Here is a 70,474-nt window from a genome sequence, read left to right on the forward strand (position 1 = left end):
GTTATTTTTCAGCTGTGAACCATCTCTGTATTTAATTTAAAAAATTAAAAAAACCTGATTCCCTCTTTTCTTCCTTTACTTCCTTGCTCTTGATCTCCTTTCTTCCCTCCCTTCTTCACAAAGTCTCTCTTATCTCTGTGTCCCCCCCTCTTCTTTCTCAACACCATCCATCCCTTCTCTCCTTCCTTCCTTCCCTCTTTTCCACTGGCTTCCCACCAGCTCATCATCACTCACCTTCTTTCTCCTCCTCCCTCCCTCCCTCTCCAACCTCTCGTTCTCTCTTTCTCCTCCTTCCCCATGCTCCCCCTCTACTCTTTTATCCAGACACAGACTTTCCCCCATCGGCGAGTCTGCAGTGTGCTGCCAGTCTGTGAGCTGGAGAGACACTCAGACGACACATACAAGAGAGGTCTTCAAAAACAAACTTTGGTTGCTACTTCTTGTTTTTTTAATTATTATTCTTTTTATGACATTGGATGCCTACTTTTGCATTTCTTATTTCCTCTGAGGGTTGACTTGCGCACATAGAAAGCGGCGATGCTTCCATTCTACATTTTGACTTTTGCTGGTGAGTAGGTTTTAATGAGTATGGCAGTTCTGGAGCATGAGGGCATGTTTCTGTCACTGCTGGTTGCCATGATTCATACTTACCATTCCCTTGCTCTACTTGTTCCCTTCTCTCTTTTTCTCTCAAAGTCACCATCCAAGCCCAAAACCAGCTGTTGCCAGGTTCCTGCAACTTTGAGTCCAACACCTGCGGATACACGTCAGATGCAGACTTTACAAGCTGGACCCTGCACAAAGATGGTACTAGGAGACTTTAATAGATACCACACTGCATCTAATTTTTTTAACTTTTTTTTGTTTGTTTTTTGTCCAAAGGCTTTTACTAAGTATAGACTTTTCATAGCAGTGCCAGGTCTCAGCCGGGATGTTATAGTTGTTTTGGTGCTGCTTTAGTTCATATTACTGAAACACAGTGGTGAGAAGAAGCCCATCTGGTCTGCATTGATTCCAGCATCTCAGAACATCTGGAGTCAGTGAAATAACACATTTAGGCATTCTCGTTGGGTTGGTACGGCAGTTGATGCAAATGATCAAATGAGCACTGAACACACCCTTATCAAAGTTATGTCACTGTCTATTAATGAAAAGTGATCAAAGCCAACAGATATCATTGAATCATTTATACATGATTTAATACCGTGATTACTTGGTTCTAGAAATTACATAACATTACTAACTTCTCTCATCTGCTCTATGTGCTCAGATGTAATGCATATGTTGATTCTTTTGTGGAGATCAAAGTTGCAGATACCTCTCAAGACAGATGTGTCCTGTTGCCTCATAGGATCCTGTCACATAAATTTTGACATAACTTGGGGGTGTGCTTTTAGAGGCCCAGATCTTTAACCAGATCTCAGCCACAAAAAAACAAATTCAATTGTCTTTCTCCAAAAAAATCCACCACGATCTGGGATGAATGATACACTAGTTCAAGTACTCATTCGATCAAAGGTGCAAACACTGGTCCAAAGCTGCTCTGAGTGCTAACTAGATTTAGTTCTCAGCATAAATGGCCCACATCCACACTCCTAAACCGTAGGCAGCCATATGGACCACAGCCAGAGTACATTTGGTCCTCCTAATACCAGAACATACCAGAGCACCTCAGCACTGAGGTACAATCAGTACAACTTAACTGGTCACAAGATAAACTTTAACATGTCTTATGTAATACCAAATTATTATTATCAAGCCTAACCCTTATCAAGGTCAAATACATGTTTAATGATCTCCAGCATTGACTATAAAGCTTTGAAAGCCTTCAATCTCATTGTCACAGTTTTCATTTAAAGGAGCCTAGTATGAACACACATTCTCTGTTTTCTTCTTTAATGATCTAATGTCACATGATTGGGAATTTTGGATGTAACTGCAGCAATGATTTTTTTATTATAAAGTAATGTATCAATTGTTTTCCTATGAATCAATCAATCATTAGGTTTGTAAAATGTCAAACATCAACCAAACATTATCAAAGGAGACTGGAGTGTCTCAAATTGCTTATTTTGTCTGAACAATAGCAATTAAAGAATCAAATAATTTGACTGCAAGAACTGTTTGATTAACTCATACATCAGTTAGCAGTTTTGACCCCTTAACTCCTCAAATTGACTAAATTACATTTTTGATTCATTTACATTTTTGAGGTCTAATGAAATATTATATATTATACAATGATAGCAAGGATTGGCGGGGGGGGGGGGGGGTGTTGTCTAATTTGTGCAGCACAAGTTTTGTTTTTCATACTTTCCTGCCCTACTAATTATCTCATAAACCCCTCATGCCAACCTTCAAGTTGGCAATCATTAAATTAGCTGACTAGTGCTGATTGTTTCAGCATTATTAAGTGCTCGCTTGGAGGTACTGAACACACCACATTTCTGTTTAAAAACACATTTTCCATCCTGGGATTAAAACACAGGGGGACCACTACACTTCAAAATTAATATCACAGTTAACAACAACACAGCTGTTCTTAACATTACTAATCATAAACATCTCTAATTTATACCCATTAGATTGGTGGAATGTGTCCTATTACTCCAGCAGCCACAAAGCTTTTGTATCTACAGGCAACGCGTCCTAACAGACACTGGAAACGAACTTGTGGAAAAAACAAGTTTTTCCAGCAGGTTTCTTGCTCGCATTTGTCTGAAATTGCTCTGCTGTTGCAGCTTTTCTTGCAGTCTTTCTTCCCTCTGGAATACGTCAACTGCTTTTTCTTTTTCCTGTTTCCATCCTAGTTGCTATTGCCGCTGGCTTGTTAGGGTTAGGATGTAGTTAGTGCATTAATGGTGTGCTCAGCTCTTACTCATTTATTCTCCTCTCTCCTCCCCCTCAATGTGGTCTATGCAGTGCTGAAGCTCTAACAGAAATTAAGTCATGTCAAATACAGTGCCAGTCAAAAGTTCACTTGAATGAGAAAGTGTGTTCAAACCTTGCCTCCTTCTGTATATTTGTCTATTTGTTTTTGTCTGGATTCAAATATAGCACTGGCACTGATTAAACCAAGATAGCATGTCAGTTTGAGTGTGTCATGGCAAACAATTGCAATTTACTGGCAATAAAGGAAGAAAAACATCTTGAACTGACTGAATTGAAGGTTAAATGAGCTCAGTCCTCGTAAGTGTGTGTGTGTGTGTGTGCACATGTGTGTGTGAATACATGTGTGTCTGTCAGGATATAGGAGCCCGGGGCAGCAGGGCATTCCACAGGGACAAATAATAAATGACAGACCAGTAAGAAGAGCTCAGAGGCCCCTGAAGCAGAAAAGAAGCTTAGAGTTGCTGTTATGGTGGAAGTCGAGGTGGATTTTATATTGCATCAACTCAGAGAATCTTGACTTAAGATGTGAATCTTGATGTAAAATGTCAGTTTCCCTGATTTTGCTAATGCTAACACAGGACGGATACACCAATTTCCTCAACTATGTTTCTGTTTGATTGGTTGGATTTGGTTCACTGTAGACATCTGCCCCAGCTGTACTTTACTTTTAGTGCTAATTAGCCAAATGTTGGCATGCTAACATGCTAAACATCACAATGTTGACATTGTCACTAAGCATGTTGCCATGCTGACATCAGCCTCCACCAGTTCTCACTTATTGCTGTGGGATTGTCACTCATAAGCTGGCACGTAGCTTGCTTGTAAGCAAGCAATGTATAAACGACTTTATGACTCTGTGAATGCACTTGATTTAAATATGTGCCAAGCTGCATTTTGTTTTGCTTTGTACAATTGGGGGAGGGGACATACAGTTAAAAAAAGAGATCACCCAGAAACTATTCTAATAACTAAAAATTTACCACAGAAAGGTTTGTGGGTTTGTGGTTTTGTTGTTTTGTCGTTTTGTGACATTGTGGGGTGATTGACTCACATATCATAGAAAATGAAAAGAGGCAAACTTTGCTTCACTTTATATGAAATTGCACTGCATTCACTGGGTCTCCACTATAGTCTTGATAGACATGACCATGCAATAATAATGTAATTACTTCAGGAAAGTGAAAATTAGCTTTGCAAACACTGCTAGAAAGGAGGATCATATTAGGCCTGCATGCAGTTAGCTGTATTATCAGCTCCAATATTCTGGTGGTGATCAGTCTTAACTTGTGCTAGCTTCTGTTGTTATGTTTTCGGTGTTTTGTTTTGTTTTATTTTGTTGGACCCACAGCTGGATACAGATGATTTCACCTCTTTCAAGATCTGGTATATTTTTTTCACTTTTCTTTTAAGAAAGTGGCTGATATCCTTCTCATGGTTTGGGTTGAAGTGGTGTAGTTAAGGCAAGGTTAGGGAAAGGTCATGGTTTAGGTAAAAACAGTAAAGAGCTGTAAAAATGTTCTCTTTAATGGCACCAAAATGACATGACTGTAAAGAATGTGTGGTTAGTGGTCTACAAGAAGTCCAGTAATAAATCCATTTCTTACCAGTGGAACAAACTACTATCGGCACTGAAAACCAGCCAGTGGAACGGCTGGCATGGAATCCCATTCTATGTCAGTAGTTGGTAAATTGTTCTGTAGCTGGTGCCTTCTTCTAAAGCTCATAAATTAGTTGCTGACCTCCTGATCTCTCAAAGCTTGCATTAATGATGACTGCCTGAAAGCTAGAAAAAAGTATTCAGCATCCAAAATTGTAGTAGTGGTATTGGTTAGGAAATTAGTTTAGACACATAAATCCAGTCCATGTGGTGTTCACAATATCTTGTCCCCTGCATAACAAAACATTGTAGCTGAAATAACAGTTTCCATTTTTTAAATCCCACACACCTCTCTGTTTCAGGACGTTTTGTCGCAGTGGACGCAGTCACGAACAATGATGACGAGACAGATGCAGACACTGTCATGCAGAGAAAAACCACTGGAGTCCTTCTGAGTCCTGTTCTGGAGCAAGGCGAGTGGAGCTGCCTTAGGATCGTCCACCAGATCACCGGGTCAGGGAGCCTGGAGGTCCTACAGCGCACGGCAGGAAAGAGCTTTGACAAACCTCTGTGGAGCAGCCAAGTGCCCTCCGACAGCTGGGTCATCTCAAGCATGGACCTGCAAAACAATACTGAAGCTTACAGAGTAAAACACATTATTTGACCTATTTATTTTATCTGACAATATGAACATGTTGAATGAAACAAACACTTGACAATTTAGGTATTCTTCCAGCCTTAAGTTTGTCCTGTGGGTGGTTCTAGAGGTGTGTAAATTAGAAAGTGTTTGTTTCTGGGGAGCTTTCTCATTATTTTGTGGCTTATAGTGTGCAATTGGAAAAGTTAGCTTGATGGTAGAAACATGAATGGTCAAAGGGTCAACAAAAATATTAGGATTCATCATTTGGTGACAATGAACAACAAGCTTCATGTAAATCCAGCCTTCAGTTTTTGACAAAATTATTGAAAACCTCACTAAAATTGTTAGAAACCACGCAGAAAAACACCTGACAAGAACACTGCAACACACATTTCATTGCATTGGGTACAAATTACATTACATTATTAATCAGAAAAACGGTCTCACAGAGGGCTTAATGAGGGAAAGGAGGTCCAATGTAATACATTATCCAGTTTGGGCTATAAGCAAACTGTTGGATATGTAGCCTACAGTACTTTAAGATACATCAAAGATATACGCAAGGACAGATATAGGTTGACATAACACAGAGAGGCCCAAATTGAGGCCAGTATGAAGTGTGTGGAGACCTACCCTACCCTAAATACACACCCACACACATTATCTAAACATAAAGTAGAAATAGTACAGCACATGTTTATATTATATGTGGTGGTAAAGCTGATTCTGACAAGGTCATGACCTACATGATGGTAAGCCAGGCCTGTTCTTTAAGTGTGGGCCCCTTAGTGCATAAACATATTTCACTCTAGACCTGGGTGTGTGAGTGCTATAAGCTTCACACTGATGGAAAAATGTTCTGCCATTTATTCTCAATTAACACAAACCCACCAGCAAATTCTCACAGCCTTGACCTCTTAGAAAAAAACAATGGCTTAACTTTTCACTTTTTAAATAACCGTCACTAAAATGAACATTGTTTAATGCTCTTGCTTTGGTTAAATCTTTAATTGAAGAAATAGTTCAACATTTTGTGTAACATATGTATTGCTTTCTTTGTAAGAAGTTTTGAGAAGATACTAGTGCCAATCTCACTTTAGCCTGCATATGGAAGTAGTTAGCTTAGCTTACTTTAACTTAGCATAAAGACTGGAGGTAGAGGCAAATAGCTAGCCTGGCTCTTTCCAGATAATACACTTAACACAAATGGTATATCCCTCTAAAACATTGTTACATTTCTATTGTTTAATGAGCTTTAGAGGTCTTGGTAGATGTATTTCCCTTTGAAGACAGCTGGGCTAGCTGTTACTGTTTCCAACATTTAAAATAATGTAAGCAAGCTAATCTAGCGAAATCTGTTATCAAAGAAAGCATCAAAGTATCAGTTTTTTATACATGGACCCAGACATTAAATAGAAATGGTGCTATGTTTAGTGATGAACACTGCTGCAATTTTTTAGCCACTTGTACATCATAGTATTGGTTTTACCCCATGTTTAGTCTATGGTTTCAGTTTTTCAGCCACCGGGGGGGGGGGGGGGGGGGGTTAACCTACCTAATGAAATACTATCTTTACCCCCCCCCCCCATAATTATGTCATTTCAGTTGAAACATATTGCTGGACATAACACAGTGAGAAACAATGTTTAACTTAATGTAAACCTTTCTTTAACACACGTAATGATAAAAACGTTTCATTTATTCATCCAAATAAGTACAAAACACCTCTGGGATCATGCTTCAAGCCATACACACACACACACACACACACACACACACACACACACACACACACACACACACACACACAAATATGTAAAAGCTCTGACTTCATATTTAAAAAAGGGTGTTTTTTCTTCTGCTTCGTTTGCAGCACTAAAGCGTTCAAATTACATTAGTTGTCTTTGAGTTTTATGGGTGCACTCTTTCTGACCCTCCATTTGTTCCTTCACCTTCTATGATGTAATTCCTGTGTCAGTCCATATCACTTTGAGGGTATTACTGAACATATGTTTTTGATTAGGTTGTCATTGAAGGTAAACCAGGGCAGAGTCCTGGGAGTAGCGTGGCCGTATTTGAGATCCACATCAGTCCTGGATACTGCTTGGGTAAGTGATGTCACACATTCATTACTCACACATCTTCCTAAAAGTGATAAGAAAAAAATAATTCACATATGGATGTCTGGATGCAGACTAGCTGCATGAAAGCCTTGTACATTCACATCTGGCAAGTCTGTTGCTGAGGTCTCGTTTTTCTGTATCTAGAGTGTGATTTTGAGGAGTCTCACCTGTGTGGATACAGTAACCAGTGGAATGCGAATGTAAACTGGTACGTGGGAGGAGGTGGATCCCAGCTCCTTCAGAACAACATGCCAACTGACCACACATATAACAACAAGACAGGTGCGTGACATTTACTCACAAATTAGCCTTACAAAGGGGTTTTAGATATGCTGACAGCGACGCTCTAGAGATGGGTACGGGTTCAGTCCACCACTTTGGTCCAGAATTAAATATCTAAATGAGTACTGGAAGTTTTGTAGAGACTTTATGACCCTCATACGATGAAACCTATTGACTTTGAGGTTCTTCTTACTTTTTCCTGTCCTTTTTGCACAGAAGTTTCACTGATGATGGTTTTGAGTAAAATGTCTCAACAACTGTTGGATGGATTGCCATAAAAATTGGTACACACATTCATGTTCCCCTCAGGATCAATTGTAATTAATGACCAAATATTCACAAAACTAATCTCCATCAGTTTGACCCGTATTTTATGTTAAGGGTTTAATAAGTAGTCAATCGCGAACATGGTAAACTTTACACCTATTGCAGCAGTTTCATCATTAGCATGTTAGCATTCTCATCAATTTTCCAAAACCTTATTATGGACACATTTCAAGTTTGACCTCATGAAAGCACCAGACGGAAAGTCAGGGGATTGATAAAATCATCAGGCTTCATCCTTTGGTGACCATGAATTTCTGCATAAAGTTTCATAGTAATCAATTTCAATCTGTCTGAAATCAAGAGTTTTTTCCCCATGATTGGCATTTTTACATATTTGTTTTCCACAACCTGATATACATTTAAACTCCCCTTGCAGGTCACTTCATGTATGTGGACTCAATCTACGCCAAGACTTTCAAAGAAGTGGCCAAACTGGTGTCTCCCATGACGACGGTGCCAATGTCTGGCTGCCTGAGTTTTCAGTATCAACGCAGCGACGAGAGAGGGAACCTGTTCTCTGTTTTCACCCGGGACCGACTGGGTCAGTATCAGGAGCTGTGGAAGGCAGAGCCAGAGATCCAGAGTGACTGGACGCCTGGAGAGTGGATACCTGTACAGGTGGACCTGAAGGCACCATACTCTGTACAGGTCAGTATGAACATATTATGTCAGATTAGATGTATGTGATGACGTCAAACATCAAAACTGATATCAAATCAAATAGGTGATAATAGAACATACTGTATGGTACAAAATCATGCAAAAATAATGGAAATACATGCTGACTTGTGTCTTTGTGTGAGAGCAGTAGCACCAACAGTAATGTTAAAAAATGTTACTTATTATTATTATTGATGCATTAACATACTGCAGGTGTTATAACTACATTACACTGCTGGTGAGTTTAAACTAGTTTTTTGAGTGTAAATCATATTTTCTATATGTGTATCAACTAAGATATATATAAATATGTAAATCACCGTTTTTTTGGCATTATGGGGAGTTTCTCAAATCTACTAGACAGCCTGTGAGAGGATTCAATTTTGCTTGTTTTTTTCTGTTTTTAAAAGTTAAAGAAAGAAATAATTTAGAGTTATTTGAGTGACATAGGTGTGTTACATGTGAACATCTTGTCTTTAGGGTCCACCATAACCAGGTATTAATGAGAAATTTCTCTATTATATACAGTATATCAGATTAATATCTATACAGTTATCAATAAAGAGAGCATGTTATGGCTCTTTTGCATACAGCTAGGATTATTAACACTATAGTGCATCTTTAGAGTTTAACTGCTAAAAGAGATATCAGTTCTGAATACCTCTTATAAAGTGAGGTCTATATTCTTCCATGGAGACAGAATTTAGCTTCTTGTGCTCATGCTCTTTGCTCCTTGTTCTGTCTGAAAAATGTTGTAGCAGTTCATTTTTCATGGCTTAGAACCTACCTAGGTATACTTATGCAAAATGCATAAAATGACTATAAAACACAACTCAAAGTTCCTTCACTATTGCACAGATGCATTTACCTTCAGTGTGAGGGTCTGCATCTTTGTGAGCGTGATGTCATACAGCTATGTTTACGAGTGTCTGTCTGCCCCTCCAGGTGGTCTTTGAAGTGGCCTTTAACAGTCCACGAGGCGGACGTGTTGCAGTCGATGACATTTCCTTTTCTTCAGAGTTCTGCAGCACAGACACTGGTAAGCTGCAGCCAGCATCGTTAATTGTCAATTCTACACAGGTCTGTTTTAATGTCGCAATTAAAATGGTCATATTTTTGATATAATGCAGTCTGGGTGGACATCTTAAACCTCTAAAATATGAACATTTTAGGATTTTAAAAGTGCTATAAACCTTAATTTCCATTAGCAGCCACAGAAGAAGCTGCAATGAAACCTTTGCCAGATGAAACCTTGGAGGTTTACATGTAGTACAGCTAAAAATGTCAAGTTTGTCCCGGGGTTGGTGCTAGAGAATAAACCATGGGGTCAACTAAAAGGTTTCATCCCAAAGCTTGATTTGCTTCATATTATATGACATTTACATTCTCATATTTCCTCTGCAGAGTTTGATATGAGAATTTTGCCCTTATGGAGGCACCAGAGGAAAAGTCAGGGAGTCACGAAATTAAGGAGAAATCTTCTTTCTTCTGATGAATATCCATAACAAATGTCATGTGATGCTTGCTCATAGTTGCAGATTTGAGATATCTTGCTTTCATGTCGTCAAATACAAAACTCACTCTAACAAGAGCCACAAATCTTGTTGTCCATTCATATGTCCCACAGAGCCAACTTTTGACCCTTCCATCGCAAGCTGTGACTTCGAGTCAGGTTTCTGCCAATACACACAGGACCAAGTGATCGCGTCATCGTGGAGGAGAGTGTCTGTGAAGCCCAACATATTTAGGAATGGAGACCACACAACAGGAGCAGGTAGAAAAAGCAACTGATGATTTCAGAACATTTATAACATTAAAACCCACATTTATCTAAATAACTGATAAAAACATAGACTCAAATGACTTATAGTGCCAAAATCATTGAGGTTTATATGACGGTACTGCAGCTTTGTTGAGGGTTTTCTTAGAAGTTGGTTGAGAACAAAACAGAGCTAAAAGGAGCGTGAATATTGGGTGTACATTCCTCAGATGGACATAAACATGACTCATATGGAATGATAATGTTGCTGTGTGTGCTGTGTAAACTGATGATAGCTGATCTTACATTATGAAAAGAGGACACTGACAGCGCACAGACAGACAAGACAGAGCAGCACAGCACCATACAGCAGTAAGTTATTCAGACCAGCAGGATGAAAGCAACAAACAAACACAAATCTATTGCTGTAATTTATGCCCATGCATGCTGCTCAGAGTAATCTCATTCAGCGGCTCCTCTGGCAGCAGCACAGTGTTTCTCTGTCTCCCACGGGAACAAATCTCACTACAAACTGAAGCCAAAACTTGACAACCCTGGATATAGTGGTGGCTTGTTTTTTCTGCCCCCTAGTGGCCAAAGATTATTCATGCAGTTATAAGCTTAACCCTACAAACTGAGTGTACCCACAGACCCCAAAGGTTTAGTCTTTTTCATATCCCACAGGTACTTTAGTCTATCATTCAAGTTTTTTTCATGACTTTGTCAATCAATTTATCCCTAATGACTCCATATAATTTCTGTTTTAATTGGAGATTTTAAAAAATACTAATGTATTATTATTGGTAGATATTTTCCTTTTCCTTTAATTACATTAATTACATAACTAATAATGTTTTAAGAAGAAATGACTTAACATTTTGCAATGATGGTGGTTTCTTACAGTTGTTTATTCTTTGGGTCCCCAGATAGCCAAGTCAGTAGTCCTTGTATGTTAAATATGTTGGTTGGATGAGGGTTATAAAAATAATGTAACTTTTAGATGGTGAAGAACTGTTGAAAACAGCAGCAGGTGTTGGCGGTGCTGGGAACATTCATGGCCAGCAGATTCACAGGAAGAGAGAGTTTCGCAAGAAAATAAAGGCTATCTTCTTCTTCCAGGATCTTTCCTGTTGGCTCACTCCCGGCTGGGCCCAAGCTCTGGCTACGTTAGCCGTGTGATTGGTCCAATTCTGCCTGGCAACATGAAGTTCTGCCTGAGATTTTACTTCTCACTAAGGGGTGAGCCGTACTTAGAAACTCTCCAGCACGATAGATACGAGGCGTTTATTGACTCTGTGTGTGAAATCCATTGCTGTGATTTATTTCACTGACTCACCAACCCAAAAATAACTCTTGACAACTGCAGGTTTCAACCAGACGGAGCAGGCCCTCATCGTCTATCTGCAGCACAGCAGCGGCCAAGAGAAGATCTGGACTCTGGGGGAGAAGTCAAGGGGAATCTGGATTGCAACGGACGTGACCTTCCAGACATCACAGCCTGCACAGGTCAGAAGACAGGAAGCAGGGATATTGCTTTAGGGAGAATGGATGTTCACAACATGTGCGAATAAATGACCAAGAGGATAAGTCAAAAGGGAGAAAAGAAAGAAGAAAGGAGGGGGGAAAGTAAGCAAAGGAAGGAGAGAAGGACCATTCATTGAGTGAGGAAAGGAAAGAAAGGAAGACGAAAAGGAGCAAGGATGGAAGGAAGGGATAAACAAATGAAGGAAGAAATTAGGGAAGGAAGGAAGGGTCCTAGGAATACATTTAAAAAACACATTTAAAAGGAATGAATGCACAGACAGAAAAGATGGAGAGAAAACATTAAACAAGGAATTAACTAACAAGAAAATGAAGAACAAATTAAGGAACAAACAGACAGAAGAATAAATGAAGACTATAGGAAAGATTGTAAAAATTGGATGAAGAAAGAAAAGGAGATACAAAAAACTAATCAAAGAAAGCAGAAGTAAATTTAATAAAGGATATATCATAGCAAAAAGGAAAGGAAGTAAAAAGAAACACTATTTGAAGCGATAAGGAAGAATCAAACAAGCAAATAATGAAATTAAAGACATAAAGGGATAGATGAACAAAAGAAGGGAGCAAACAGGGGAATTAAAAGAATGCAGGATGGATATAATAAGAAAAGAAACTAAAAGTAGCTTTGGTGTTGGAGCCTTTACATTTCCTGATCTGTGATTGATTTGACGATTAAGCAGCTGCTGTGAAGAAGACGCAGTTTCATCATCATCACGTGTCCTGCGTGATGAGAATTCATTCGACCAGATGTCCTATAGCGCTCAAAGGCATTCCCCACAATAGCTTTTTCTTCTTCTTTCTTCCTCCCGCTTTAAAACACTTAACATTTGATTGATGGTTTCTTTTCTTCCTCACGAGGGATTTAAGTTTGGATTTTGAGTCTCCCATAAATATGTGAGCGTGAAGCGAACTGCACAACAATCGCATCAAAGTGTCTTTTGCTTCAAAGTGGGGTTTCATTTGTTGTTTGGTTCTCTTCAGGACTCATCTGTTAATGATTAATGCTTGTAGAAATGTACAAATTCCTCTGGGATATAGCGCCGCCATTCGCTCACTGTTTACCTTTTGTGCTCAGGTGGTTTTTGTCAGCACCTGCAGGAGCTTCTGGGACTGTGGCTCCGTGGCTCTGGATGACATCAACATGAGCCTCGGAGACTGTGACCTGCCAGCAGGTAACAGGGCAGAAGCTGTTTTCCATAACATCTAAACCATCTCTTGAAAATATTATGTGTAACAACTTTATTAAAGACTGGATTGGATTTGGAAATGGAGAAAATTTGCAACAAAGAAATCAAGCACTAGCCCAAAGTTCTTAGTGACTCTAAGCAAAAACCACAAGAGTAGAACAGGCAAATTCCTTATTTGCTTGTTTGGGGCCCCTAAAGGCTGCCAGGCCCCTCCTAGGTCAGCTAAGGTCACACAGCAATGAGATGTTTTGGCTTCAAGGATGCTACAGTGCACTATTTGTTGGCAAATTGAACTCATGTTAAATAAATCCAGCCAGATGTTTCCAATCAGTCGAGGAATTCAAACAATCAATATTCCAGTTATCAGCCTGTCAACTGTTAAACTGTTTCACACAAACTAAGTAAGCGACAATTTGAAAAAAACAGGGATTAAAACATCTGAGGATGATTCTTGCAGTGAGTGAGAAAATGGACATTTCATTTTTGACTATAAAGGTTACATTATGGTTACATTTAGATTCAGTCTAGAGCAAGAATGTCCAAACTCTTCGATAAAGGGCCATGTGACTGCAGGTTTTCATTCCAACCACGCAGGAGCACATCAGGCTTGACTCATTTCATCAGCTGATTGGTGTACTCTTGATTGGTTGGGTTAGGGTTATGGTTAAACTTGCAGGCACATGGAGCTTTATGGAATCGTTTGAACATGCCTGATCTAGAGGGACGAAGCCAAAAAGCGAATCAACTGGTTCCTTGTCTCTCCTTGTTTTCTGTCACCATCTTTGGCAATCATTTTCTAATCAAGGCAAAGGTTCCTGTCATTTGATAGTTGTGTTTAAACTATATTATTCATTGTTCTGTTGCAGGACTGTTGACGTTGTCTCTCCCGGGTAAATGTGACTTTGAAGCAGGCCTGTGTGGTTACACTCAGGACAAGCAGAAGGACACTGCCGACTGGGAGTGGAGAAGAGGACCCACTCCGACCTCATACACCGGACCCAGAGGGGACCACACCACGGGACTTGGTGAGGGTCCTCTCCACTTGCACTCTCCTCGTACTGCCAGAACATGAAACTATAGAGATCAACACCCATTTTCAAAAAGTCATCAGACAAATATTGGTTATTCTTAATTTTATGCATTATCTCCTGGGTTGCAAAGATACCAAATTCTCTATTTTGAACTGCATGTGTAGAAATGAAGCACAATGCATGACAGATTGGCTACAGATATTCAGGTCAATATGAGTCTGGAATAGAAGCTTAATACTTTGATAGTCGCTAACCTGTTTAAAATGTATATTTAGTAACTATTTGCCTTCAAGAACACTGTGATCATCTGCTGCTGGTTTATTGAAGGTTCACAGCATCAGCCAAAGGAAAATTGTGGATGCGACCTTTATCAATTATGCCCCAAAACTACTGATAGATATCAGGGAAGCAGCTCGCTAAATACGTTTTAAAAAAGCTTGAACTTTTCTGACAGTAATCTCCACAGATGCACTACTGCACTTCTTTTAAAATGTTGTATTTTACTTGATTTTTTATATTGTGTTTATTCTATTTCTTAGCTACTGTAACTACACACTATTTTTTTTACTATTTTCAGTTATTACTATTTTTATTTTCCATCTTATATTACATTAACATTTGTTTTTCTTAAATTTTAAAAAAAAATATTGTTTTATGCTGCTTTTAGGTCCTTTTAACTTGTCATCTCTTTTGTTTGAAAGCACTTTAAGCTGCATTTCTTGTATGAACAAAGCTATCATTATTAGTAGTCATAGTATTAGTATTAGTATTAGTATTAGTATTATTAGAGTAATAAATTTAGCTTGACATTTTGGTAAACAGGCTTATTTGAATTTTTTGGCAAAAGTTGATAAGAGTTAATAATCTCTTTGAATAAAAGCTCTGTGAATTTGAAACATGTTTGGTGATAAAACTGTTTTTAATTAGGGACTCACTGTGTCCAAGAGGGGTTTAAAACTATTGTATTGTACAAGAAAATACACAAATTCTGCTCAGAATAGCTGAAATTCTGCATTTTAAAATGTTTAAGCTATACACAGACATACCTGTCGGCTTTTGATTGACAGGCTACTACCTGCACATGGAGGCGTCTCCCATGCTGCCCGGTCAGAACATTCGCCTGCTGTCCCGCCCGCTGAGGGGTTCCAGGGGGCCTCAATGTCTGAGCTTCTTCTACCACATGTACGGCTCGGGCACGGGCCAGCTCAGCGTTCACCTCGACAAGGACGGAGAGGATGTGTTGCTGTGGCAACTGAGCGGGGAGCAAAGCATTGCCTGGCTGAGGGCCACAGTACAGTACCAGAGTGACAGCCAGCATCAGGCAAGAGAACAGCAGAATGTGTCCAAAGCACTTTTCATTAGAGACAGTTTGGCTACTGGATGACACAGTTCACACAGCAACTTTTCTTTTATGAATGTCTACATTTTTTTATGGATTTCTTTTTACTGTTTACTTCTTACTATTTATTTATAGATTAAGTCATAAAATTATGAAAACTATGCACCACATGTTCCCAGAGCTTCAAATTGTCCAAAACACAATATTTAATTTATGACTTTATAAAAAAATAAATAAAAGCAGGAAATTCAGAATGCTTTAAACACTCTTTCCTGATAAATCATAGGATTGATTGTGGATGCTGTAAAAATCATTTTCTGACGTATTGAATAATTCACTAATTGTTTCCATGCTAATGCCTCTGATCCATTATTGTCAAAGCTGAAATGATCACGCTAACCCTGATTAACAGAAGAAACACAATGATTTCTGGGACCTTATGAACAACCTTCCACCACTTCTGTTTAGCTAACTTCTCAGTTTCCCATGAACATCTTTTTCTAACCTCTTAAATATCATGAAGACCCCTGACCTGATCTAAACTATTATTTTTCATCTTACTTTTCCAGATTGTGTTTGAAGCCATCAGGGGTACATCAGTTAGGAGTGACATTGCCATTGATGACATCATTTTGGAGGGTGGACCTTGCCCAGGTAAACAACTTGTTTATGATACTTGTTGAACATGCTGCTAAAGATGAAACGAAGAATTAATTCGGATGTTTGTTTTTTGTTGTTTCCGTGGCAGAAACAGAGGTCAGAGCCACCGTAGGAACGTCCAACGAGATCGAGTAGAAGAGAAGAGGAAACAGCTGTGTAGGATGCATGAACCTTGTTTATTTGCACATTTCAGATGACTCAAAAGTCTCGCCAACTCCTGACTTTTTCTACATTTTGACCACGTAGGGATGTAAAAGGAAATCTTATTCATGTAGTTCTGTTTTCATGGAGCAACACATATCAGTGCTGTCATAGTCAGCATTTCTCTCTGCACTGTAGCAACAGAGGATGTTACACTGTGTTTTTTTTCTTTACATTTATATGCATTAGATTAATGCTCATTGCTCAAATAAAGCGAGAAGATTATTCAACATGATTCCTGCTTTTTTTTTGTTTTTTTCAATGTTAAATACGGAATCTGGATACAGGAATACTTGATTTGACTGTCATCTAATGGAAATGCAACTTAACCAAAACACTTAACTGCATCACCACAAAGATCATGTGTGCATGTGCATTATACTGTGTACTCTGCAAAGTCCTCTGACATTATGTAGTCAAAAGTAAATGGATTTTTCTTCATTGGAATGAAGTCTCAAAAATGAGACTTGTGGACGTGGAGTTCAAATACTTTTGCCCATATAGTGAACTGTTCTATATATAATAGTATGAAAATGTTCCCCATGTGTCCCACAAGGTAAATTGGGGGGGGGGGATCACATTGTTGTTTACCTCTGCTAAGACAGAAATAAAATGATGAAATGATTTTGGACAGAACTCAACAGTAAACAGCAATTATTGTTTCTGGAGGTGACAACTGCTGGATGAGGTTGTCCCTGACCAAAGTACACATACAGTTCTTCTGAAACTAAGAAAACTGTCAGACACAGAATGGGTATTTGGGGCCCCATTTTAACGATCACAACAAATCACAACAACTGATTAGTCTACATCTAAGTAAGGCCTTACTACAGCCCCTACATCTAAGTAAGGTTATAGCCTTACCTTGATGAGATCAATGTGTGGATGACTCAACATCACAACAACTGATTAGTCTACATCTAAGTAAGACCATAGCCTTACCTTGATGAGATCAATGTGTGGATGACTCATAAAATCACAACAACTGATTAGTCTACATCTAAGTAAGGCTATAGCCTTACCTTGATTAGATCAATGTGTGGATGACTCATAACATCACAACAACTGATTAGTCTACATCTAAGTAAGGCCTTACTACAGCCCCTACATCTAAGTAAGGCTATAGCCTTACCTTTATGAGATCAATGTGTGGATGACTCATGAAATCACAACAACTGATTAGTTTACATCTACGTAAGGCTATAGCCTTGCTACAGCCCCTACATCTAAGTAAGGCTATAGCCTTACCTTGATGAGATGAATGTGTGGATGACTCATAAAATCACAACAACTGATTAGTCTACATCTAAGTAAGGCCTTACTACAGCCCCTACATCTAAGTAAGGCTATAGCCTTACCTTTATGAGATCAATGTGTGGATGACTTATAAAATCAATGCAACTGATTAGTCTCTAATCACAGTGACCATTTTTCCGCCGTTAAAATAGCAAAGGCACTCGCGTCACGCGCTCCACGCCATGCGCTATATCGTTAAAATAGGGCCCAAAGTCTGACTTAAAGATGTAAGGAAGGCCAATTGTTTCTCAGGGTGTCAAGCAAAGCATGGGTGATTTTAGAGGCTACTATGAAAATTTTAAAATTTTCTTTTAATTTTTTTCATTTAACTAAGCTATGAATAGAATGCGACATTTTAATGCTGAAAATTGTACTTGTCAGAGCTATTTGGTCAACAAACTATTATTGATGTCTCTAAATTACCCCAGACGTATGTTAGGTTTTTCTTCTGGCTAATATACATTCTACTTCTACTTGAGACACAGTGCACACATTTAAACAATTATTAAATTATAATTGTTCACTTAAACAATTATAAGTGAACAAAAATTGCTCTTATTTTCTTCTGCTAAGATGTATGGCATTTGTATTTTTCTCCTTCACATAAACTCAATCTTAGTAAAAATGAAGCTAAATGTTCCTCGTATTGTGTAATCTAATATTGCTTTTATTGTCTTTCTGTGTGGTGAGACTTTATGTTACTTTCTTGGTAGTAACTAGCATTGCTGCGGTGAAAATGACAGAAATGTAAATAATAAGTCAGTTTAATACCAGATGCTTTGAGCAGGTTCACAAAATAAAATACAGCTGACGCAAATGTAAAACCAATATATTCAGATTTATTTAAACCAAATACATATACTGTACATTTCAATGAAAAAGCGACTGAGTTTTTGAATCAATAAAGTTTCGTTTGGTCCCACAGGTTGGAACGTTACATTATACACGTCCCATCTTTCAGGTAATTCATGGACTCCATCTGCTGCGTCATAGCAAGAACTTCATGAAATCCGGTGCTGAGTCCTGACATGTGCTGAAAGTACGCCTCCTTCTCCACCTGCACTGAGAGATTATTCACCCCAGCGTCTTTCAAAATAGCCGTCACCTAAAGAACGAAGTGAATTAAAGCTTGACATATTTTCTGTATAATGAAGTTAAGCCCTTGGATAAGGAGTCTGAATCTTGAATCTTGACTCTAGTGTTTGTACTGACCTGCTGTATGATCCTCTGTTCCACCACATCTGACATGATCTGGAGGTGGATGGTCCCTGCGATCATGTTGGCTGAATGTCTCCAGAAATGAGGGTCTCTGTACGACAAAACTCCTTCAATCTTCTCAATCTGGAATAACGAAAAACAAACATCCAGAAAACATTTTTTAAAGTATCTGCTTGATGGGGTGATACAGTTTTTATTGTTGCCAACACCAATGACAACGCTCAAGAACTTCTCCTCCTCCTCCTCCTCCTCCTCCTCCTCCTCCTCCTCCTCCTCCTCCTCCTCCTCATCATCATCATCATCATCATCATCATCATCATCATCATCTCCTTACCTTTTCTAGAGCGATGTTCAGGTCTTTCTCATTCTCTGGGGGACTTCGGAGAAGAAGAACCTCGCAGGCGTCCTTCAGCAGAGGGATGACGCTGAGGAAAATTAGTGTGGCGATGAACAGCGAACAGATGGGGTCGGCGATCAACCAGCCGAACTGACGGATGAGGATGGTGGAGATGATCACGCCGACGCTGCCCATCGTATCGGCGAGGACGTGAAGGTAAACGCCTGGGAGAAAAGGAAGGACATGAGGATGGTATCTGGTGCCGTCTTCCTTTCCGGCAACCTTCTTTTTTATCTCACTCACCTCTCATGTTGGCGTTCATGCCTCCGCCGCCCGATCCATGGGAGTGCCCGTGTCCTCCGTGTCCGTGGCTGCTGTGACCGTGGCTGCCGTGACCATGCCCACCGTGACCGTGCCCTCCATGAGAATGTCCGTGACCTCCATGGCTGTGCTCGCTGTGGGAATGGCCGTGGTGCGAGTGGCCGTGGTCGTGCGATGAGCAGCTTTTGCCGCCGTGGGAGTGAGCGTGACTGAAAGCGCAGATACCCACCAGGTTGACCAGTAATCCTCCGACAGACACCGGCTACAGGGGGCAACAAAGAGGACACAGAGGTCAGACTGACTGATGTCCAGGGACTGATGAAAGACTATTAATCCTTCATGGTAACGAAGTTCTTTCCAAATATATACACACGCTTATGCAATGTCTACAATACCAGCATTTAAGAAACACCAACAACAAAACCAGTATGTTAAAGCACCACTTTTAAACAGAAATATCATGTAATCCCTTAAAAAGATGGGATTTGGCTGACCATTTGTTCCTGATCTACCAGTTTAAGCTTTTCCTTTCAATATTTGTAAGACAACCCAGTGTCTTCAATGTTTTGACACATGGTGTCCAACAGCGTGACCTGTATTTTCCTGCTTTCCTCTCTGCTTTATCTTGGCTCTGTATGTAATGTGAGTATTGTCTTGTAAGCCCATGTGGGCTGGGGAACATGGAGTGAGTGGGCTTCATGACGGGCTGCTCCCACGATGAAAGTACAGCTCATCCATAAAGTCGGGGGAAGGATTTATGAGAGATATTAAAAAGAATGATTGAAATCTATGTAGCAAAGACAAAGATAACCTGACTTATAGTTTCAAAGCTGGATCACCTACAGTTTCCATGATGTCTTTTCAGGAGAGCCTCTCTGCCTGCTGAGTGCCCACGTCTCTCCACACCCCCGGTTTGTAATGCAGGCTGCCTGTTAAACATTTGCAGTCTCTAAACTGAGACAACCCTGATGACTCCTCCAGAGGCACAGAACATATTATATAAAAGTGGTGGAGTGCCACTTTGAGTTTTTCTATTTTGTTATTTTACAAACGTGTGTGTGTGTTTGTATGATGAGGGCACATATTTATAAAAGTTGGGGGGTGAGGGGAAAATTGCTTTTAAGATGTGGGAATATGTGTATTGATAATTTATTGTATGTTCCATCTATCTGACCAGGGACTACGGGCGGAAAATAGCAACTTGCTAAAACCCTGCAATACATCCTCCTTGTTATATACAAGCTTAGTGTTTTATTCCACACTGTCCCTATTTAAATTAAATAAAAATTACAAATGACACATTTTGTTAAAAAAATCAGATGGAAGCCATTCAGCACAAGGAATTATGTAGACTATTTTCTTTCAATTTTGAGCTTTTATATTAAAACTAATATGTAATACTACTACTAATACAATTAAATAATATTTGAAGTGTTCAGAAGATTTATGTTTATGCTTTTTACTCTTAGGTTTTTATGCTGTATGTGTCACCATAGAAGGACCACCTGGTCAGCTCTTATGGGTTTTATTGGCTTCTTCTGCACATTTCTCTTTTGTTCGTTATTGTTTTCTTTCTTTCTCAAAAATTGTATGTAATGTATTATATATTTTTCTTGAATTATGTTTTTTTTTTTCTTGTATGTGCGATACATTTAAATAAATAAATGATTTAGGGTTGAAGGCAAGAACATAACCAGGACATAGCAAATAAATGTTGCAAAACATGCATTGGGTCACAAGCCTTCATGTTAATCTGGAGCAGCAGTTTACTCACAGTCAGCATGTCTGTGTTTATATTAGGAGGATCCAACAAACGGGTGACTGACTCCATAAAGACAAAGAAAGCAATGACCATCAGGAACAGACCATTGATGAACCCAGAAAGTATTTCAACACGACCGTATCTGCAAAAAAACCAAAGAACCCATTTTTTAAAAAAAACATCCAGCTAAATATGAAATACTTGAAATTGTTATATCTGCTACGAAAGACTTTTCACATGTTCTCCATCAGCTTTACCCATAAGAGAAGATCCTGGTGGCTTTCCAGCGGGTCATGAGGGCAGCGAACAGGCCGAGGACTAAAGCGGAGCAGTCGAACAGCATGTGGAAGCCGTCTGAGATCAGTCCCAGGCTGTTGGTCCAGACGCCGTAGAAGAGCTCCACAAAGGTGAAAGCCTGAAAGACACAGAGCAACAAAGCTTAAAGAAACTCAACAGAAACTCATCAGAAGGTGAAGTCAAGACTCAATTCTGCACACCAGTCAACAAGCCAACAAAAAAATAAGAAATTAGAAACACTTCTTGGAATTACAGAACAGCTTTGTGTAATTTTCCTGATGAAGGCAGAACAAATGTGATCACCCAGTGGTTTTATTTTACTAAAACATTTTCATATGTTTTCCTTATAACAATAAAATTCAATCAATTAAAAAGTCCATTTAGTGGTTTTTGTGTGTAACTCTAGTCCTTTTCTTCTCTTCTTCAATGCCAGAAACGATAAGGAGTTCATGTCCTCAGTGTAGCTACAGACATGGTTTTTTTGTGTTGGAAATATCCCTTCCTTGGAATAGCGTACTCTTACTGTGCGATCTCTCATAACATGTACTGAATTTTAATCCATAACTTCCTACATGAGGAAAAACAGATGAAAAGATGCATTTTGTAGTATTTTAAGAATAAACAACTGTCCCCCCAAGATGACAGCCAACACTGTTTCAGCAGACAGCCAAGTTGTGAGTTTTCTCTTCCAGACTCTGGTACAGTACATACCAGGTTGAGACACAGGAAGTAGAAGATCTGTCTGGAGTCGTACTCCTCTAGGATCTGTTTCAGGGAGTCTTTGATGAACCGTGGGAGGGACTGTGATGTGTGCTGCAGGGCATCGCCCATGAAGTTGTATAGAGGGGTCCCTTCAGGTGAGTAACCCACCAGGGTGCCCTTCTGACCTTTTCTTGATGGAGACGAAAGAATACTGGATGCTGCACACAGAGAGAGAGAGAAAGAGAGATGTGGGAGGAGAGAAAGTGAAGACAAATTCAAGTTAGTGTACAATATGATGACTTAATGATGCAAAATTGAGGTGTTTACATGTTTTATATTGATGAATCTAAGCATTTAGCATGAGCTTGGTTGTTGTTGGATAAAATATTACACCATAAAAATGCTACAATTTTTTTATTCTGTAGGTTTGCAAATACATAAAGCTAGTTTATTTTCCCTTAATTTATACATTTATTCTTTGTTCAATACTAAGGGTCAACAACTAAATCACTGTGTAATCAACTGTATCTTAGTTTATTTGATGACCTCATCCTAACCGTCCTGTTCTTGTTCAGCACCTCATATTCACTGCTGAGTTTAAAATGTGTGAAAAGACAAAAAAATAACATAACTTAAATATATGGACAGAATTGGAGGAACATATTTAAGCTGCCCAGTGAGAATGATGAAGTCTAAAACTATACACACCACAAGATCTGTCAACTCTACTGTCTCTTGGGTTTCTTCTGTATTTTCACCACCTCTCCCACCGTGCACCTGTTTCGGAATTTCCCCCCATAAATCTCACATTTGTTTTTTGTTTTTTTTTTGGTGGGGGTGGGGGGGGGGTCAGTTCTACACAGGCCTCTAATGGAGACTTAACACATATAAATGGCCTCTGAAATAGCATTTACGCAGTCAAACCTGACCATTTACTCAGACTGTCAGACTGTTCTGTTGTAGTCTGCATGAATGATTTGAGTGAATTGCAGGAATAGTATCATAGAATGGATAACCAAAACTGCTGCATCTGTACCTAGATCTCAAGTACATTTAAAACGGTAACCAGGTAACATTTAACAATTCCTTCATTTTATTTAAAATCTCACAACCATTTATTGTCTGGTCAAACCTGCATAATGAAAACATGGGTGGTTGAGACTGTCTCAATTCCTTTCACTGTGATTTGTTCACAATAAACGTGAGCTGTGAGTGACAGACAGTCACTGAGTTACTCAAGCCCACCCCTCTGCCTCTTCCTCCCCCTCATGTCTTGAAGTCTTGAAACAAAAAGTAGTATCAAACATTGTATTTAATAATAAGGTGCCACAAAAATATTCATGCTGTACATAACAGGCTAGGACTTTATTATAGCAATTTCATCTTTATCCAACTACATTCTGAGCTCACTGGTTTATCCTTCACCAACAACCGTTCTCAGTTCACTAGTTCCACTGTGTTTCAGTTCAGTGAGCGGGACTCTGCAGTCGGAGCTCTAGTCAAGCAATGATGGAATCGGTGACTGATTCTTTTTAATGAGCTGACTCTAATGACTCAGTACAATGTAGAGAACTGCTTTGTCCATCACTGTTCTGTTGTAACTTCTAGGAACACTCGTTCTGTTTCCCATTCGAACATCGTATCCTCGAATGAGACACTGAGACAGCCGTTACCATTAACATGGAGCGACCAACGAATCACAGCCCACTGCTGCTACACAGAAGTTAAGATGTTAAAAGTTTGAGTGGAATAACTGCACCACCACAGAACATCTATGTGAACATTTCTAAATACCTAGGAGACTATTTTCCCCATTCCTGACAAAAAGCCTTATAGGGAACAACCACGCAAGGTGGACTTTAGTGTTGTTCATGGTAGGAAAAAATGATGTTATCCACTAAGTAGGTCGATTAAACACATGAACACCCAAGAAGCCACAAAGAACACATCAACTGTCTGTTTGTTTACAGCAGAGTGGGCAGTAGAGACTCCTGATTAGATCTCTGGAGCTGAAAGGGGAAAATCTTTTTATAATGTAAAAATAATAGTCAGGTGGGGTCCCTGTAAATTTCCCTTATTTTCAAAGCAGTGTTGACTTTCAAGTTCCAAAGAAGTGTGATTATCTGAGGTAGGTTTTAAACAATGAGGACTACATGATTATAATTTACACCCCTGCTGACTGCCACCTCTGTTACTTACACATGATGAAGAAGACGGCGCTGACTATCACTCCTCCTGAGAGCACATGCTCCGTGCTGACCTGCTGGGGCGGTTTGCTCATGGAGCGCAGCTGGTCGGTCAGCGGGTGAGTCCAGAAGTTGGCCAGCAGCAGGGCGCTGAGGAAGAGGGCGATGGCACCGTAGCGGGCGCACCTCGGAGTCTCCATCTTCGCACTGCAGACGGCCTCCACGTAAAACTCCAGGATCATCACGGAGAAGATGATCATCCCGAAAGGCAGGATGAGGGACGACCACGATTCTACTTTACTCTGAGGTTCACACAGAGAGAAACAACATTCAGTGAAAGGATCAAGGAATACAATAAACATACATACAGATGCACAAGATATCGTTATGAGCCTTTTGTTTATGTGGTTTGGACACACTTTCTCATTGAATTAAATGGTAAGGTGTGTCCAAACATTTGACTGGTACTGTATATAAAATACATGTAATTAAAGGAGTGAAGAAACTTACAGGGCCAGATTACAATGTAAGAAATCCAGTAATACAAACCACCACCTCAAGAATGACTATAGAGGTGAAATGAAGACTCCTGACTACCTCAACAAATATTCTACTTAAATAACTTCATAAGAAAATCAAATCAAATGGGTTTATCGCATTATCTGAAGCTCTCTGATCATATCAAATGGAAAAAGTTTATTAACTGGAAAGCATAATTATGATGTTCGATCTCTCGTGTGTTGTTTTGATATGTCTTGACAGAATTCATCCTCTGGTGACGATGAATATCCACAGCAAATGTTAAAGAAATCTACTTATTAGTATTTTCACTATGTTATAAACTAAAGCAATTTGAATCAGAAGGTCAAGATGAAACTAAAATCATTAGTAATGATTCTCTGGAGGTAAACATTGACAATAAACTTTGTTGCAAACTGGACAGTAGCCACCTCTTGAAACAGCACCTCTGTTGTGTTTTTAGTCTTTTTTAAATTGTTGTTGGCTAATTTTAATGCTGTAAACTGTCAAAGCAGCTTACTGTGTGTCTCTATATTTCTCCAGAGGTAATGCGACCCAGTTTCTCCACAAGGACAAACCACGCTGTATGTGTGTGTGATTTATGTGCGCTTACTTCTGTAGTGGCTGAGAGCACTATGACCCAGGGCAGGAGCACTATAGAAGAAACCAGGTTGTCGAGGGCGTAGAGGCGTTTTGCTCCTCCGATTTCCACTGACAGTTTCCTGGAGGCCGTGTGGAAGCCCACCTTTAGACACAGGGAGACCACCAGCAACACAACACCTCCCTGACAAGAAGAACAAGGATACAAGGACATAGTAGACATAGTTAGAAAGTAAAACTAGTACAGTACTGTGCTTCTATAGGCAGCATTGATTGTTATATTTAATGTGTAACACAGCCTTTGCTTACTTTATGATCTGCAACCCCTAAAAATGCGATGGCAGTGTAGAGGAAATGAGTGAGAGCGCTGTCATGATGCCCCTCAGCTGGTCAGGAGACGAGTCAAGGTGAACACAACACAACAACAACACAAACACATCAGATCAGGTCAATGAACTGTTACGACAGCTGTGTAACTGATGTCCTTCATAAAGAGGAAAGGATACGGTGCTCCGCCATCTTTGCCATGAGGTCATCGTTATCGAAGAGGAGGAGGCAGATCACAGCGATGATGAACAGAGCAGCACCTCTGGTCTGTGGAAAAATGTCACAGACAAACAGAAATGCATTTAATAAAACTTCTATCACAGTGTTATTAATTTGAGGCAATATACACAGTCTAACACAGATGTTTCATTTCGAACAGGGTCAAAATTACTTGTTAGACACAAAGTGCAGCAATAAGAGCAGTTTCACCTTATTTACATCCTTTAAAAGTTTGTCTTTTCAGATTTTATGACAACTTTGGTCATATTTTCAGTGTTTTGACCATCGTTTGTATCGGCTATGGTAACACTGAACTCACCAAAGTAATTACTGAGATTTGGAGAAGTCATACAGTGCAAAAACACAAGTGGTCAGACAATAAGAGAGGTAGTAAACAAGCCAAACATTTAGCACTTCAAATGTGAGCGTATAGAGAAGGTCAGGAATATGTGTGTGTTTTGCATTGGAAAGCTTTGCCTTTGTTTCCTCTGTTCAATAAATCTGTCTAATCTGGGTTCTTTTTTCCTTGTGTCAGATTGTTTTCTTCTTGTCATCCTCTGTTTTTCTTTTAAGTCACAGTGTTTACAGATCTCATCAGTTAACATGGTGAGTAAAATGTTGCCAAAGCTATGAAAGTTATATAAACTGAAACTGCTCTGCTGAAGTGAATGAGTGAGTGCTTTCTTTATAAGAGTGCTTTCTTTATCTGGGTTATTTGGTGACACTGTGTGTAAAAAAATAACAAAAGTGAAATGAATTTTTTTGGTGCCTCCTACCTTGGATGGCCCTCCTCCTGAGCTGGTAAACAGCACACCGAGGAGAGCGATGACCACCACATCACTGTGCTCAAAAAGCAACAACGTCCTGTGAAAGACATGAGTCACTTTTTAACCAGAGTACACACAGTAAAAACCAAGCAAACTGATGTATTGTATTGCTTCTAACTACAGCGAAAACCACACTGACACTTATTTACCTTAGAGGTCCACAGAGAGTTAGACCAAAGAATCCCAGTAGGTATATAACACAGCTGAAAACGGCGTGCTTTAGTAACTTTATCCACTACAAAGAAAACAGATTTGAATAGAAAAGGTTCATCATTATGACAGGTTGAAATCATGGCTTTAGAGTTGCATTATTATAATATATTTCAAGATGAACGATCATCCCAAGATCAACCATCAAATGTCTTAAAACATTACAAACAACAGATCTGCATTCACACATAGATCTTATTAAACAGGAGCTGAATCAGACACAAATTAAAGACAGAGAAATCCAACAAACCTGTCTTTTTGTGATGACTTTACCAGAGGAGAAAGGCTTTTGAAAGAAAAGCAGAATGACAGCACTCCTGAGGAAGAAAAAAGATCACTGTCACCATGTTGTCATCATCCAAAAACAACCAATATACAACAAGTAATAATAAAAAGGTAATAAGCTTAAGAGCACTTACCCTAATTTTAGTATGAAAATGAACTGGACAATGTGAACAACTTTTAGGATATCGTATGATTCAAAGATCCCGAGTGCCTTGAGGACCTTTGAGACAACCAGTAAAACGATGTATCTGGTTAACCTGTTGATCAAAAGGACAAAAGGAACATACATTAGTACTACAGATGGGTGATACAGAAATAAAACATTATCCTTCACTGATATATAGACACATGGTTTAATATATATTTAAATGTTATATGCTAAGTTTGAGTGTTAGAGGTTTGGTCAGAAAGAGAAGTAGTTTAAAGACAGTAAGGACTTAGGACTTTTGTGTAATTATGATGGATATCTTCAAGATGTTTTTGACTTTTTGTACACATTTAACAGAAAAGAGAAATTGATAGAAGGATCAATACTGAAGATAACAGATAGCTGGAGCCCTTTAGTTTAGTTTTAGGTTGGTTTTATGGACTTAACCCATTCAATAAACTAACACTCACTAAACATCAGACATACCTGGAATTGGGCACCTCCACCATTCCCAGTTTACTTCCAGAAAGGACGTTGCTGCTGTATTTCTCCTCCATTTTCACTCCACTTACAGTATTTATGTCCCCAGTATCTTCAACATAACTGTTATCTAAACAGTTAAACTAAGCTTAGTCCATTTACCGGTGGAAACCAGGAAAAGGTTTGTTCTGGCTGTCATTCATTCTCCCGTTATACTTTCACAAGTTTATAAAATAAGCTGTAAATAAGCTCAAAGCTTCAGTCAGCTGCCAGCTCTCTTAGCCTGCTAGCATGCTAACGTTAGTCAGATTTTATACAAAGTTTCTAGCAGCGGCACGTCCTCTGTGGACAGTGTACGTCACATTAATACACGGGGTAGTTTAGTTAGAGGAAGATAAATAAAACTGTTTAGGTTGAGTGTCCCATAATAACAACTTAATTCCGTAGTTAAAGGATAAAGCATCCAAGCTGGTCAAAAAGCAGCAGCACTTCCGGACACGGTAAAACATTACACGTCATGCGTATTTCGTGCCCGGTGCGCCTGCGCAGTTCAGTGTCTTGTTCCCAGCATGGAGACCATTGAGGTGGAAAGAAACTGTCAAAGTAAAAGAAATACATTTAAATGTAGTTTTTAGTGTGCTTCATTTTATTATTTCGAGTTTTTGGCAAGTTCTAGAAAGCTGGACACATCCAGGATAATGTTTGTGTCGGGTTTTTGACTTGTTTATGTCTCCTTTTTTATTATTATATTGTCTGCAATTTTGGCTTAATCTCAAATTATGACGCAGTATTTCAGTATCTTAAAAATACAAATTTTGTGTAAATATTTCACTTTTTTGAACTTTTATTGTTCAAACATTCAAATATTTTGATCAACCTTTTCATAGTTAACTTAGTAAGTCAGAGTTTGAGTATTTTTATTTTCATCCTTCCAGACTTTTCTTGGTATAAATAGACTTCCACAGTATCTAACACTGGATATACAATATAATTTGAACACCCAGGCATTTAAACAAAAAGTGTAAGACCAAATATTTTATTAGCATTCAACAGCTACACGCTTTGATAGTGGCTAAGACTTAGGCTATGGGATATGTTGTTGGTTTTATTTACAGTAAAAATTAAATCAATTCACTGGAGAATTAAACTAGAAACATCAAACTAAAGAAAGTAGAAACTAAAAATCTTCACTAAAAATGTCAGTTTTTTTCTGAAAGTACTCATGCATAACATATTAAGATTAATTAGTTATTTGATACGCTTTGTGGTGAAACCTGGATACATCTTTAGTGATGAACTCAGGATCATCAGGTGTTTCAGGTATTAACATCAGACACCCTCAACAGGGTGACCCAACTGGGGGTGATGTCACCTTGTGTATTGGCAGCACATTACACTTTGTGTTAAACCTCTTAACCTACGGGGAGCTTTTTCAGCAGCTTCCAAGATGTTCGTACTGGCTCACCTTCTTTGCAGCCCACATGTCTCCAAGAGTCCCAGGCCTGAAGGTCACTGTTGATACTATAACATGAAAATGATTAGGCTAGAATTTGTCACATAGCTTAATGAGAGTGTTTTTAATCCATGTTTGTGGTGTGGCCTTCATGATCAATTTTCTGACTTTTCATCAGGTCGAAATTTTAATTACTCACAAACCCAAACTTTGGTTTATGACTAAATACAAGCAAAACTAAGATTGCCTGGCTTCCAAACTACTTGTGATGTTGCAAAGTCATGCTTATATGTAAACACCTTAAACTCAGTTTTAATGTAAGCACAAAGAAACTTTCCCATTCAGCAAAATGTCAAACTCATACACATACAGGTGAAGTATAAAACATATTTTTGAGTGGAAAAGGTCTTTAATTACTTTCTTTGTTAGTATTTGCAATGGATAAGGCAACCTCATCATGACTCTCATCTTATATATGTGGAATCTACCCAACAGACCTAAAGATTTTATTAAAGAAAGAAGACTCCGCTGAGATTTCACAAACTTTATGAAAAATACATACCAGGTTGAGCATTTTGCTGAGATATTGGCTTTAAAGCCTACAGAAATATATTTTACTCCCCTTTTTTCAACAGCTTTATTACAGCATCAGCTCAGTAAGATATATTTGTCATTTTATATTCTCATTATTTGATGTGACATTTCAGTGGCGTCTGATGGACAAGCTGGCCTCCATTTCCATTGAAGTAGTTATGCCAGAATATCAGTATGGTCCACAGATTCCAAGCAGGACCTGCTGATAATGTCCATCAGTGTCCTCCTGTGAAACAGAGACAAAGATGTGGTCAGCTGAGATACCCTGAAACTTACTGACTTAATGGCTCTGTAAGTGAAAAACTGAGCATATATTCAGGAACATTTTTACCAGTATGTCCTCCTGTACACTTCTGTTATACATGGCCCGGTATTGTTCCAAAATCTTCTGTAGGTCAATCTCAGAGCGGCTCACCAGCACCCTGATCAGCGTCTCCTCACATGTACCGTGGCCCTGTAAAGATGGAGCAGAGCCTCAGTCACTGAGCAGGTAGAAAGCATGAGTGCCTGCAGATTACCTCGCTCTGCAGGTTTTACTACACACCAACATTTTAATGCTATCAGGAAAAGTTACAGTGCTACATCTGTGTACAATCTTCTACATAACCAATCCAATTTCCAGAGACTTTGAATATTTGTGGTGGTCAGAGCTTCAAAATCTGGCTTTTGAGAGTCAGCTGCAAAATAGGAATTGGTTTCCAAGATCATTTTTGATCTGTGACATCATTATAATGTGAATGCAGCTGACTGTGGTAGACATTTCAATTGATGTGCACTATTTCCACTGTTTCAATCATTCTGCAGAAGTATACAAGAGCTTGTGTAGCAGGAAAAATAGTGAAGTAACACCTTAAAACCTAATCTGTTCCTTTAAGTTTCAAGATATGCATTTGTCAAGTTATGAGCAGTAAAAACAGTTTAGGTGACACACACACACACACAAACAAACACACATACACACACACACACACACACACACACACACACACACACACACACACACACACACACACATACACACACACACACATACACACTCTGACATAAAGTGAGAGTTAGAAGGAAAGAGAGGACTATACACACCTTCATTGCCAGATGGAGTTTCTCAGCAAAGAAAGCTGGTTTGTTCCAGGAACATTTCACTACACATTAAAAAGACACAAAGACACACAATCACAAAAGCTGAAAATAAAATACAGCATACAGGTGCTGCTATGTCTATTTTTTACCTCCGTCAACTAGTAGAGTTTTATGCTCAGGATGAAATAGTCCACATACAGACTGAACTATGCAGAGTCTGTAGTATATACAGTGTATCATTGGGTCTACCCAGTGTTCAGATCTGCAGTTCATTTCAGTTCACTTCCTTTGTGCTTCTCCAGCTGGAAATAATGGTTTTAATTTGTGCATTTAAGGTTTCCTGCAGCCTCTTTGTTTATTCTGGTTCTTTATGGATGCTCTTCTCTCACTGTCTTCTTGTTGGATAGAACATGTTGCAGGGCAGACTTCTCAGTAAAATTGTATTGGTTTTGGAGAGACAACCTCTAGTCAGTTTTTAGTTTTTCCTCTTGTCACCATGATGCCAACATTTTTATTTGAGCACAGGATATTCATCTTTCATATTGACATTTACTGAGAATATTCTTGTTCCCATGAAGATCAGCCATTTCTATCTGATGATTTTTTCTTAAACTTTTTGGTTCACTACTCTTCCGTATATAGTCATTCTGTCTCACATTCCCTGCTCAAGCCTTAAATGGAAAACTTTTTGTGAATGATACTAAATCACGTCAAGGAAAGAAATGATCACATCTTCCTCACCAATGTCAATGAGACAGTCTTCAATGTCTCCGCTCAGCTCCAACTCCAGGGCTTTAGGTAATGTGACATCACTGACGGAGGCGTATTTCTCGAATGCTGCAGCAGGAAAACAGACACACAGGTTAATGGCTGGCTACTGCGTATGTCAGACAGACACCAGCCTGCCCTATTCAACCAAAAAAACAATGTTTGCCGAGCTGTCAAAGCATATGCCCCTGATATTTTCAGAAAATAACAATCCCTCTTCCAGAATGTGGACGAGTAAACAACAGCTTTACTACAAAAGAATAACATGAGTTTTGCCGTTAAGGGGCTGTTAATGTATAACAGCAACTCTAAACAGACAACATGAGGACCAGACATACCAAATCATAAACTGGGGCTTGTTTTTATACATTTATGCAAGTTTTGTACTAAAAATTCAAGCTAATGTTTTGTTATTTATATTATTTTCAACTTGAAAACATGCATAGTAAGTGGCAAAAAGAAATGAACTGGTAAATGGATCTCCATTGCTGGAAAAAAAAGGTGTATAAACCCAAAGAAATCTAAAAAAAAAATAACCTATTACAATGGACATGGTGTGTTAGGTGTGTTCCACCTGTTAGCTGGATGATTGCAGTTCCACCAGTTTTACAAGTCTGTGTGTGTGTGTGTGTGTGTGTGTGTGTGTGTGTGTGTGTGTGTGTGTGTGTGTGTGTGTGTGTGTGTGTGTGTGTGTGTGTGTGTGTCTTCAGGTTGTGGCTGTTCTAGCCTTTGGCCACCGATGAGACAAACCTAGCATCTAAATCATTCACACATGGCAGTCACTCACTCTTGGAGAGCTGCGGTCCGCTGCGTGCGGTCAGGATGTTGATGAAGGCAGAGACGTCGACTCCATCAGTATTCTCACCTGACTCAAACAGAACCTGCAGGTACAAAACAGTGACTCTCCATTACCAGCTGACTCTGAACTCTTCAAAACATTTACAGAAGTCTAGTGATGTTATATGATTTTCTTATTGTTAACAAATCCAATGAATATGCCAAAACTAACAATGCATCAATCTACTAACATCCATTGCTCCATTGTTGAACCCTAACCCTAACCCCAACCCCAACCCCAACCCCAACCCTAACCCTCACCCTCACCAACTGTGCAATGTATATTAATCCGCAACTGAAAATAGTTCCCAACAAATGCAATCACAGTTTGAGTAAAGTTTGCTCAAAATGAACAGTGCCCAGCTGTTTTAGGAAAGTAATGGGCATATATATTTGTGGGCTGTTTTTAAAGATTAGATGTTCAGTAGGAACCAAAAGGCTTTAGTGCTACATGGAGGATGAGGAAGTGTTTTCTTTGGATTTGTTGACGGTAAAAAAAACAAAAAACATTATTATTCCATCCTTTTAACGTAGAATTTTCTCATCGTACCTCTGCATCCTTTTGGGCCAGAGCCATGTCGACTTCCATGCTTTCACTTTTGTTTGCTTTCAACATGGCCAGAAGAGCCGTGGTGAAGTCATCGCTTGTCTCGCTCACAATAACTTCCTCCAGTTCTTCTCCGTACTCTGAGGGAGATAATAGAATTTGCAAATTATAATATTATAAAAGGTACAAAGTATGACCTCAGTGGTCATAGCTGTTGTTTAGACGCTTACTATCCTCTTGACAGGGACTGATTACAGTGTTGCAACTGTCTAGGAATTCAGTGTTGTTCTACTGCTGTGTGCACTGGAGACACGGAGGAGTGTCAACTAAAATACCTAAGATGTTACATACAGTAGAATGTGCAAACTCAGAGACCAGCATGTAGTCCAGTTTGTAACAGACTGTGCTAGATCAGGACAGACCTTCTTTAAAGACCCTCTTGATCTCACAAATCTCTTGGTTTGATCTTGTTGCCAGAATCTCCACCAGGATTTCTTCATCTGTGCCCAGTCCCTGTTTGAACACAGTGACAAGATGTTAATCCGAGGTTAGTCTTAAAAATACAGTTTAAACTGAATGATTGAGTTGTGTAAATATTAATAACAAAACTAATATCACAAATAAATATTGACCCAGCTGTCCTTGCCTGGCCCATCCTTGATCCACCCTTTGTGCTTTTAGGCCTGCCAGAGATGTCCTCCAATAGCATTGCAGCTATTTATTTGTTTGCTTATTTATTTATTTATTTATTTCTCTTCTCTTTCTATTCCTTTCTTCCTTTGGTTAATGCTTTCCTCTCCTTTCCCTCTCTCCCCTCTGCTTCTTCCACACAGAGACCCACTCACACACACACACACACACACATATCTTAACACACGTGTGCTACAATAAGAAAACATATGCCAAACATCATGCCTTTTTCATTTGTTGATTTGTTTGTTTATTCTTTTGACATTCTTGTTATAGTAGCTGCTGTTTTGTTTTATTTGGGGGGTTTTTTCTCTCCTCAATTTGTTTGAGTGTAATTTTATTGTTCTTATATATGTGGCTCATTATAAACAAATAAAGAAAAAAGGAAAAAAAAAGAATAACAATAGTACACAAAAATGCCTCTGAAATTCTATACATTGAGGCAATCAGATAATCTTTGGCAATATATATGTACAAAAGAGTCTATATATTAATGCTGTAAATAGACTTAAGCATTTTACTTAAAATAGTTAAATACATAACAGCCTTCTCTCCCATCACAATGTGTTTGAGTGCATAAAATTAAAACTATTAATATTAAATCATGAATTTCAGCAAACTACTATGTTAAGAGTATTTTAATACTTCTTCATAGAGTATTTATTGAAATCATAATGATTTAATTTTACTATTATAGGTCATTTACTGTACATCTATAGTATATATCACAACTAAGTCTCAAAAACCCTCAAGGATAAAGCTGATGTTATTCTATATGTTACTTACTGCCAATAAATCCCATGGAAAGACTAAAACCAACACGTGGGTCACTATAGTCAGTCTTCTAATCTGTGTGTCTAATAGTTTACGGACACACATGGATCTGTATGGTAAAGGATTATTATGCACAGACAATACAAAATATAGCCAGTCTCATCCTTTATGGAGAAGCAGGCTTGTCACTGGAAGGTAGCCGCTCCAATCCCCTCCAGAGGAAGGATAAATATTGGCAGAAAATTAAAGTGTTCCCACCGCCAAAGTGCCCTTGAGCCAAGCACTTAACCGCTAACTGCTGCTGTGCAGCTGCTCAGTCGCCACAACAAACTGTGGCTGGAATAAAAAGCAGCTTCCGGGTATAAATGTGTTTAACTGCTGCTGAAAAATTAGTGGTAAACTCATGCACAATGTCAGTGCAAAATGTTGCTTTATTACATTTTGTGCTGACAGTGTGTGGAATTTAACGTTTTTGACTTGGTCTCATTCTCTTATGCAACAGAGCAGTCGATCTTTTTTGCTCCTGAAGAAGAGATTTGTTCTTGAATAAAGATATATTTAAAGATACAACAGGGAAAATATCTGAATGGGGGGAAAACACAAAAAAACCCTTTAAAATCCAGGACACACCAAATCAGAGAAGTATTCACCACTGGCAGAACAAACCAATGACACAAAGAGTAACACAGACATCTGGAAATCATTTCCTCTGATACTAAGGGTATAAACTAATGATATGTACCTTTGTGGCTCTCCTGAGCTGGAAGGCATCAAACTGGGCAGGTGTCATGAGCAGAGCCAGAGAGACATCCTCCAAATCTGACCTGAGAGCGTCCTTCAGATCTTCAGCCAGCCTCTGTAACACACAGGGAGCAGCCACATGAGGGCATGAGGGTGTTATTGCTCATTATAATCATATGATTGCATTTGAAATAGGACTCTATTTAAACTTATCTAACATTAGCATATTATCATGTAGCAATGTACACAACATGATTACATAAATAGTAATAACAGCTTTCCTTATTGCAACAGATTAGGGTTGACTGACACTTTGCCATTGTGAAGTCAGTAGGAGGGCTTTATTTTGTGTTTCAAAAATTTTACAGATTTTGTTCGGCCTGGTGCTGATTTATTATTATTTGACTATTCTTGATGAATGAATTACTCACCTCTCCTTTGGATGCTTCATAAACTACTTTGATCTTCTGTCTCTGCTCGTTGTTTCTTTTCACCAGGACTGAAATGATGACATCCTCGTCTACTCCTGTAAGCGACAAGTTGTACTTACTTAGGTACTAGAGCACAGCCTCGAAGTCAGAAAAGTGGCTGCAAAACTCATGAAAAACACAAAAAACACTCTCTAGAGCCAGGGTTTGCAAGTTTGTCCATTCTGGGCCACTGTAGAAACATGGTATTGCAACATGGCAGACTCTGTGGAAGAGGACCTGCTCCCTATGTAGATATAAAGGGCTAATTCTAAGCTAACAAAAACACAATGATTCTTATTTTCAGGTGATTATAATCACATTAAAACATACTTCTGCATATTCCATATATGCCAAGTCCGTTACGCTACATGCCACTAAATTCTACACACTTAAGTATTTGTTTAATCATTTGTTTCAGATGTCTTTATTGCGAAGCATACATTACAAAAATAGCTGGACATCTAACACCACCAACATCAAAATAAAACACGTTCATTTAATACAACAGAATAAAAAGAGTGCTTAACCCTCCTGTTGTCCTCAAGTCAAGGAAGGAAAGGAGGGAGGAAAGGAGGAAGAAGGAAGGAAAGGAGGGAAGAAGAAGGAAGGAAAGGAGGAAGGAAGGAAGAAGAAAGGAAAGTCAATTTGACCCGGGAGGACGACACAAAGGTTAAGCAACTCTGATAAATGAAAATACAATAAAATGAGTAAAGTGCAATAAGTTTAAGAGTACAATAGAATGTGAGTGTTTGTACCATTTGTCAGAATAACCTAACAAAATATCGAGAGAGCACACACACCTCTAGCTTCAATGGCGCTCTGAAGAACTGAGGCATCACTGCTGGCATTGAAGTTTGGGTATGGGGTGACTGTTCCATAATACTTAGGTTTGGGCTTACCCTTCACCTGGAAGGACAGGTAGAAACCCAGATGTTTTACATACAAAAAACAACTTCTGACAACTTGAAAAACTTGAAACTGGACTTATATCAGATATTAAACAAATCTGCAGTTAGCCAAGAACAAGAGTAAACTCCACTTGACTGTTCACTTTAACACTCACTGTGACTGTGTCATCATCTCTGTCTCTGTCATTGATGATATTTTTGAAGAATTTCTTGAAGAGGGACATCTTTACTTCCCTGACGAGTTAAAACCAGAAACAAAACCAATCACTGTAGAGCCACGAAGGAAAAAAGAAAGATGTTATTAAGGACATTCCAATATATTTGGTCTTTTTTTATATTCAAATGTCTGAAAAGCTCACCTGTGTTAATGGAGATAGTCTTCACACCCCCGTCTGTGGATGTGTTGTGTTAGTCAGAGTATTTAGCTCACTCTGCAGCCGATCCGCCCTTCCAATGATTGTGCAGATGATTTTCAGGCACCTGTAGAGGATCAGCCAATCGTCTGTCACCTTTCACAGACCACATACCTGTGAAGTGACACTCAGAGGTGCTCCAACCTCTGACTGGTTAGGTGACTTTTCTGTTCAGACTTGTAAATTTATATGTGCTTCACCCTTTAATCAAACATATTATTTATACAGACATGCAACACTACAGGAAACAGTAACAACTACAAGATAAAAGTTGTTTTAGTTCTTATTTTAAAGGAACTGATGAAGTAAACACAGCTAAACACTGACCTGAAACCATCATAAGGTAAAAACTTGCTCTGAGTAATTATACGAAACCTGATGTTCTGCATTTTTCTCTCAAGCTGTTACTGTTAAAGTCACAGAGACACATAAAAAAATCAAAAAAATGGCAGAAATGCGACTAACTCGTTTGTTGGGTTAATAAATGTTGTTTTTCAACTTTCTTTTCACTTGCAGGCATACTTTGAGTTACTCCCTTACCTCTGTGGTTTCAGGCAAATAACTAAACTAGTCTCAATTATATAATAGGATAAAATAGAATGCAGTGGCCATGTTTATTTAGTTTCCTTTGCTCATTTTTCCTCTTCCTGTCCTCTGCCTTCATCCCTACACTCTCTCTTCCAGTGCAAATCTTTCATTTGCACTGTATGTCCTTTTAATGATTTTAAAGCAAATCATTATTTTATGCTGCAACCGTATATTTAATGCTCTATTCTAGTATTTTATTTCTCTCTTGTATGTTTTAATGTTTCCATGTTTTTACTATTATTGGGTTTTATTTTTATTTCTCAAATTGCATGGTTTTATGTTTTTTTTATTTCCAGTTCTTACTGTTAAATGTTTTATGTAAAGCACATTGAGTTGCCATTGTATATGTAATGCGCTATACTGTATAAATAAGTCTGCCTTGCCTTGCCTTGCCTTGCCTTCCTTTGGTTTGGCCCTTCTCCACTTGTCCACAAGATGCCCCGGGGCTTTCTTGCCTTGTTCCAAAACCTGCTCACCTTTTGCCACTCCCAAATTATCGACATCTCACCAGTACTTCATATACCAGTCCTCTTTTCGTCCACTCCCTGTCAGATTGTCATTGTTGCCTTGTTGTATTCTGGCATTCCAGCCACCTGTACCAGTTATACGGTATACTGTTCCTTTTTGTTACCTGTTCCTGCCTTTCCCTGAGGTTTAAACTCCTCCACATATTTGTGACCAGCCTGCCTCGCCCCTTTAGACTTGTCTGCTAGTTTGGACTGCTTTCTCATTGCTGGACTATAGCCTGTTGTTTTGTATTTTGATTATTAGAACCCCCTTTTTCCCAAGCTGTCCTAGTTTTTGGATGACTGTATTTGGATCCTCCTCCTGTTTGCCCTGCTACCCCTTGAACTGAAGAAAACATGATATGAACGACTATAAAATATGTTATTAAAAGATTTTAAACTTTATTGCAAAGTCAGAATCATACCACAATTACAAAGTCATTGTAAATGTAAGAGAAAACAAAAAAGGCAGAGGCACAGATGTGTTGAAAATCAATAACTGAGACATCAGACATGACCACACACTGTAATTCTCCTACAATACAACAACACATTTAGCAGTAGATGGATGTTGATTATGAAGCTAATAATAGCATATATATATAATAGCATGAAAAAATGCTTGATTTACATTATTAACAAACTGACATTGAATAAAAGATAGAAAAGATTTTAGGATTTCTGGACCTAAAATCAGTTAAGTCACCATGTTTCCTGGTCACTTCAACGAGAAAACTGTCCATTGCTTTCACATATTCCAGTTAGCCCCCCCCCCCCCCCCCCCCCCCCCCCCCCCCACACACACACACAGTTTAGTGACAGGCTATTTGAGATCCATTTGGGCAATCCATAACAATTTTCCATCAGCAATATGGACCCAGTGTGTGTCTGCCGATGTGGGTCACTATTGGGACTACATAATGCTGGGGATTATTAGAGTTACATTAGCAAAAATGAACAGCAATGTAGAGCTGGACAACATGACAACACAAAGCAGAAACTGTTTCCCTGAACTATGTTTGAACCCAATCGGTTAGCCAATCAGAAGTAACATTTTTCTGAGTTTTCTATATGTAAGCCATAATGCTCAATTTAAAAAATAGAGTTGTCTCAAAAGGTTCAAGGTGGAGGTGGTGAAATAATTACTTTCTCTATCAAAACTTATATTATTGTTGCAGTAGTAAGCTTTTGCCATGGCCCACTATTACACGTCATTTGTATCCTAGTAACCTACACTTACATTCATGTGTTGCATCATTATTTGTATGACCGGAACCTTTTATTACTTTTTTTATTTTAATCCACCTTTACATTTGTTTTATTCTATTTTATTAGAAATATTATATAAACCTGACCTTAATATGGAGGATGGTGAGGAAGACCATGAGATGTGGTTGAGAGCTCCAGAAACAGCTACTTAGTAGTGTTATATGTCTGTCAGACAACTGTTTCCAAGAATAAACCTCTACACTCAATACATACTGAGTATCTTGGGACACAAACATTTTCTTTAAGATAAATAAAGTTGTATGTTATGTCGTTGCATATGAAGTACTGTTGCTATGGCTACCTATAGTTTCAAAATACCTTGAGCATTGAGTTAGCATTGATTGAGGTGTCTTGATATACCAATGGTAACCCAAGTTAATACCATGTACTAACCAACAGATGTTCAACAGATGTTCAACAGATGTTTAACAGATGTTCAGCTATAATTTTGCCCAAAAGGGTCCAACCTTGGGCAGACACCCACATGGGCAGACAAACACATTAAGAGCCAGGTCCTCCTGCCTTCCTTTGTGAATTGTGCTTATAATTAGCTCAAGACAAAATTGAGGTTTTTACAGCATCGATACAGTAGATTACACATTATAGAGTGATAATTTTCCAAAATAACCTCCAGCATTCTTGAGTTGTTGTAGACGTCAGTAAGAAAATATGAAGCTCTAATGAAGGTCTTTGTGTGACTGAAACACCACAATCACAACCCCTTGTGTTTAGTGCCTGTTTGTGTCTCCAGGTGGGACATTAACAGAGATTATCTGAGTGATTATCACAGCCTGCAGTATTGTCATTTTCTCACATTGTTATCTTGGAGGGGGGCCTCTCCCACGACCTCGGCCTGGTCCTGCACCGGGCTGCTGGTTCACTGGCCCTCGAGCATTGGGGTTGGGTGATGCCAGCGCCACATCTTTCTGCAAGTTTACACCTTTGCCAGCTGACCCAGGTTTCGTCTTAGTTGGCCTTGCTTCCTTCTCTGGTGTCTTTTCTGTTTAGAGAGACAAAGTGATGAATCAGATGAGTTCATAACATCAGTACCTCAAAGATGCATAATGTCAAATACACAAACACCAGTAACATATTGGTGTTCGATATACAGAAGGAATTACACTTTTCCATCATGCTATAGGGATGGAGATGTACAGATACACTATTTCTCAGTATTCTTTGAAAGACATCGAATGTGCAGTAGTTTACTGACCAGGCTCCGGGGGAGCACGGGGGGCGAGGGAGCGGTTCGGCAGCAGGTCCTCCAGGTCTTTCATGACCTGGTTAGTGCTGTCTGTGTTGTTCCTGCGGTTCTTCTCTTCATCCCGAGCCTGGGCAGAGAAAGGTAGAGGAGGACAGCAGAGTTTTATATAGAACAATGGGAAGAGAAGAAGAAAAAGAGAGAGAGGAGTGGGCTTAATAAAAAGTTATGTCAAAGATATATTGTACAAAGTTCCAGTAAGGAGCTCAAAACAGTATTTGGACTGGAGTTAAGTTTTTGTTTAATGTTGGAGGAAAATTGCTAAAGATCTGTAAGAATTGCATGTAAAGCTTTGTCTCTGTTGGTGTGAATTTTGGCTCAGATGCAATAACATTACTAATCTGCTCCTATCTTTTTGTCATCAGGTCCTTTTTGGCAAAAAAAAGAGTATTATTTCTCTTCTACATACTGAATATGTTTGCTTTATCTGGGCCCCTAAAATCATCATTTTTAAAAGTGAATATATATATATATATATCTGTATAGATGTATATACCATCTGCATCTTCTTCATCAGCTCCATGTTGGAGTTTTTGTAGGCCTCGGACGTGGCGTTCAGATAGTAGATGGCCAGTCTGTAAGCAGAGATGACAGGGTTTGTTGTGTTTCAGTGCCCGCAAGCACAGAAACACAGAAAGATTTGCAGCCTTTGTAGACACATGCTATAAACAATAATTAATTTGGGTATCAGAGATGTTTAAATATGAATATGCAAAAAATGTGTGTATGTATGTATGTGATCCAGTCTGTTTCTTTGACACTTACACCATGAGCAGAACAGCTGGTATGATGAGGCCCGGGTTGGCTGCGTAACTGAAGAGCGTCCCCATGAAGGCTGGCAGGTCCAGATCGATGGTCTCCATGATCACATCAAACATTTTCACCTTCCCGCTGCAAACATCAGCAGGGTCAACATGTCACCTGCTCATATCTGACTCCACTCATATCACTGGTGGTCATTGTACATTTATTGTTACCTGAAGGGTCCGCAGTCAAACGAGGGCGGCAGGGTCATGATGGTGTAGACGACAGGTAGCAGACTGAGGAAGAGGATGAGGAGGAGCATGCCCATGTAGAAGTTGTTGGACTTGGAGGCCTTGAAGACTCTCTCGTGGGGGACGTTGGTGGCCATCACTGCCCAGCACTGATAGTACATGGAGCTGAGAAGGCGGAGCACATTGATGCCGACCAGCCCAGGAGCATAAAAGGCCCCCATCCTGAAACACACCAGAACATGCTTCACCATATTAAATATGAAGGTTTTCAGTTTTCAATGCTGCTTAATTGATTACAATGTAACTATAAAGTTTGAACTGAGTTTCTATTATTTGTTTCTGGAAACATGTCTATAACACCCTAACCATATGTGATTTGCATTGTTGCTATTTGTCCACATATTCACTGGTACACAACTGGTATGAAAGTTGCACATTCATATGGGCATTTTACTGACAGTGCTCAAATTACTAGCCAAGTTATGAACTCAAATGTGTTTTTGGGAAAAATCTGGCTATTGTACCTTGACTACTACTTCTGTCTGGTATGTGCTGGTATTAATTCGCAGAAGTGAAATGATGTGATGCTATGTGATGGCACCATTTGATACTTTGATATTAATTTGATAAATCATAATTTTAAAGTGTCTGGTGTCTGGTAAATACTTTTTAAATACAACAATAAATCTACTGAATATAATCCACTTTCATCAACTAAGAAGAGAACACACACACTCTCTCACACACAGACACACACACACACACAGACTACTGACTGTGTCTGTATAAAAATGAAGTTTGTACCAGATCATCCCTTGATTAAAGACCAATCCCAGAACATTTCCACTGATGTCAAACTCTCCATATGACGGCTAAAAGTGAATAGAGATGAAAACTTTAAATTTTACAGTTTAAACATTTTCAGTATAACAGGTGAGAACTGGATCTGAGACACTGATGTCTGTTTTAGATCTGCAAGAAAAATAATGAAAACATCACATCATCAGCAACATGTCCACAGCTGATTCTAGTTGGAAAAATGATGAATGTTCATACCTAAAGTTTGGCCGGTCATCTAACAAGATAAACCTTTTATTCACAGCAGATATTTTAACAAGTAATAGCAGTATCGGCATGAAAATGAAAGTCGGTACTAATATATTAATGTATGAATATTGTGGATGCTCAGTCACTGGGATACATGATAGGACATAACAATTGTTAAAGTTATTACGTTACCTGTTTTTTTTAAACTGATATAACAAGTCAAAAAATGAAAACAGTCTGTAGTGTTGATTCTTTAGGTGCTGATCACATTTATATAGTGATTTAAATGTGCTAATGACTTATTATTCACAAGTTAGCGTGCTAATCTATAAATTAAACAGCTGGGTTCACCCTGTGTGCCACCTGCATATTATACTGTCAACCAGGTCCACACTGTAAAACTGAAATAATAACTGCACAGTCTGCCTTTTTCACAGGAGATATTCTGACATTCATTTAATGATGGAATGACTTCTGAACTCCTCATTAATTGCTGATCTATGGACTATTTTGTATTTACATTTAAAGTAAACTGTTTCATTTAAAATTGAAGCAAAAATGCTGCGGTTGCCAGACTTACAAATCCAGCCTCCAGGTCCCAGCACCAGCAGTAGTTGAGGAAGCGGACGATGACAGCTCTGGCAAAGTCACCAATCAGGATGGTCAGGTAGGTCACCTGGATGTCTGATACTGTCAGCTTCACAAACTCCTGGAATACAAACAGCACAAAATGAGGAGTCAACAAAATTATGAAGAGGTTGCTTGCAGAGTCAAGTTATTCATTCAGTTTAACATGTATCTGATACTTATTATATCTTTAAAAGGAAATTGGAAAATTGCTCGGTATGTGTGGCAGTTTTCACTTTCAAAAACACTTTTTATTCAGTCTAAAACCAGGTGGTTTTTTCGACTGTACAAGTGGCATTTATGTTGCCTAAAATAACTGCCATGACAGCAGGACATTTTCTAGGTTTTGGCAGAGAATAACACCACTGATTTTAATTGATGAGAGGTAGCAGCAAAACCTGTACAGTGTTGCTAATATTCCAGATGTCTAAGTGAAAACAGGTGGGAATTTTTTTCATTACTATGCCGACAGCGGTCTCCCAGCAGGGTCCTCTGATGACATCAGAAGGGTCCATGGGGGGTGGAGTGACTAGAGTGTCATTGATTATGCGTGAGTAGTTGGCGTAGTACTCCTTTATGGCCCAAAGTGAGGCATTCTTAATGGAATCCTCTTCTTCCAGCTGACAGGCACAGACAAGTTGATGAATCAACAGTGACACATGAATCCATTCAGCATATTGCAAACTGCCCAATTTTCAGGAAATTAGGACATTCATTCCCATCCATCCTTAAATTAAAAAGGCCTTTGGAGCAAATTTGTAGCAAATGTGGAACCATCAGAAAACTGTCCAGTTGATCAGTGTGGAGGGAGAGGAGACACACACATACACAGACACACACACACACTGCTGCCATACCTTGGAGTTGACCTCGTCAAACAGGGCGAACAGAAATGTGTAGAGGTTTCCCAGGAAGAGGGCGAAGATGCGTCCCAGCTGCCACTTGAGGGCAATTCGAGGATGGTAGTCCTCCAGCTCAGCGATGGTCTCAAACAGAGGAGGACACACCAGCCCCAGTAGAGACATGATGATCTCCAACTGGATCAAACAGGTCAGAATCACCACTGACATCCTCATGTCAAATAACTACTTCCGTACAGTTGACAACACACTTTTTATCTTAGACTTTTTCACTGTTATATTATGAATACAGACACCTTTTTATTTCCTATACTGTGTTTGTTAAAATAAATGAAATTTTACAGCACTGCATTATAAATAAAAAGTTGTAAAAGCTGTAAATGGATTTGTTTTGTTCAGCATTTTTTGGTTTAAAATTAAAATTTTAACCCTTTTTTCAATGTTCTTTCTTTCAATCGTTATCGAATATCATATAAGGATTGTTTGGAGGTTTTTACAGTCTATTTAGTCAGTCTATTCATTTACAGTATCTCATGTATACGCTGAGGCAAAAACCCGGACATGGGAGGAGTTTGGTGAGGCCATGGAAAAAGACTTCCGGACGGCTTCGAAGAGATTCTGAACTACCATCCGGCGTCTTGGGAGGGGGAAGCAGTGCGCCGTCAACACTGTGTACAGTGGGGACGGTGCGCTGCTGACCTCGACTCAGGATGTTGTGGATCGGTGAAAGGAATACTTCCAAGGCCTCCTCAATCCCACCGGTAAGGAAGCAGGGCCGGGGGACTCAGGTGTGGGCTCTCCTATCTCTGGAGTGGAGGTCACCGAGGTGGTTAAAAAGCTCCTCGGTGGGAGGGCCCCGGGGGTGGATGAGATCCGCCCCGAGTTCCTCAAGGCCCTGGATGTTGTGGGGCTGTCATGGTTGACACGACTCTGCAACATCGCGTGGACATCGGGGGCAGTGCCTCTGGATTGGCAGACTGGGGTGGTGGTCCCTCTTTTTAAGAAGGGGGACCGGAGGGTGTGTTCCAACTACAGGGGAATCACACTCCTCAGCCTCCCTGGTAAGGTCTGTGCTGGAGGGTGCTGGAGAGGCGGGTCCGTCGGATAGTCGAACCTCGGATTCAGGAGGAGCAGTGTGGTTTTCGGCCAGGCCGTGGAACTGTGGACCAGCTCTACACCCTCTGCAGGATCCTTGAGGGTGCATGGGAGTTTGCCCAACCAGTCCACATGTGTTTTGTGGACTTGGAGAAGGCATTCGACCGTGTCCCTCGTGGAGTCCTGTGGGGGGTGCTCCGGGAATACGGGGTACTGGACCCCCTGATAAGGGCCGTCCATTCCCTGTATGACCGGTGTCAGAGCTTGGTCCGCATTGCCGGTAATAAGTCGGAGTTGTTTCCAGTGAGGGTTGGACTCCGCCAGGGCTGCCCTTTGTCATCGATCCTGTTCATGATTTTTATGGACAGGATTTCTAGGCGCAGCCAGGGTGTGGAGGGGGTCCAGTTTGGTGACCTCAGGATTGGGTCACTGCTTTTTGCAGATGATGTGGTCCTGTTGACTTCATCAGACCGTGACCTCCAACTCTCACTGGATTGGTTCGCAGCCGAGTGTGAAGCGGCCGGGATAAGAATTAGCACCTCCAAATCCGAGGCCATGGTTCTCAACCGGAAAAAGGTGGAGTGCACGGGGTCGGGGATGAGATCCTGCCCCAAGTGGAGGAGTTCAAGTACCTCGGGGTCTTGTTCACGAGTGAGGGAAGGATGGAGCGTGAGATCGACAGGCCGCATTACGGCGTCTGCAGTAATGCGGACTCTGCACAGATCCGTCATGGTGAAGAGAGAGCTGAGCCAAAAGGCGAAGCTCTCGATTTACCAGTCAATCTTCGTTCCTACCCTCACCTATGGTCATGAGCTTTGGGTAGTGACTGAAAGAACAATATCGCGGGTACAAGCGGCCGAAATGAGTTTCCTCCGTAGGGTGGCTGGGCTCTCCCTTAGAGATAGGGTGAGAAGCTCAGTTATCCGGAGGGAGCTCGGAGTATACCCGCTGCTCCTCCGCATCGAGAGGAGCCAGATGAGGTGGCTCAGGCATCTAATTAGGATGCCTCCTGGACGCCTCTCTGGTGAGGTGTTCCCACGTCCCACCGGTAGGAGACCCCGAGGAAGACCCAGGACACGCTGGAGAGACTAAGTCTCTCGGCTGGCCTGGGAACGCCTCGGGATCCCCCGGGAAGAGCTGGACGAAGTGGCTGGGGAGAGGGAAGTCTGGGCTTCCCTGCTTAGGCCCCGTGACTCAACCCCGGATAAGCGGAAGAGGACGGTATGGTACCGCAGTAAGAAAGTGCACTTATTTTGTTGTAACAGAGTAAAGTACTTTTTCATTTCAATTTGACTTTGTTACCTTTGTTTGGTGTAATATCAGCAGTAGTAGTAGAAGGAGTAACAGGGGTATTATGTCAGCTTAATCGCTGTCTGTGAGTATTTCCACAATGGAGTATTTCATTGGAATCATCTGACCATCATTACCTCGTTCTTCTCATACCAACTGAGGTCATCCCTGTCGGCAAACTCCTGAGACCTCTTCACCACAAAGTAGATGAGGTATCCACTGCCGCCGAGGCTGCAGGTAATCATGAAGTTAGCCAAGACTCTGAGGAACCTCCGCAGGTGAATGTTCTCATCCTTCTGGTTCTCCTGCTCGTCCACGATGGACTCCTGTTCTTGTCAAAAATTGTACAGGATTGACAGTAAAAGTATAACTACAAGTATGATTTTCAACAGTCTATTACAGCATTTTTGAAAGAAATGAATTTCAACATATCCTTTCAAATATAAACCTATATGAATTGACTGGACAAATGGTTCATCTGTTCAGTTTGTGCAGCCGGTTGCCATGGTTACCTTGAAGCTGGTGGTGATGGAGGCGTATTTGTTGTCTGCAGTCTCTGCGTTGCCTATGAGGTAATCCCAGCTGGTGAACATCTTCCAACCAAAGGTGAACTCTCCTTCCTCTCCATCTCCACCGCCAACATCAGCGTTCTTGGCCATTCTGATGGAAAAACATGCTTAGGGGTAGTTGAAGCATCCTGACTAAGATGTTTTTCATACTTCATTTCATTTGTTTGACAGCAAACAATCCAAAATCCAAATATACACGCTATTGGATTGCAGACTCACGTGCGAATCACGACCACCAGGCTGTAGCCGAAGGTGCCGATCCCGACCATGAGGTAGGACAGAGGCAGCCTGAACTTCAGCAAGCCGATGGTCCTCTGGCTGTTGTAGTATCCATAAAACAGGACTGAATATTTACAATATCCCTGAGAAAAGAAGAGATGTTATCATTAACTTTTTTTCAGTCCTCCTTTCCTCACTCATCTCCCTTTAGTGTCTGCCATTTATATACCATAACAGGTATGTATTACATGTGGCAGATGATTACAGAAGCCCATTTTCTTCTGTTTTGTACAAACTGTGATAATTTAAAAGTGTCAAGTTTGCATGAAATGGCTCAAAAGAGGTCTGAACTATTCTCATATACAGATGATGTTATTTGTTATTATTTGTTATTTATTGTCTTTGATGTGTTTACAGTTGCTAATTTTCACAAATGCAAAAAGAAGGCAATAATGGTTTCTTAATTAGTCATTATTTTGATTTCTCTAGTGGGTTACACAGAGGGTTATATTACATATTCTTTGTTATGTAATCTGTTTTTTTTTTTACTTCTCTTTGTAGTATGTGCTGAATTCTGAATCTGGTTTTATTGGTATTATTGTGGTGTCTTGTGGTCCCCATCAGTGTTGGAGACATTTATTTGTATGACTAATAAAATACACTTTAAAAAAACGTAATCTTTATTAGTGAGACTCACATTGAAGTCCATTAGGACAGAGTAGTCCTGAGCAGTGTCCTGTTCTGCTCGAGGTACAGTCTTCCTTGGAATGGAACCATATGGAAGACCCATCAGAACCTGCAATATAAAACAAATTCAATTTAAAAAAGAATAAAAGTTAATTTCCATATTTATTATTATCTATATTTTTGCTTATTTTCATTTATCTGTATACTATAACTATTTTATACTTTAATGCTACATGAATGGATTTTAATTAGTATTCTTAAGCATGTTGCAGCATCATTTCACCTCAGGGATGACCACCAGTCCAAAAGTCAATCCAAAAAGGACAAGGTTCATGCCGTACATCCAGCGCAGGAAAATAAAGTAAGATGCTACAGATGACCCAAAATGACCTGAGGACATGAAGAATATTTTAAATTCAGCATCTGTCCACAAGGAGTCACCGTTCAGCTGGTAAACTCAGCTGTGCTGGAAACTAAACTTACTCTCCACCTCTTTGATCTTCCTCTCCCAGGGGATACAGGATGTTCTGAAATTCTCAAAATCTCTCTGGAATTTGATCCATTTCTGTGATAAAACAACAACAAAAAGAATGAAAACAACACTCCCACTCCCATGACATCAAGGGTAAAATAGAAAGGAGAAATTTTGAGCCTAACCTTTGTCATCATCACTTTGTAGGCATACCACTTCCTGCCTTTTCCTTTGCCCAAAGCTCCTTCAAACTTATCCACAAATTCTTGAGCTTCCCTGTGAAGATACACATGAACCCTTTGAATATCTCTTCTGACATGCACTGACAAAATATTCCACTTAGAAACTGAATTGAATAAACTGTATATGATTTTTTTTTTAATCTCAAACTAAAAAACAGAACAAATGACATGAGATTACTTCAAGTGTACAAGTCTCTTCTTCATCCTCCATGGCTTGTTCCTGATGGTGGCGATCAGTTTCTTCTTCTCCTCCACCTCCTCCATCAGTCGGGCCATCTCTCCTTCCGACATGGACTCTTCCTCGTCAGAGTCTGTGTTGGTATCAGATGAACTGGAGGAGAAAAATCAGATGGAGAAAAAGAGGGGGAGAGGAAGTTTGTTGAAGCAAATAGAAGTGATTTATCTGTTTGAATTCATGTATCAAGTGCAGGATATGTCTACAAAGTAGGGCCCCGAAAAATGATTAACAGGATAGAAAAGCAGAATAAACACATTTCTGCTACTATTTATTCAAGCTAAAGTACTTGGTCATGTTATGGTGGTGAGTTAAGAATAGCTGAATTAGCAGTCACATATTGATTTAATGAACAGTGTAACTTGTAGGGATCATTAGCAGGACTTGAGATTTGAGTCTTCTGTAAAGTAAGCATACTTCTACTCAAGTTAAATACTGTAGTATTGTTTTACCCCCCACTATGTTGGATTTTAATTTGTCAATATGGGTCAGCAGCATATCACAGAAGAATTTTATTATTATTGTGTATTGACAATAAAACTGTCAATTACGATAAATTGAATCCTGATTTGAAAAGCAGAGTTGGGGTTGATGGGTATCTGATTCCTTACAGTATAATTTCATGAAATCTGGCCTACCTGCCCTTTTTCTTCTTCTTCTTGCCTTTGTCATTGTCCTTGTCTTTCCCCTTGTCCTTCCCTTTGGCATTCCCCTTCTTCCCCTTACTGTCCTCCTCATTCTTCCCTCCTTTCTTCCCTCCTCCCTTCTTTCCCTTCCTTCCTTTCCCTACATCACTGTCCTCCGCATCACTGCCCTGGGCTTTGCCTCCTTTCTTCTTATTGGCTGCTCCACGTCGCTTCCCCTTTGGAGCCTCATCCTCGCTCTCATCCTCATCATCATCACCACCACCAGGTTTCTTAGTTGCCTTCTTCCTGTTTGCTGCCCTGCCTCTCCTTGGAGCCTCATCTTCCTCCTCATCTTCATCACCCTCGTCCTCGCTGGCTGTTTTTTTACCACGACCTCTTCCCCTTGCAGCTCCTCTTCCAGCTGCTTGCCTCCTGTTCCCTCTCCTCTGGGTGGCACCATCTACATTAAGAGCAATCACAAAATACCAGATTCATGATTCTGTAAATTAGATTCAACTCTAAACAATTGTTTCAGTTTTAATCAGCTCCATGAAAAGCTTTTTCATCCACTCACCATCACTGTCGCTCAAATCTGCATCTATATCTATCCCAACTGAAGAAGAACAAACCGAAACAACACATCAACAATCAAATATTCAACCAGCACAACAAACATTAAGCAGATGTAACACAAAACATTACAATTCTGCACAATTAACAAAGACTATATTCAGTGGAAGTCAGTGGAAGGAATATTTAGCATAAAATGTTGTGTTGTTATTATTGTTGAATAAAAAAAATATTATTTATCCCACTTGTCTCCTGTCTTAATTAGCCATGCTACTGCCAATGGTATTGTTGGTCCTCAATTAATACACTGATATGTATGACAATATCGTCAGCATATAAAGAAGCTCTCTGTTTGTCATTCAAAAAACATATATGAGTCACTAAAAAGCAAATGCAGTACTGCAACCAAGTCAATGTTTTCTTCTTCTTTGAGCTTTGGGACGTGGATCAAGTCTTTCACATCAGAAAGATCAAGTCTAAATGAAGTTACACATTTAAGTCAAAGAGTTTTTTTTTCGATTTTGTTTCGTAAAAAAACGTAAAAACTTGTGGTGTGTAGCTTTGATGCTAGGTTCTTGTGTTTACTGTATTTTACATACCAGGCTTCTTAGACTTTTTATGTGTTGGTTGTTAGACAATAATAGAAATTATAAAACAACAGAAGTGGAATTGATGTTGTTCATTTTCTTTCACTTTTATGATAGAACCAGTGTTTGGAGGTCCAAACCAGCATCTAACACATCAAACCACCCTAGAGTTTTTCAGTTAGTTCCACTGCACACATTGTGATCATTTTACAACCATGTTTCCACTTTTACATTTTTTCCCTCCAGCTCCTTCTTTAAGGTCTCCTCTCCCAAAAAACTAATGAGGAAATCCTGATTTGTCCAATTCATCATTTCCATTGCCACAATATTATAGCGCTCCAGGGATGGCAATCTTTTATCACCAGCCAAGGAGCTCCCAAATTTAGTTCCAGAGACTCCAAGTGGGTGGAGACCAATGAAAACAAAGGCTGAACCTGTGACAATGGCTACACACTATGTAACATTTCATTGAGTTCCTACAGCAGGAAGGGTTCGCCAAACGCCACATGATCTGAGTCCAACCCTCTGTAGTTGAAGCATATAATGTTGTATGACATCTTTATGTAAGTGGTTATAAAATGTATGAGAAAATACAAATTCTATTATTTATGAAAATGTAAACGTTTTCCTCTTAGGGACCAGGCTGCCTCATACACAACTTAAACTACTCATATCATTATAACAGCAACACAGAAAAAGAATCGTCCAGTTATTTAAACCTTCAGCTCACCTTCTTCCACTTTAGCCAAATCACTTTTTCTCGGCATGATGATGAAAAATAGACAGTTTCTATCCTCTGCGTCTTCTGCAGTGTTCGTCCAGACTTCCCCCCCAGCAGGTTGGCTCTCCTCTGCCTTGGCTCCCGGCCAGCACCAAACTCAGGTATCTCACAATGCTGTCACTATGACAACTACTGCATGTGACCCGCTCTCAACAGTGGTTCTTTGATGTAGTAATTTTTGGAAACCAAAAATGATCCAGTTTGGCTTATTGAGCATATGGGCTGTATTATTCTTCAAGAGCTGGGACATTTAAATATTATTATGACTACACTGAAGTGCTGATATAGAGGCATGGGTCACACCAGTGGTTCAAAGCAGGCCGACACTGAAGTGAATTGAAGCATTCAGACAGACTCTATTTAGCTAGACTTGACTATTGTGTCCTGCTTTGCTTTTCCTAAATATCCAAAAGACCCCATTATCTAAAGACCTGGAGACACTCTCACTCGTCTTGTTATTGGAAACCACATGCAGACACTCATACACACACACTAGAAGACTAGACAGCTTTAAGATTTAATGAAGGTTTAGGTTTCTTCATCCAAGGCTCATTAGGCACGCAGTAAATACCCTAAGCTGACCTTGCAGTTGCAGTATTTTGTTGTTTTGTTTTGTCTTTGATCAAAATGCTGCAGAAATAGAGTCAGCCAACATGTAGCCTGTTTGTGCTGAGCTAAAGAGAAAATCCTCATTAAATAATACAGTAGAGCTCATTTTTCACATCCAAATGACTCTATTACACAGACGTCAGTCAGTCTAACACTGTTAGATGACCCAGCACTACTGTGAATCTTTAGGTGGACATAAACTGACACTACACAGTACACATGGGCATTATTTAAGGTATCATAGGAATTTTTCATGACATACTTTTATAGCAAAAGTATACAAGGGTATATTAAGTATGTGTATATGTGTATAGTACACAGTACAGGTCTGTGTGTTTAAATGGGGGCTCGTCTGGGATGATTTTGTCCCATAAATAATCATTATTGATAGCACAGAGGTTGCATTGGTTATTTAGAAGAGGAAGAAGCAGCTATACTAACTGGTCACTTGCGCCACTTTGGGGTAGAGAAAAAAGCTGTTAATATAACAATATCATCTTCCATTAAAAAGAGGAAGATTAAAAGACAGTGTGCAGGTGTTCCTTCCTCTTTTTAATATGTGGTTACTTCACCAACACACCTGTCATAAAGACTTCTCAGGTGTGCAAGAGCGTTTTTGATGAAAGTTGATATGGCAAACTATGAAAAAACAATATTTATTCACACATCCAGCAGAGCAACATTACATACCAAATATAACTCAACTGCTCATCACAAATGACTAGAAGCAACAGTTGTCCTAAAATTGCTTACTTGGTCTGATCAAGTATTACAGTGATATTGATCAAAATATTTCAAAGCATTTGTGTGGGCTGAAAATAATTAAATGAACACAATTATGCTTGTTAGCTGTAATCACTTGGTGTTTAATCAGCTATATTTTCTATTTTCTTTGTGTTTATAATGCACGTGTGCTGTCATTTATAAAATCTTGCAACACCAGCAGATATATTTTTTTAAACCTTCTGATCTCTCTAAATCAATATTTCATGCACAATCACCATGAAAGATGCATGAGCAATTAAAGGTTAATGGATCTGGTCTTGAGGTTGCTGTTATAGTATTGCACATGTGTGACAGAATGACACGTGTGTGTGTGTAAATGTAAAGATATTCAACTTATCCTTTTCATAAATATTAACATTTTGCTTGTATTAAAAACTGTTAACTTCAATAAAACAAAGCATTTAAGCTGTTTACATGTGTGACTGCTTCTGCTGTATAACATTACAGAGTATATTTTATTTATAGTTGCCCCTTTTTCAATTTACAATGTTAAAGTTGATCTTAATTTATATGGTTCAATTATTTCACACCAACAGCACAACAAGTTGGAGAAGTTTAAATTCATGTTTGGATTTTTTTACACAGATTAAATAGGATTGGATATTTGGGATATGTGCGTTATGCCACCTAGTGGCTCTCGTAGGTCAATGTTTACTCCTGTAGTAGTACACAGGAGATTATTTAGGGAAGCATTTCTAGTAATTCTCGGGGGCGGGGGTGTGGGGGGAACAGACTGGAGGAACACTATGTGCTTCTTGTACTGATGAACGAGCCCCCCTCTGCACGTGTGTGTGTGTGTATTTAAACATACAGTCATCACTGAGAGGCAGGGTGTCATAACGTGACCCCAGGCCACGCTCTCTGTGGCAGATCTTGTTTCCACACAGCGGAGAAGTGAGTCACATGGAAGCAGAGGGCTGTGTGAGATAAAGTGACAGGCAGCAGCAGGGAAATGTCAGCTGATGTCGTTCTGAACAACTGAACTTGTGAGGGAGGAGGAGACGGTTTGGTGTATGCATCATTACAAACTGTAGTTTTATGATGTGATGTATGGCTGCATGTTGTGTATTTGCATTATGCTATACGTGTGTGCTTCTGACTGTGTTGTTGTGGGCATGCTGTGACAGTTTAAGTATGTAAGCCTTCATTTCTTGATATCGACTGCCCCTTATTTGATTAACTGAATACTTACATATTTCAGAATTTAGACAGGAAGATGCAAACATGGCTTTTAAAAGAAGGTATTGGACATTGGGGACCAAATGGATGTGGGCTTGAAAGGGATGTTTTGTGTACTGTTGAATCTTCTTGGAGAAAGTGAAAAACATGAGTAAATGGACTTGTCTTTAAAAGGGAAAACAGGATAAAACTGTTCATTTGTCACCTACTGTGTTAACGGTGCACTTGACTGTTGTACACTTGATTAATAATTAAAAGATTATAGTGCTACTAGAGGTCAAACACCACAAGTTACCTTGTTTTAGTCTGCAGTGGAATATTTACATTCTTGGAAAACCACAACTTCCCAAAACTTCAAAATAAAAGCACTGATTGATGGGAGTGTTTTTTTCCTCAGGGTTGCCTGTTCTTAAGTTTCCAATTCATCACCTTCTTGCCACTGACATGGTGTTAAAACACTTTTACAGTATATAAATAGAGGCCCATTATAATTTTAGTCTGAGTGGAGTATTCAAATGAATGGCCCACGATTCTTAATGTTATATTTGTGAACATAATTTATTTACATCATACAATTTATTCTGTATAATTGGAAGATTATGCGCACTGCAGTATATAAATAAAGATGTTTGTACAAACTTGCATAACTAAAGGGTAAAAAAAAACAAAAAAAACAGAACACACGGATTAAGCAGCCAGACCAAAACAAGAAACGACAAAAACAAAAATGGGAATTAATAACCTACAACCACAGGTCTCACTAAGTCTCTGCTGCACACAACACTCAGTCACCAGCCACACACAAACACACACACACACACACACACACACACACACACACACGTTCGATATGCAGTATGCAACAGTCCTCAAACACTCTCCGACTTTTGTCAGCTCACATTAAAAGTAGAAGAAAACATTCAATAGTGAAGTAAAAGATGAAAATATTAGTGGGGCTAAACCCTTCCAAAAAAGGCAAAAAAGAAGTAATACAAGTTTAGGCTACTTGTCATACAACAACAACAACACACACAGCATACACACTGATTTTCATCAACGAAAAAGGGAACAAATGTTAACAAGATCTGAGAGGAACAGTTAGCGGATGGTTTTTAAAAAGAACTAAATAGAAAAAAGAAAAAAGCGAGACGGTTGATGGTTGCCGGGGTCGAGGTGTTCCACCCCGAGATCGAGACGGAAACTGTCACGCCGCGTTGAGTTTCTTGTGCCGCACACATGAGCCAGCGAGAAAAAGGCTAGCATTAAAGTCTCTTTTTTTGTCATTTTTAAAGTCTCTTTAGCGAGATGTTATGTGTGAGGAGGACGACGAGCCGGACTGGACGAGATTCCGGCGGGCACGGAGAAGCATTTCAGGACGCAACATCAGAACTCTGAAGGTGGAGGCCAACAAAAAAAAAAAAAAAGAAAAAAAGAAAAAAAAGGGAGAAAAGACAGATATCCACTTTGCTACTCAAGCCAGCAGAGAGCAAGCACGGCTGAGATGGCGCCGTCAGCCAACAGCAGTAACAGTCTGAGAGAGTTCAAAAACAAGGCCCGAGTGTCCGGGGTTCTTTCAACAGCAAAGAGTTCAAGCAACCTTGACCAGACTGAGTAAAACCATCAACAGCTTTTTTTTCTATAAATCAGTTTTTTTTTTCTTCAGCGACGCCCCCCTCCCCTTTTCTACTGTTTTTTATATAATTCATTCACACTTTATTTGTTCAATACCACCTTCCAAAAAAAAAAAAAAAAAAGTGTTAAACTCACACAAACGAGAATGAAAGCTCAAAAATATATAAGTTAACTTTCATGCACTGAGGGGGAGGGGAAAAAAAGTCCAGACTGTAACAAACAAGAAGAAAAAAGGGTCCTTCAGGAAGAAGGTTGGGCTCAAGTCCTTTTCTTTCTTTCTTTTCTTTTTTTTGTGTGTTTCAATCCGATCGCTGCCCCACTGGTATTCAAAGTCAAACTGTAACTGAGTTCTCTCTCTCTTCATATTCTCTGGATCTTGTCGGCGACCACCACAGGGTTCTCTTTGCGGATCTTGGCAGCGGCCTCGGCTTTGTAGTCGTACGGACAGTTGTGCTTGTCGGAGTAACGGTGGAGTCCACAGAACAGGTTCCCGCAGCGGCAGTCGAAACCTGAGATGACACAGCAGAGCACAGACGGTGTTAAATCAATGACAAGAGCCAACAATGCAAAAATGTTCCTGAGTGTAGACAGCCTGGAAGTTTTCAGGTAAAAAAGGGAGTTTTTAATTTTGGAAGATATAATAGAACATAAGCTCTAATGAATCACTACTACCTATAACACACTCTGATATGTGTACAATAACTAACTAGTACAGAAATATATCTGAATTTTAGAGTAAAACACTACTGGCATGAGACTTAACTGATGCCTTTTTGCAGGAACTTTCTATGAAAATGTTGTAAAAATGTTTCAACATAAAATCAATTATTTATGAACCGGCATGTTTGCTCATCTTTGTGGGTTTCTCAATTTTTTTTTCATCACACTCTTGTAAAAATGAAGCTTTTTTTCAGACAATGCAAAGTTTCTACTGTGTGGACTTTTATGTGTGATGAAATGGCAAAAACAACAGTCCAACTCCAAAACAAGTTCCAACAGTTGAACAGGAATAGTGTGTGACTGTGCTGTCTCTTACCTGTAAGGCCAACTTTTTTGCGGCACATGAAGCATCGGTTCTTCTTGGGTTTGGGGGGCTCGGAGGCTTTGGAGTCTTCACTGCCAGCAGTGGAGGGATGGGAGGTCGAGACTGTGGGCTGATTCACCACTTCAGGCGCAGAAAAAAATACACACTTAACTCAAATTACTGTATTTACACACAGGTGGGGGAACACCTTATAAAGCATTTCTCTAACTACAACCCTCCCCTTGTGTATGTAAATACAGAAAATGTATATTTATAGAGCAATCTGGTATTTTCCAGAGTTTATACATGAAGTTAACAGATTGAAATGTCGGTTTTTTAACCCATCTAATGAATTTGATATCATGATACGCATCACATCCAATAGTCATAAAACAGTCCTGCTTACTGATTGATTGTCCTCACTAGCCAAATGCATTGTATTGAACATTTTTTAAAAGTATTTAGATAATCTTACAGAATATAGCAAAGCAACCCAACTGAAAATAAAAACCAACATTACAAGATTCACACTATTATTATTTAGAGGACTGTTTTACATTGTATACAATATACTGGTGGCTCAGTTTATATCCTGTGATAAGTAACAGGTCCATTTTTTTGTACCCACCTGGCTCTGTGAGCTCTACTTTGCTCCCTGATGCTCCCGTCTCCTCACAGGAGAGACTCATCTCAGTCATCTGTTTTGTTACAGTCATAGCTGTCGAAACCCCGCTGCAAATGACAAATGGGTCGTAAATTAGAATATTACAGAAAAGGAAAAACTGTTTATGTCAGCTCTGCTCAGAAGTTGCTAATGGCTATCAACAACGTGCTCGTGACCTCAGCGGATCCTCACCTGAGAGCGTCAGCGGCGGCTGCAGCCTCAGCCGAAGCTGCCTCAGCTGCCACCTCTGCTGCAGCGGCTGCAGCAGCTGCAGCATTATTCAAGGTGGCCTCTAACCTCTGGATTGCAGAAGCTTCAGCTGTGGGGCCGCTGCCGCTGCCTGTAGGAGGAACATTTTACCACATGTCAGAGTCAGAAGCTTGGGGAGAAAAGTGCGGCTGCAGACAGAGGTTGGGATTTATTTTCGAAAATAAAGCCAAAACAAAAAACCTGTGACAGACACAGCAGGTCTTACCCACAACACTCAGAGAACTCACTCCTCCGTTGTTCTGTCTTGACAGGTGCTCCTTGTGGCACACGGAGCACATGCCGTTAGTCCTGGGGTTGCCATAGAAACCACAGCCAGTGGCACAGAGCATAGGAACTGGGCTCTGATTGGTCTCCTGGGCCATAGCGATGTCTGCCGCCTGGTGAGTTGACCTGGAGACGCAAACAAAGACGCACGCTGGAGTGATGAGGGTCTGAGTACGGCCAACGCACAACACAACACAAACACACCTGAAACATGGATGAATACACCTACAGAATGAATTTCACAATGATGTAAATGACACTGCCTGTAGCAGCGTAACGGCTAACTGCACAGAGATCTAGTTTAGCTTTCTTTCTTTCTTTTAAGATTTTGTTGGCATAGACACCTTTATTTAGCAGTAGACCAACAGGAAACATGGGGGGTTTGACATGCAGCAAAGGACCTCCGATCGGGATTCAAACCGGGGTTGGCTGCGTATATGGCATGCACTCTTACCACTCGGCCACCTGCATGCCCTATTTTAGCTTTCTTAGTGCGCGAGATAATCCATCATTGCACTGAGTTTTCTTAGTTTCTTTACAGTCCAACTGCTGTGAAAATCTGCTTCACACATGTAAACAAACCACTGATGAAAATGTGGGTGGTTTGCCCCAGATACAGATCCCAAGACGGCTGGTTCCTGTGTTTACTTTCGTTGTCAGACACTTATAATAACAATCTGAGCCTGTCAGCAGCAAAAAACAAGCAGTGGACGCACTTTAAAGGGAGTAATTGCTCGTAAGGATTATATTGCAGCCTGTTTCGTGGCTGTCGGCTGAAATGCTCTGGTCCAATAATGGACCAACTCCAAAAATTAACATCCCCATTAGTCACTTAGATCCCAAGTGATGGGAAAATAGAGTCCCGGTTAAAAGATATCGGAATTTCCCTTTAAGTGGTAGATAATGAGTCGTGAAATTGACTCAATCGGCTACAGGAATGTATCAGAGTTGAGTTTCTTCCCTCACAAAGAGCACATGAACCCAACAACAGCCAAGCTTCATTTTTGGCCTATCATGACGTGACTAATGGAATTTGCATTAATTAAATGCATTAACACCTGGATCAGCCTCCACTGTCTCCAGATGTTTCATTCCGTCATTATTTGCAGATTCAAACAAACAATCTGTAACTCACAGGTCAGATCAGTGTGATTTCATCCCCTAGATCACGCTCACCTCTTGTGCAACTCACCATGATTACTGATAATAAGCTGTTGTTTGACAGACATGATCACATCAGACTTTTACAGTCCTCAATGTTGTATTCTAATTTCCACAAAGTCAACAACACAGCTTTATTTAAGCAAAGTAGGCTAAAATTATTCAGCTGATGGTTGTGTAAACCATATTTAAAATGAGAACTTTGAAAGCTTCTTGTGTCAAATAAAAAAAATGTTTTGCATAAAAGATTTGTATATTCCTCAAAGTAAGGTTTTAAAATGTGCGATGTCATGTTGCTATTATGAGAACTTGAGTATAAAAGCTCTTGTACACCTCCTCTGTCACAAATATACCTGCAGGTGAGAACAAATAGCTTTACAAATCAGAATGTTTGGCTAATATTGAGATAAATTGTTAGTTAGAACACAGCGTGGGTCTCTTCTCTTCACCAGCTGAAGTTACTCAAGTCAGCATGAGCTTGCATCAGCCGAATAATTACCTGCATTTAAAAAGGAAGTTGTCAGAGTACCACTTGAGGGGCCGGAGGCTGTTTTTAAGTCACAGGAGAAACATCGGGGTACTTACTCACATCAACAAATTCAGGTTTCCGCTAAGTTGCATCAGAGGGTCCCTCTCATAAACACACTGAGCGCTGCAATCCGCCCCCTGCACGTGTGTGTGTGTGTGTGTGTGTGTGTGTGTGTCCCTACCGACTGCAGCGCTCACATGGACCAGTGCATGATGGCTTTGCTCTGTCACAGGAGTGCAATGTGACACGGTGATCTCAAAGGCTCACACACACTCACGCGTGCGCTACCTCAATACAGTAAGACTGGGAACGCTTCTATTTATAGGTTACCTCAGGAGTCCTCGCAGGAGGAGGAGGAATGCACACGCACGCACACACACACACACACACACTTTAATAAATTCCTTCTACTTTTTTTTTTAAACAGCATTATGCTGTTTCAATGCCTTAATCAGGGACCAAGCAAGAATACTGACTCGAAATCCGCTTTATTACATTTGCAAATATCACAAGGCACTCCAAAGGGTAATCACATCATTCCGTCATATGTCACCTGCATGGCCACCTGTGTTCGCGTTACACGTTATGGCACCATCTTGTGGTTAAATTAAAACAAATAAATCCAGCCAGAACAACAAAACTAAAATAATAAATAAAATAAAAAAAACACACAATACGCTTGTGAACGCGAGGCAAGTAAGATGCTACACTTATAGGGAAGAGGTTCAGCTGTCATAGATTAACATCAGCTTTCTCACCCAAAACTGGAACGTGTGATTTAAAAAGATAGAGGTTGTCCAATCACACACAGTTTAGTGGGGCAGATTCTAACATGGGTACAACATTCAGCACGACACCTGTAGATCATATAAAGAGCAGAGAGCGTTTATCACCGAGGGTAAAGCCAAAAAATAACCCCCTAACTCCAAGCTGTTGTCAAACATCGCCCCGAGGCTCACTAACATCCATATATAAGACTATTTCTATCCGGATATCCTCAGTGGGGGTTTGTTTTAAGCAGTCATTGTCGGACAAACACCGGGCCACAGCCGTGTCGCTCCTCCACAAATCCACTGAGTCATGCTAGCAAGCTAATAGCTGCTAAACATCTTTCCTCTGTTAAATGAGCCAACTTCAGCTTACACGACACTCGGTAGCAGTGACACCATCTCATTTTCACTGAGTTCTAAAAGCTTTAAGTTAAAACAAATACATACAATATACGTACTTTTGGTGCACTCGATCGTATGCTAACATTAGTTAGCCACAATAAACCGTGTGAGCAGATTCTCGTGATCTCGCTACTGTTAGCATGTGCTAACAAGGAAACTGCTCTTTGTTTTTGTTCCCAGTAAAGGCATACTGTTTATTTTCATAAACGAATAACAATAACACGATCTCTTTGTGGGTATTACCATGTGAAATACACGCACAGTTAAAGAGACACGTCGTGAAATCTCGATAAAAGCTCACAAGATAACTTCAGCCAATCTTCAAATGCTAGTAGATTAACGCCGGCCTAATTAGATAAAGAGTGTCTTTATTTTACTTATAAGACGACGAAGAGGATGGAGAAAATACATAAATGCCTATTTAAGTCATTGGTATGCAAATAAACTAAATCAAATTTACAACACTCGCAGTTGGAGATGAAAAGTTTCGGTCGACACGTGTTAACATTTCTTTAATCCTCGCTAACTAATTAAAGCCAATTTTCCATTTAAACTTCGCTACGTCGAGGCTACCATTGTATTTAAGCTGAAATGCGACTTTATGTTAGTGTTGACTTCAGAAAACTTCCAAAACAACCACTGATGCTAGCTGTGAGTTAACTTACCGTCGGTGTCAGATAAACGTCACTTCTTGGTGAATACTCTTTTTTTTTGTATTGACGGACTAACTCTGTTTATTTTGGAGCTAACTAACTAGGGCCGTCTAGGTAAGTGAGGGTTTCTTTTCGTTCTTCTTCCCTCGAAGTAGCCTCCTCTCCTCTAGCTGATATCGGTGACGTCGTTCTGTCGCTGATTTGTGGTGGCATCTGTTTTGTTTTACTCACTGCATGTGCGCATGCGTGTGCCTACTCTCTTTTTCCGGCGGACGTCACGGAAAATTGTGACGCTCTGATTGGACGGCAGAGTGTTGGAGTACAGCCACTGAAGAGTTCAGGCTAATATTACAGAGCATTAAACCTGCTTTATTTCACCAGGTACACAGACCATACTTTCATTGTAACTATTGTCAAAAAGCCACATGATGTATACAGTATGTGATCAATAGCTTTGAGTTGATATATCGTCATGATTCACATGAAGGTACAAGCTTGCCAGTTTAAAACACAACAAGAAAATGATTGGTACTGTATGTGTAAACAAATCAGGGTATGATTTCCATATTTTGGCTGGGAAACAACATTGAGACAGAGAATAAGAAAGCATTGCTTATTGAGGCCGTATATCTTTGTGTATATGTGTTTATGTATATGTATATGTATTTATTTATTTATAGCTCCATTGCCTCGTCAAACACTAATATGTATACAATCAGCTGTCTGTGTATACAAGCAAGCAAGTTGAGGATGGTGCCTTCAGTTCTCCAGTTGGCCAAGAGTGGTACTTACTCCATCTAACCATGTTGTTTGTTTTCGCAATATATTTTTAGGAGTCTTATGTTTGTAGTTAAGTTTGTTTAAATCATTTATTGTACAAGTGCCCTGTTTTTGGTCTGGGAGACATGGAATTTCATTTCAATGTACACAGAAATGACAATAAAGTAATTTTGAGTCTTGTTCTGCCACATGTATCTTTCCATACTATTGCTCAATGAAATTAGCAGTCCACAGAATATGGGACGACCATACATGGATGGATTACTGACCAGGCCAGGCACAGATCCAGAGAGTCAGAGGGGGCACAGCTGTTTGAAGTGACTGTTATTGCCATCTCTTCTTGGAAAGTCACAGGGCCCAGGCACAAGATTTACCAATCCATTCCCTCAGTTTGGCTCTCCTCTGAAACAGATTAACACATTAATGTTTTCCTACCATATGATCCCTGGGTATGTTTTGTCATTTTTTTCTAATTTATTTTCTGTTTTATTTTTATAGTGACAAGTAGTATGGACCAATGCCATACACCACAACATTTTAGCCTATATTTGTCTTTCTGTCTCTATAGAAGCCCTTGTATAAATGGGGCAAAAATGCAGTCAGAAAAACATATAAAACAGAATTAAACACAAACAATGAAATAATAAATTGCCATAAAACAATGCCAATCACCAGATCACTCACAACTGACTGACCAAATTTTCAAATTGAGTTCAAAATCTATCATACTTTGTATTATGTTTGTGAAAGGTGTGTCCGTGGATCTGCTGTAACAGGAGATTTGGACAGTACCTCATCATTTCCAGCATGAACAAATAGTTTCGACCAACAAAAGAACCATGGAGTTAAGGTTAACGTGAAAAATGATATTAAAAAAAGATGCAAAATGGCTACGACTACTGGTGGTGGGGTACCCTAGTTGTTAGGAGGGGTTGCCTCTTACCTAGATATATGTAACCCCTTTGTACTTGCAATGTCCCACTGACAGATTGTTTATTAATTCACATCAAATTAATTCATTGCAGATTACTTGACAGAGGGAGAGGCTATACATTCTATAAGGCAGCAGACAGAAGTTAATTCATTGGTATGGGATGCAAAGCTCTTTTCTGATCTTTTTAGTTTTTTGATGCTCACAACACATCATAGTCTCATATGATGTATATGGTGTTTTATCAATAGCTTTGGGTTGATATCATCATAATTCATATGAGGGTATGTAAACTATGCAGGGGTATTTCCATATTTTTGCTGTAATAAGAAAGCATTTCTTATTGAGGCCTTATTTCTTTGTGTGTGTGTATATATGTATATGTATTTATACGTTTTTTAATGCTGTAGTACTTTGAGTTTCATTGTGTATTAATGAAAAGTACGGTAATCAGCCTTGATCCGATTGCTTATTACTGACCAATTGACTGATTTATAATCTAAGCTTTACCACAGGGGTTTATTTGTTTCTTTTATGAGCATGTAAAGTGAAGCGATGAAGTAGCATGAACGCTACATTGAAAGAATATGAGAAATAATAACAAGTAGTACGTAACAGGAAAAGGATGTGGACAAAAAAAAAGGGACCACATCACGTGACCACTGGTTGTCCAGGGAACGCATTTGAAACAGCTGTGCTCGACCAATCAGGAGCTCCGCTAGTTCAGAGCGCAGCCAATCAGTTCGTAGGGAGCGAGGATTTAAACAGAGACGCTGAACATTAAAACTACACCCCCAGTCCTCTCCAGTACAGTCACCGTGTCTTTGTTGGTACAGCACACATTTCGAAATGGCTCTCCGAGTAACCAGAGTAAGTGCTTTAATCTTTTTATTACTTCTTGTTTAAGTACTTAGAACCTAGAAAAAGCGTTTTGAGGAGGTGTCGTCTTTTAAAATGTTTATTAATTTAAAATTCTTGAATGTGAGACGTCCTCGTGCAATGCTGTAGGTCTGCTCTCGTGCAGCTGTTCCATAATTTCACTTAAGACTCAATTTTAAATTAAATATATAACGCATGAATATGAATACACAACACAGCATGCAACATGTCTTGATTACTTGTTTTCTTTTCTGCAGAACCGCTTGGCTTCTACCAGGTCTGACCTCGGTGGAAAGGCCTGTACTGTGAACGGGCCCACACTGAAGCCCCGAGCGGCCCTGGGCGAAATCGGAAACATTGCAATCAACAAAGAACCACTGAAAAAGGTACACATTTTAATGACAGAATCTCGTGAGCTCACCAGAGTTGATTGACCGATGGGTCATTAATGTAGCCTGTTATCTGCGATTCAACTCGTAGCATACTGCAAATTCAGTGTAAGACCATATGCATGCAAAATCCTATAACATGATCTTAAAAATTCCCCCAACCGTGATCTTCAAATCTTAAATGCCATCAGATTGGCTTGTTTGTGGACCTGACACACTGTATGTTGGATTCTCATATTTTTCTATCTGCAAAATGACTACTAGCTGGTCTCATTAAAGGCCTACATGTAGTAGAGCAAATGGGTGGATTAACAAAATGCAAGTGCTGTAATTTACACTTGCATAAGTAGAGGTTCAACTAACAACTTTTATAGATCCATCAAATGACACTTCATTTGTCTGCAAGTTAAATAAAGTCTAATCTGAACATTCCTGGTATCCCACTTCTGTTTACTCCAATAGAAGAATCAGTAACTATTTGAGAACTTAAATTTGCAGATTTGTTTACTTCAACACTCCAGTGACTTTTTTTTTTAAATTTCTTCTCACTTTTAGAATATCAAGACAGAGGCAGTTAAAAAGCCCAAAGTCACCACCAAGGCTGAAAAGGTTGTGGTTGAGAAACCAAAACCAGAAAATGTTGTTCCCGTTAAACCTGAGCCAGTGGAGCAGGTGAGTTTATGACAGTAGATCTTTGAGGTACAACTGGCGGGTGTGGCACTGCTGTTTGACATCTTGTTGGGATTCTCCAGGTTCCCCCTGAACCGGCATCTCCCACTCCAATGGAGACTTCAGGCTGTGAGCCTGCCGACTTATGTCAAGCATTTTCCGACGTCATTCTTCACACTGCCATCAGGGATGTGGACGCAGATGACTATGACAACCCTATGCTCTGCAGTGAATATGTGAAGGACATCTACAAGTACCTCCGACAGCTTGAGGTGGGCAAAATTAACTCATGAGATTTCTGTTAACCCCCCTGTCTTAAATATTAGCATTTAATTGACTTTCTTGTTCTCAGGTGGAACAGGACATCAAACCTGCTTATCTGCAGGGTCAGGAAGTGACTGGTAACATGCGGGCCATTCTCATTGACTGGCTAGTGCAAGTGAATCTGAAGTTTCGTCTGCTGCAGGAGACGATGTACATGACGGTGGGAATAATCGACCGCTTTCTTCAGGTGAGCAGTTGGCCTTTGGATGAATACAGCTTCTATTACATGGCAGTCATAGCCCTCTCTCACGCTACAGTTTCTAAAAATCTATGTGCTTGCACCTTCAACAGGACCACCCAGTCCCCAAGAAGCAGCTGCAGCTTGTCGGTGTGACCGCCATGTTCCTTGCATCCAAATATGAGGAGATGTATCCACCAGAGATTTCAGACTTTGCCTATGTGACAGACAAGGCCTACACCACTGCCCAGATCAGAGACATGGAGATGACAATCCTGCGGGTGCTCAAGTTCCAACTGGGCCGGCCTCTCCCCCTCCAGTTCCTCAGGAGGGCCTCAAAGATTTATGAGGTTTGTAGCAGCATCAAAGTCTAGATTCAAGGAGTGCTATATTGTCTTACAGCCACTAACATCCACTCCTGACTTGTCTCCCCTCAGGTGACTGCAGATCAGCACACCCTGGCAAAATACCTCCTGGAGCTCACCATGGTCGACTATGAAATGGTTCATTTCCCACCTTCCATGGTGGCGAGTGCTGCTCTGGCTCTTACCCTGAAGATCTTGGATGCTGGAGACTGGGTGAGTGGTTTTAAAATGTTAGTTTGTAGTGCCCAATTTCTTACAATTACAGCCTGCCTCAAACTGGGTTTGAGAGGCCACATAGATGACAAACCTATGTCAAGGTTCAATTCTGACCGATGCATTTTGTATTGGAGTAAATAAACATTCTTATACTCCTACATCACATGCAATAAGCTGGTCCTAAAGTTACTGAAGCTGTAACGCCATGGTAGGATAAAATATACCTTAACTTTCCAAAATGTGTCTTCAGGATGTGACACTGCAGCACTACATGGACTACACAGCAGAGAGTTTGATTCCTGTGATGGCACACATTGCCAAGAATGTTGTGAAGGTGAACGAAGGACAGACCAAGCACATGGTAAGTTCAGAAACAATCTGATTTCCCTCAACTCCAACAAAACGACCGTGTGGCTACATAACTAAGTGACACTCTTTGACCTCTTGTCCTTACAGGCTATCAAAGGCAAATACTCCACTTCAAAGCAGATGAGGATTGCCACAATCTCACAGCTCAAATCTTCAGTGGTGAAGGATCTTGCAAAGCAGCTCACTCAGTGAGATGACCATGTTTGGCACAATGTGCTGACTTGTACAGTTGAACTTTTTAAGATTGCGCCGATCCCAAGGATGACTCAGCGGTTTGCATTTTTTTTACAGGTTGTCTCTAACTGGCCCTTTTCAAAGCATGCTACAAGTTTTTCACTTTTGATCTATGATAGGGTTCCAACAAATTTTAATGATATTCCACCACTTAATAGAATCTGTCAGTTTCTCAGACCAAAAATGACCCCTTACATGTCTTATCACCACACAAATTTAGTCTGTCAAGACAAACAAAATGCTCACTTTCTGAGGAACTGGCATCAGAACTTCTACACTTAAACAACTGATTTATCATAGTTGGCAATTTTCTATCGACTAATCACTGCAGCCCTTACCTAATTAATGGACCTCAACAGCTAGTTCAGTGTCTTGGGAGAAAACAAAATGGCAGACTAAGCATGAGATTTCATTTGGATACCACTAACTACTGTCATGCAACCCATAGCACTCTTCACCAGGGATGTTTACAATGTGATAATGCACTACTTACTGTTAGCTGACTTGGCACATTGAACACAATATTTTTCAACACTCAGATGATGCTACAGATGGTACCATGAGTCTCATGGCTTAACTGACATTTCAAATGTAAGCTTTGTAGCATTGCTTTTAAAATGGGTCAGCCATGTTAAGGGTCCAGTGGATAATGGGACCATTTTTAAATGGGATTTTCTTAATGTGTGTGGCAGTGAATGTGTGAAATGTACAGCAATACTTTTTAAATGATTTTACTTCCTATGTTCCTAAAGCCTTTATTAAATGGTTTTGACCAGAAACTTGCTTTGTCATAATTCTCCTCACCACTAGAGGGTGCTGTAAGACTTCAGTTCACTTGGGCTGCAGAGGCATTGATGCTGGTCAATTTGAGTCATTTCAGAAGGACTCCAAGTCTAGTCATAATCACACACTTATAGTTTGATAGTCCTTTAAAGTACTCAGTTTCATACAACTTTCAGTTGTATGAAGTTACATGTACTTCTGTTTGGCATAGTAAGAACATTGTTACCTCCAGTTTGTCTAACACAGGCTACATTTAAAATAGAAGGAATGCAACCTTGCCCATCTGCCAGATTACTCAGTCACTTTACTGACTGACCTTGAGCATGGTCAGCTAAAATTATTTTTTCCCCTAAACCCTTTCACTGACTATTGTGCTTTACGTGGAGCTGTCTAAATCTGCAGATATGAATGACTCTTTGCTCTAAAATTTAAAGAACAGGCTTTTTTTTTTCTTTTTAGGAACCTTAGTGCTTTTAAACACTCGTGCAGGCTTTTCTTGCTGTAATCACTCCACTTAATATTGACCATTCAAAGCTCACCTCTGTAATATGCTCTAAATGTAGAGCTAAACTGATTTTGTGTCAGCTGAGAAGTTCCTGCACAGAAATGCCAAAAATGTTTGAGGTCAGTTAGGACTTGTCTTAATTACATAGTTTAGATAAGACTATAATGGAATATTGTGTACAGGTTTGCAATTGGTCATTTTCATAGAATGTGATTTACTAATGATGGCTGTTTTTAGGTATCCAGTAAAATACCACAAAGTGACATTCTCTCCTCCATGTGGGTGTGGAATTAATGGCCACTAACAAGCATGCTAAAAATAGTTAGCTTGGTAGCCAACAGGACTATTAACATGGTTTATTCAAAACACTTATTTGTAATAGACCCATGAATTATAAATCTCTAAACCATGTTCTTTTGTGGAGCAAAAGAACCAGAGTTTAAGTGAATGGTGCATAATGGCTAAGGTACAATAAACATCCCCAGTTTAGGACTTGACTGAAGTGTTTCTATTGGAATCAAATGCATTTGCCGCATTTCACCATTTGAAATCCTAGTGTGCCCAGGTCTGAAATGACACTCAGCAAACTGGGACGATAGCAAGGCCCTACGTTTTCCTACTCTTAACATGTTAAAATGTCTTCTGCAAAGAACTGGGCAAGACTGCTTTATGGTAACACTGGAATTGGAAAAGCTTTTTATTCTTAATTGAATTTCCATAAAATGTGCTACATTAGGAGTTGATGTGGTATAATCCATCATCCACCCTGTCCCCTGTTGGTTGTTTTGGTTCTCGTCATCATCATGCTCTTTAATCCTAGTGAGACATGTAGATCTCATGAAAGACGCGGATGCAAAGGCACCTTTACAACTTAAATTATATGAAGCCACAAGTATTTAAAGCTAATGGACAGAGCAGAGTGGGAGCTATTATCACTTTAACCCATTCACAGCTGAGACCCTGGGGGTACCAGGCACCTCCCTCCCTTCCTATCAATCCTCCCAAACCCCAGGGGGATCCAAGAGAGCTTTCCTGTACAAGACCACCTGCCATCTCCATGACGTTAGCCACTGTGCGCATCATCAGGATCATAAGGCCATCGCTCCTAAAGGCCTTCTGGATAACAGCTTGACTACATCTGTTGCGGTATAGGCCGAGACCAGAAATCATCAGCTGCTGAAAGGGGAAAAACATTATTTGGCGCAGTGGGACTTTGGGTTTGTTGTGATTTACACATACAATGACATATGAGTAGTAAGTTCAACAAAACAGATCAGAGGTGCTTTCACCGTTTTGTGAGGTAAAATGCATCCTAACCTTGCTTTGGGTATTTTAGAAGTTAAATCAATAATATTGCAATATTGTTTCGTCATTGTTTCATGAGTGAGCTGAGCATCTTTTTCCTGACATAATGACATAAAGACAGTAATCCTGACACCTTAAGAGCACATCCCTTTTATCTATCCCTCCAGCTCTGAATGCTCTGTTGTTTTCCACAGAGACACATGATAATTAGTCTTGGTTATCCTGGAAAACTGGGCTTTTAAACTCACAGATCATACTGAGAATTCATACTTTGAGGCTGAGGTCATGACTGGGCAGCCATATCGGTTTACAAGACAGATTCCTCCTGTGCAGGGCTCCAAACCATACACTTGCAGCTGCCTGGAACACTATTTGGCCTTTCTGACAAAGTTTCAGCTGTGTGACATTTATTATGATGGAAAATCAAGCATAGTGGCTGCGCCGCTCAAGACAATTCAGCAAGTGAACGCTTTAAACACCACGTTTGCTAATATCCTGAAAATGCTTAAAGCCTCAGTTTACCTAAATTACAAAAGATATATTTCATCACTCAAACCTTGTGGTATCTAGGCATGCAAATAGTTTGGTTTTATGAACAGCTTTCCCTCAATACCAGTACATTGAAAGCGAAAGGAATTTATTGAAAAGACTGAAAAAGAGTTTTTTTAATAAGTACAATAAAGGAAAATTTAATTTGATCTAATAGCAACATTTGACACAACAATTATTGACCAACTGTGGTCACAAAGACAAGCAAAAGTTGGGCTTAGAGACTTTAAATCTTTAATAGAAAGTCCACATTACAAATTTGAATTTCTTCTTGTAATGT

The 70,474-nt window shown here is 39.7% G+C and overlaps 6 protein-coding genes across 6 annotated transcripts; 2 read left to right on the forward strand and 4 right to left on the reverse strand.

Moving 5' to 3' along the window:
• The first annotated feature begins 502 nt into the window (after positions 1 to 502).
• LOC128380716 (MAM domain-containing protein 2-like) lies at positions 503 to 16,608 on the forward strand. The gene is made up of 15 exons (XM_053340585.1): positions 503 to 568; positions 697 to 807; positions 4,852 to 5,135; positions 7,153 to 7,237; positions 7,397 to 7,534; positions 8,238 to 8,509; positions 9,467 to 9,560; positions 10,149 to 10,295; positions 11,400 to 11,519; positions 11,647 to 11,786; positions 12,898 to 12,994; positions 13,876 to 14,034; positions 15,108 to 15,361; positions 15,949 to 16,033; positions 16,128 to 16,608. The coding sequence occupies exons 1-15, from the start codon at positions 538 to 540 to the stop codon at positions 16,172 to 16,174; spliced, it is 2,064 nt and encodes a 687-aa protein (XP_053196560.1). The 5' UTR covers positions 503 to 537; the 3' UTR covers positions 16,175 to 16,608.
• A 1,747-nt stretch (positions 16,609 to 18,355) lies between these two features.
• Positions 18,356 to 28,462, reverse strand: slc30a5 (solute carrier family 30 member 5). Its single transcript, XM_053340584.1, has 16 exons — positions 27,981 to 28,462; positions 27,481 to 27,603; positions 27,312 to 27,378; positions 27,001 to 27,086; positions 26,801 to 26,888; positions 25,985 to 26,072; positions 25,788 to 25,864; positions 25,492 to 25,662; positions 24,373 to 24,661; positions 22,183 to 22,391; positions 21,432 to 21,589; positions 21,187 to 21,316; positions 19,395 to 19,674; positions 19,089 to 19,315; positions 18,749 to 18,877; positions 18,356 to 18,641 (listed from the first exon to the last, which is right to left on the reverse strand). Exons 1-16 carry the CDS (start codon positions 28,049 to 28,051, stop codon positions 18,471 to 18,473), a joined length of 2,364 nt encoding a protein of 787 aa, XP_053196559.1. The 5' UTR covers positions 28,052 to 28,462; the 3' UTR covers positions 18,356 to 18,470.
• Positions 28,463 to 30,190: 1,728 nt separating this feature from the next.
• LOC128380718 (annexin A1-like) lies at positions 30,191 to 37,060 on the reverse strand. The gene is made up of 11 exons (XM_053340589.1): positions 36,992 to 37,060; positions 36,729 to 36,834; positions 35,890 to 35,984; positions 35,460 to 35,573; positions 33,676 to 33,766; positions 33,257 to 33,393; positions 32,657 to 32,750; positions 31,843 to 31,938; positions 31,105 to 31,163; positions 30,353 to 30,475; positions 30,191 to 30,247 (listed from the first exon to the last, which is right to left on the reverse strand). Exons 1-11 carry the CDS (start codon positions 37,058 to 37,060, stop codon positions 30,191 to 30,193), a joined length of 1,041 nt encoding a protein of 346 aa, XP_053196564.1.
• Positions 37,061 to 40,430: 3,370 nt separating this feature from the next.
• tmc2a (transmembrane channel-like 2a) lies at positions 40,431 to 51,761 on the reverse strand. Its single transcript, XM_053340539.1, has 20 exons — positions 51,725 to 51,761; positions 50,408 to 50,450; positions 49,850 to 50,269; positions 49,155 to 49,307; positions 48,920 to 49,010; positions 48,746 to 48,827; positions 48,546 to 48,652; positions 48,273 to 48,371; positions 47,576 to 47,718; positions 47,300 to 47,447; positions 46,925 to 47,113; positions 44,400 to 44,579; positions 44,004 to 44,162; positions 43,496 to 43,624; positions 42,673 to 42,740; positions 41,851 to 42,090; positions 41,639 to 41,764; positions 41,370 to 41,448; positions 40,826 to 40,943; positions 40,431 to 40,612 (listed from the first exon to the last, which is right to left on the reverse strand). Exons 1-20 carry the CDS (start codon positions 51,759 to 51,761, stop codon positions 40,431 to 40,433), a joined length of 2,793 nt encoding a protein of 930 aa, XP_053196514.1.
• A 3,127-nt stretch (positions 51,762 to 54,888) lies between these two features.
• Positions 54,889 to 61,918, reverse strand: LOC128380719 (AN1-type zinc finger protein 5-like). The gene is made up of 6 exons (XM_053340590.1): positions 61,731 to 61,918; positions 58,145 to 58,329; positions 57,862 to 58,009; positions 57,634 to 57,737; positions 57,018 to 57,146; positions 54,889 to 56,490 (listed from the first exon to the last, which is right to left on the reverse strand). Exons 2-6 carry the CDS (start codon positions 58,299 to 58,301, stop codon positions 56,342 to 56,344), a joined length of 687 nt encoding a protein of 228 aa, XP_053196565.1. The 5' UTR covers positions 58,302 to 58,329; positions 61,731 to 61,918; the 3' UTR covers positions 54,889 to 56,341.
• Positions 61,919 to 64,235: 2,317 nt separating this feature from the next.
• ccnb1 (cyclin B1) lies at positions 64,236 to 67,825 on the forward strand. Its single transcript, XM_053340328.1, has 9 exons — positions 64,236 to 64,299; positions 64,566 to 64,694; positions 65,253 to 65,369; positions 65,450 to 65,638; positions 65,719 to 65,877; positions 65,982 to 66,218; positions 66,306 to 66,446; positions 66,700 to 66,810; positions 66,906 to 67,825. Exons 1-9 carry the CDS (start codon positions 64,279 to 64,281, stop codon positions 67,008 to 67,010), a joined length of 1,209 nt encoding a protein of 402 aa, XP_053196303.1. The 5' UTR covers positions 64,236 to 64,278; the 3' UTR covers positions 67,011 to 67,825.
• Positions 67,826 to 70,474: the final 2,649 nt, after the last annotated feature.

This window comes from Scomber japonicus, chromosome 19 (assembly GCF_027409825.1).
Source record: "Scomber japonicus isolate fScoJap1 chromosome 19, fScoJap1.pri, whole genome shotgun sequence".
NCBI lineage: Eukaryota > Metazoa > Chordata > Actinopteri > Scombriformes > Scombridae > Scomber > Scomber japonicus.

Excerpts from the sequence above, each read along its gene's own strand:
- LOC128380718 (XM_053340589.1), bottom strand. The coding sequence starts at position 37,060 with ATGTCCCTCTTCAAGAAATTCTTCAAAAATATCATCAATGACAGAGAC. Across the intron at positions 36,835-36,991 it reads GAGATGATGACACAGTCACA|GTGAAGGGTAAGCCCAAACC; the intron begins GTGAGTGTTAAA and ends CTGTCCTTCCAG. Across the intron at positions 33,394-33,675 it reads CAAGAGGGTCTTTAAAGAAG|AGTACGGAGAAGAACTGGAG; the intron begins GTCTGTCCTGAT and ends TATCTCCCTCAG.
- ccnb1 (XM_053340328.1), top strand. The coding sequence starts at position 64,279 with ATGGCTCTCCGAGTAACCAGA. Across the intron at positions 64,695-65,252 it reads ACAAAGAACCACTGAAAAAG|AATATCAAGACAGAGGCAGT; the intron begins GTACACATTTTA and ends TCTCACTTTTAG. Across the intron at positions 66,219-66,305 it reads GGGCCTCAAAGATTTATGAG|GTGACTGCAGATCAGCACAC; the intron begins GTTTGTAGCAGC and ends GTCTCCCCTCAG.
- slc30a5 (XM_053340584.1), bottom strand. The coding sequence starts at position 28,051 with ATGGAGGAGAAATACAGCAGCAACGTCCTTTCTGGAAGTAAACTGGGA. Across the intron at positions 24,662-25,491 it reads TGCTCTCAGCCACTACAGAA|AGTAAAGTAGAATCGTGGTC; the intron begins GTAAGCGCACAT and ends TGTGAACCTCAG. Across the intron at positions 19,675-21,186 it reads TAAACACAGACATGCTGACT|CCGGTGTCTGTCGGAGGATT; the intron begins GTGAGTAAACTG and ends TGCCCCCTGTAG.
- LOC128380716 (XM_053340585.1), top strand. The coding sequence starts at position 538 with ATGCTTCCATTCTACATTTTGACTTTTGCTG. Across the intron at positions 9,561-10,148 it reads GTTCTGCAGCACAGACACTG|AGCCAACTTTTGACCCTTCC; the intron begins GTAAGCTGCAGC and ends TATGTCCCACAG. Across the intron at positions 16,034-16,127 it reads GGAGGGTGGACCTTGCCCAG|AAACAGAGGTCAGAGCCACC; the intron begins GTAAACAACTTG and ends TTTCCGTGGCAG.
- LOC128380719 (XM_053340590.1), bottom strand. The coding sequence starts at position 58,301 with ATGGCCCAGGAGACCAATCAGAGCCCAGTTCCTATGCTCTGTGCCACT. Across the intron at positions 58,010-58,144 it reads GAGTTCTCTGAGTGTTGTGG|GCAGCGGCAGCGGCCCCACA; the intron begins GTAAGACCTGCT and ends TTCCTCCTACAG. Across the intron at positions 57,738-57,861 it reads GCCGCCGCTGACGCTCTCAG|CGGGGTTTCGACAGCTATGA; the intron begins GTGAGGATCCGC and ends TGTCATTTGCAG.
- tmc2a (XM_053340539.1), bottom strand. The coding sequence starts at position 51,761 with ATGCCGAGAAAAAGTGATTTGGCTAAAGTGGAAGAAG. Across the intron at positions 48,372-48,545 it reads GACTGGTGGTCATCCCTGAG|GTTCTGATGGGTCTTCCATA; the intron begins GTGAAATGATGC and ends TTTATATTGCAG. Across the intron at positions 42,741-43,495 it reads GGGACCTGGAGGCTGGATTT|CCGTCATATGGAGAGTTTGA; the intron begins GTAAGTCTGGCA and ends ATTCACTTTTAG.